General features: G+C 41.1%; 3 protein-coding genes and 1 pseudogene across 4 annotated transcripts in view; 1 reads left to right on the top strand and 3 right to left on the bottom strand.

Moving 5' to 3' along the window:
• LOC144232024 (killer cell lectin-like receptor 2) overlaps positions 1-2,142 on the bottom strand; it is a 16,563-nt gene extending 14,421 nt beyond the window's left edge. For both annotated transcript variants that reach the window (XM_077764709.1, XM_077764710.1), the window contains exons 1-2: positions 2,016-2,142; positions 293-409 (exon numbers count right to left, since the gene is read on the bottom strand). In XM_077764709.1, the coding sequence (XP_077620835.1) occupies positions 293-409; positions 2,016-2,028 (130 nt within the window). In that variant the 5' untranslated portion in view covers positions 2,029-2,142. The remainder of the gene's footprint in view (positions 1-292; positions 410-2,015) is intronic.
• A 14,467-nt stretch (positions 2,143-16,609) lies between these two features.
• On the bottom strand, positions 16,610-25,950 carry MAGOHB (mago homolog B, exon junction complex subunit). Its single transcript, XM_077764707.1, has 5 exons — positions 25,795-25,950; positions 22,287-22,345; positions 21,119-21,229; positions 18,835-18,917; positions 16,610-16,960 (listed from the first exon to the last, which is right to left on the bottom strand). The coding sequence occupies exons 1-5, from the start codon at positions 25,886-25,888 to the stop codon at positions 16,861-16,863; spliced, it is 447 nt and encodes a 148-aa protein (XP_077620833.1). The 5' UTR covers positions 25,889-25,950; the 3' UTR covers positions 16,610-16,860.
• Positions 25,951-26,331: 381 nt separating this feature from the next.
• LOC144232028 (small ribosomal subunit protein uS10 pseudogene) lies at positions 26,332-28,328 on the top strand (annotated as a pseudogene).
• Positions 28,329-32,680: 4,352 nt separating this feature from the next.
• STYK1 (serine/threonine/tyrosine kinase 1) lies at positions 32,681-70,668 on the bottom strand. The gene is made up of 10 exons (XM_077764715.1): positions 70,602-70,668; positions 49,265-49,409; positions 48,473-48,607; positions 45,813-46,079; positions 45,169-45,350; positions 42,523-42,606; positions 39,843-40,051; positions 37,983-38,023; positions 37,280-37,376; positions 32,681-34,330 (listed from the first exon to the last, which is right to left on the bottom strand). The coding sequence occupies exons 2-10, from the start codon at positions 49,308-49,310 to the stop codon at positions 34,126-34,128; spliced, it is 1,266 nt and encodes a 421-aa protein (XP_077620841.1). The 5' UTR covers positions 49,311-49,409; positions 70,602-70,668; the 3' UTR covers positions 32,681-34,125.
• Between the last annotated feature and the right edge of the window lie 1,421 nt (positions 70,669-72,089).

Here is a 72,089-nt window from a genome sequence, read left to right as displayed (position 1 = left end):
AGGAAATGCAGTGTTTTCTTGAGACCCTAATCTGTCCTTCACTTTTAATGACCTCAAAGATTCCCCTTGATCAAGTGTGAATAAAAACATTCTATTGGCTTTACAAATTTAAAAGAATTCATCAATTTCTCCATACTCACAAGCTTAAAAAAAAAAAAAAAAAAAAGGGCTTGCTCTGCTACCTACGCCATTATGGCTTCCATATCACCATTTGAAAGCCTGAAAGACAGACAGGAGCTTTTTTTTAAATGTCGAAGTTTGGCAATCCATAAGAGATGCTTAAGACACATACCTTTGTCATTAGTTTTCCCAGGCCTTTGAGTCCTACCTGGCCTTACTCTATTTTGTGACTCTGAAGGAGACGAAAGAAATCTCAGGGTGGAATAAATCACTTTCTGATCGCTCATCTCTGCAGTAAGAAGGCAAATATGTTTTGCATTAAAACCTCACAATAGGATGATCTCTTTCAAAAGAAAGATTACAAAGTCAGTCTATAGAAACATACCAGGAACATGCCTAGAGGTGTGTGGGTGTCTGTATGTGTAACTGGGGTGTGTGTTTAACTCCTTCAAGTAAGTAGAGCATGTAAACTGAGTCTGCTTTATACAGGAAATGGAAACCTTTCAATATTTCTGTTAAGTTCATTTACACTTCTAGTGATTACTGCCATGATTATTAGAAATACATAAAGAATTTTTTTTAATCTACCAATACACTGAATAGGCTGAGTCCTATTCGCCCAGCCAATTTAACCCAAAATGTTCAACATACCTATACAAATGTTGGTCAAATCTGAGGCGCCATTATGAATTACTGAGACCATTTAAAAACTGATCAATTCAAAAAACAGAAATTTTGTTTTTGAAATTTTGAAAAAATAGAAGTATCTTGGCTTAAAAAGTCTTATTATACACATTCAGATCTGTATATAGATATTCAAAGGTTCTTGCATTCTTTTCAATTCTGACATGATTCTACCAAAGTGTTTCCCAAAGTATATCCTATAATCCATCTGCAAAAGAATTATTAAGGGTTAACATCTCAGACTGGTCAACAATCCGATTCCAGTGCCCCATGCAAGATGTGTGGAATAAAAATCTCTTAGGGGCGCCTGGGTGGCTCAGCGGTTGAGCATTCGACTCTTGATTTTGGCAGGTCATGATCCCAGGGTTGTGGGTTGGAGCCCTATGTCGGGCTCTGTGCTGAGCGTCGAACCTACTTAAGATTCTCTCTCTTTCTCTCTGTCTGACCCAATCCCCCTCTTGTGTGTGTTCTCTCTCTCTCTCAAATCAAAAATTAATTAATTAAAAATTAACGATTAAAAAATCTCTTGTTTGGAGCCAAGGCACCTGTATTTTTAATGCTAAATGATTCCATGTATATTTGAATTTTAGAAATAATTTTCTAGTGTATCATGTTACCACAGAGCCCTCTGTGAAAATAAAATCTGTCAATAGGCAGTCATTAGTTAATATCCATAAAGGATTTGATTTATATTAATATTGCTATAAAAAGAAATTGTTAAATAGTAAACCTCTAAAATTTACCTTGGTTCTTATATTAAGAGATGATATCTAAGAAACAGAAAACATGGAAAACAAATGGCACATGTAACTATACTCTTTTTAAGTTTTTTAATTCATTTATAACATTTTCTAAGCCTCTTCACTTTTTCCCTAATTTCCGCAGGAAAAGGAGTGTTTTCACTTATACAGTCCCTTAAGATGGATAACAGGTAAATAACTCAACATAAAAAGCAAAAAAACACAGCATATTGAGAAAAAGAAAATAGCTTTCCGTGAAGGCTGCACTAGTTTTCACATCGTCTAGAGCTCATGCAGTGCTGGTGTGATCAGTAGAAAATTCTTTTCTAGCAGTCCCATATTCATGCCAAGCCGTTTGTAATAAAATGCCATAGTCTTGGCATCTTTTTTCCTGAGAATCTTTTCTTAAGAAGTGGGACTAATAGGAAATTCAGCTAACAAAGAACTGAGGGAAACAAAAGCAAGTGTTACCTGTGTCTGTCATGCAGTGATGCAGGTGGAGAGAACTGATCCAGAAATGTAGGTGGAAGAAGTTGGCTTTTCCAATCCCAGATCCCTCATGTGCGTCAGGAGCTAGAAGACAGACGGCAGAAGTGAATTGTCTCTGAATGGTACTCACACCAAAAAAATGAGTGCCCCTCCTCTTGACCAGAGTGGTGAAAGGAAATTGTATCAAAAGTACCAACCACTTTGTACTCTTTGCAAAATAACATTCAAAGTCAATTGTTTGAGGGCTGAAAATATAAACGAACACAGTTTTGTTCTAAATCCTAAATAACCAAGTAACTCTCAAATAGCCCGTCTGTTAGAAACTTTCTCTTGCATGTTGCTCTTTGAAAACAAAGATTATTTCTTTTTTCCATTTATGTGTACTACAGATAAATGTGTTTTGGAAACATTTTTAGATGTCCATAATCCCACTACAAAATTTTTGGCATATATTCTTCTAGTTGTCTATCCACACACTCTGTGTATCATCAAAGCTGGAATCATTCCATGCATGACGTTTTTGTTGATTTTCTAATAAATGTTTCCGCGTTTAAAAAATATTCACCTACAATGTGACTTTAAGAACCAGATATAGTCATTACCCAGACAGATTATCTCACAATTTATGTAAGTGATCCCCTACTGTTGGGCATCTGGCTTGTTTCCATGCTGTTTGCTAGCATAATATACATTCGGCCTTACTTCTGAGTACCACCTTAGGAAAAATGCTTAAACATGAAATTATGGGATCATTACATCACAGAACTTTTGATACATATTCCCAAATGCCTTCCAGCGAAGTTGCTCCCATTTCTACACTACTAGTTGTGTGTGAAAATGCTTGCATTTGACCTTTTAAGAAGAGATACTGTTGAATCATTCCTCAAGTTACTTGAGTTTTGTGCACGAATCTTACTTCCTGAAGATCTTCAACCTTCCAGTTAAAGGAAATTCATTTCTCTTACTCTGTGTCTATGAGCCAGACCTTACTAGAATACACCCAAATCTCACTGAAGTTCATTTTCATTTAATACAGTCCTTGTCGGTCTTTTGATATACAGCTCTATGAAACCAACTGAAGTCGTCCTTCACATCACATGATTATGGTTAACATGGAGGGCAGCAGAGGAGTGAGGCAGGATGAGAAACAGAAATTAGTTATGTTACTCACCCTTACTTCGCTCGGCTCTGACCGTATTCCTCGCTTATTCAGTTTTTCCCTTGCCACCTCCAGCCACAACTAAACCACTATACTTTAGAAGGAGTCTTCATAAGTATCTGAACAGAACTGACTGTTCTGACCACTGGGACCATCACGCCTAGGTTATGAGGCTGGTGTTTGGCCCACGTCTGTCCCCAAAGCTGTCCTTAATCTCTGAATCACTGCTTGTCATCAAGTGCAGGCACTCAGCTGAGATACCTCCCAGAGACTAATTTAATTCAATAATATAAGCAAAGTTGCCTGGGTAGAGTCTGGACACTTCAAGAGTACATGCTGCCGGGCATTTTCTTGTCTTTACCCCAGTCCTGGATTGGCTTTGTTCATCTCCAAAGACGGAAAGATCCTAGCCCTCTATCTCAACGCCAAAAATAAATAAGTAAATAAATAAATACAACCAGTTCTGCTGAGAGAACATTAGGAATAGGGGTGGGAGAAGTATTCATGGGGATCAAAAAGGTGGCGGAGAGAGACACTATCATTTATTGGAGGACCCGCTGTACATATAACCTTATCAGAGCCTTCCAGTGCTGATAGCTGTTTATTATTGTCCCCACTTTACAAGTGAAGAAACTAATGTTAGGCAGTTAACTGACTTGCCAAGACACACATTCTTGCTAAGTCTTGACCCGTGTTGAAAACCAGGCCTGGCTAACTAAAAAGCACAGAGTATGGATTCAGAAGGGCCTGGATTTTTGACAAACCTCAGGCTATAAGCATGAATTTGGGAAGCAGGTAGATGTGGCTTGAAATACCCATTCTAGGTTCCCTGTGAGATTCGAGGCAAGTCACTCCACTTCTATAAAACCTCGGGTTCATCACAGTAAAATAGCGAGAATATTCGCCTTCTAAGGTTATCATGAGGATTAAGTGAGATAGGGTCTATAAAGTGCCTAAACAGACCTGGGAAAACACGCAGTAGGCACTCATTAAATGTTAAATATTATTATTTGAGGTCCAAGGTTCAAATCTTTCCTAGCTGTAAAAGTGTGAACCAGTCACTCTGGATCTTCAAGCCAGCTTCCTCACATGTTCTATAAGAGTATCTGCTCACTTGATAGACTTGGAAGAATTCAATGAGATTAGCACAACAGACAGGATTTCTCAGACTTCAAAATAAATAAATAGTCACTTTCCCCCCTCTCTCTCTGAAGGATCTATAAATAGTGGAAAAGCCAGGACTTCAATCCAGGAATCCTGACAGGCTGAGCTAGTTTCTCTGTCCCTAACATGTGAGGTTTGGAGTGTGGGTGCTCAGAAGAAAGCGGGTGGGGAAGGACAGGCAGCACATTAATACTGGAAAAATGTGTGGCCGCACACTACTACTTCCCTAGAAAACCATTCTGTGACCTCAGATCTGGCTATTTATATCGTACTCTCCTGTGGAGACACTTGTAAGGCTGAGCCTTTATTCTGTTCTGATTTACATCCTTGTAGCTGGTGAAAGGGTGGAGAGTTCTCACGAAGGAGGCTAGATGACTGCAGAATACCATTTTACACTTCCGTACTGGTCCGTCTTCTCTATATAAACTCTGTGACTCTCACATCCGTCTGGTTCCTTATTGTAACTGCAGCACAGACAAAAGATAAGATGCCTACATGAGTGCTTGATGAACAAGGGGATTCAAGTTAAGAAGAAATGACTCTAAAATCTAGATTTTTCCGTCTTAGAGAGAAGCAAAATGAGATTAACGATTGGAAAGTCAAATTCTGCAGCTGCTCCCTCCAATCTCTAATTATTCGGAATTTTTTTGTTGTTTGTTTTCTAAGCTCTAATTTCGGGAAGAGGCAAATTTCTTCTTAAACGAGAAGACACGCAGCATCAGAAAAAAATGGCAATAACTTCAGGTGGGACTAATAGAAATGCCTACCTCAGCCCTTTGATCAAAGAAGCACAGAACTGAGGCACCAAACTTAATCTGCTTCAACCTCTAGTTAACAAAACAGAAAGGTGGAAAAGTTGAAGAATGTTTTGAATGTTCCTATTACTTGGTCTTCGCTGTTGCTCAAAACACACATGATACATAAAACATATGAATACACAAAGCATTTGTTTATTTACTTCCTGGCTGCTTGGCTGCAAAGCTTTTTCCATTTGGAAACCACACAACTTACCTCAACCCTTACTGACAATATGAACTTTGTCAGCTAGAAGCTTAGATCACAACTTCTAGTCACACCTTCAAGCTTTCTGGTCACAGCTTCAAACCTTAGTGGCTTATCATTTCACAGAAGCATGCTGTTCTTCCTCTTGTAGGCCAAAGTGAAGTTTGTCCAGAATAAACACTAGCTCCTATGGAAAGATGGCCTTCCTCCCTCTCCTGAGAAGCAGATTCCCACCTCCATGGTTGTTAGGCTTAATGCCGAAACTTCATGTCACTGGGCAACCTCTGGCTCTTGCTGTAAAAACTCAAAAGACTCCATTTGAAGGTTCTTGCTCCCCTAATTAGCACCTCATTTGTCCATCTTATCTCTACAATAAAGACTGTTTTAATACTTAGGAGTTAAAATCGTTGCTATTGGCCCAACTGCCCTCCAGCAGTCAATCAAACAGTACACATCCTTCCTCTGATTTCTAAATACCTAAATGAGAAGACCACCTCAGGAAATAAGCAGGCGTGAAAAAATGATGGCAAAAGAAGAAGGATTTCAGGTTGCTATTTGGGCTCTGTGTCACTAAAGGATAAGCTCTATTCAAGGCATGACAAAGAAAACAGTTCTGCATAATTAAGTAGTGGCATAATTAAGAATTTTGATGTTTGAATTAGTGTTCCCGCCACTATATCACACTGTTCAGACTCTAAGCTTGCCCTCAAATCATTCATTTATTTGTTGTCTATTTTTATTAAATTCTGTGAATTTTCTGTTCTAGCCCATTACCATGCAATACTAGAATGCCAATTATTAAAACTTCCCATAGATGTTTATAGGAACCTTATTCATAATTGCCCAAACCTGGAAGCAACCAAGAGGTTCTTCACTAGAAAAATGGATAAACTGTGGTCCATCCAAGCAATGGAATATTATTCAGCACCTAGAAATGAGCTATCAAGCCATGTAAAGACATGAAGGAAACTTAAATGTGTATTACTCAGTAAAAGAAGTCAATCTGAGAAGGCTACATATTGTATGATTCCAACTACATGACATTATGGAAACCATAAAACTACGGAGACAATACAAACAGTAGCAGTTGCCAGGGGAGGAGCATAGGGAGAAATAGAAGAGAGCGTGAGGAATTTTTGGGTGCTGAAAACACTAGCTCTGATACTATAATGATGGATATATGTCATTATATATTTGCCCAAACCCCCAGAATGTACACTGCCAAGAATGAACCCTAATGTAAACTATGGGCTTTAGGTGATTATGATGTGTTCATGGAGACATATCAACCCTAACAAATGTACCACTCTGGTTGGAGATGCTGATAACAGAGGAGGCTGTGCATGTGTGGCGGCTGGAGTATATGGGAAATCTCTTACCTTCTTCTCATTTTGCTGTGAACCTAAAATTGCTCCCCAAAAAGGTCTTTTAAAAAATATCACAGGGATCAGTGGTTGAACTTACAGCACAACCCATGTTCATGTGACTCTAACAAAATAGTCTCACGATGGATATACAAAATAATCTCAGCTCTCATTTATATTAAAAGTGTCCACATGAATACACTCAGTCTGACATCGTGAAGTATCTGCCTGTACTCTTAACTGTAAGGAGAGGCACAAAACCTGGAAATTCAAAATAAAGATACACACATAAATATAATAGAGTGATAGAGGCTGCAGATCATTCTGATTATCACCGGGTCCTCTTTGCTGTGCCATTATCTATTGCTTTGGTCAAGCAAAGTTAAAGTGCTCTACTTGGACAATCCATGAGAAAATTAGGATCACAGCTGGACCACATCCAAAAGACACACCCTTATCCAGAGCATTTGAATATACAGCTCTGTGACAGAAGTATGTGCATATGCAAAATTCGTGGTAATTGGAAGGTTTCCATCGTGACAGAAATAAATCTCTTCCACCTCCGTCTAGGTTACAGAGACAAATAATCGGAAGGCAGGAAGTACAAAAGCCAATGATCTCAATCAACTTTTACAAAGCACAAACTCTATGGAAAAGACTGCTAGGTGCTGGGGTGGTGACACTACGTCCCAAAAAGGGACAAAGGGAGGGATGGGGCACAAAACCAATACTTGGAAAATGACTTTGATTATTGTAAGAAGCCTCTTTTATATGGGGAGGGATGGGGGGGAGGGAACGTGTATCTGCTGACCTGAGTGCTATAACAATGTAGTTTCACCTAAAACTAGTATCATACACAATTTAATTTTTAGTGATCACTGTCCACTAGCAGCTTACCATCACGTAAGAGCCAGTTCAAACAAGGAACATGAAAGCTAGAAACAATATAAAGTATTAACCTAATGAACTATCTTCCAATCTTGGTTTGAATATAAGAAACTCAGGAGATCGTGGACACATAGCATAACAAGTGAGTCAGCACTAGAGGGAAGTCAGAGAATGAAAACAAAGAGTTCAGACGTTAAAGATTTTTTTTAACCTAAGGACTATTTCTCCCACCTCGTTCAGTCTGCAGCCTCTTGCTCAATGTCTTACTTGGGAGCCACAGAATGAAGATGACTTCAAGGAGCAACCCAAAATGGTGACCCTACAGAAGGTTAAAGGAGCAGTTGTTTCTCCCTTTCTCCTTGAGGTTGACATCCAAGCATAAGAAAAATTATAACATGATTTTACATTGCGTATCCATCAAGGTCTACAGCTTGAGAAGACAGGCTTCTTTCCATAGGAGACCCGAAGGTGATCACAGTGTAGTCTTGCACCGTGGGGATCAGGCGACTGTCCAGGGCAAGGCCGAAGAGGAGGGCCATGCGTGTTGACGCAGCGTGGAAGGCCAGAGAGGGGGCTCCATGGCAAACAGGCCACCAAGACGTGGCTGAGGGCTCCGCTGTCCCAGGGTAGCCACGGGCACACTGGCTACCTGGACTTAATCGAGGGGGAGTCACATGGCAGAGGAGTCAGGACACGAGAACTTCCCTCGCCCCTCAAACTCGGCAGTACTGAGGCCGGAACCCTTGGGATTCCAGGAATCCCGGCAACAGTCGGAAAGAAATCTGTCCAGAGGAGCGGGGAGAAGCTTGGCCACTTCAGAGGTGCGTGTGTGGGACCCGGGAGAGACAAGTCGGGTGCTGGCGTAGGCGCAGAACAGGGGGGGAGCCCCTTCGGTGGAGAAACAAAAGGCAGAGACAGAGAGGCCGTGGAAGTGCGGGATTGTGTCTGGACAAGAGAAAAACCTCTCTGGACCGAGGTCCGGAAAATAATGATACAAAGAGAGACGAAAACAGTTTCTCCTTTGCCGGCAGCCTCGGGAGTGAAGATCGGGGATTTCAGGGTCGCAGGACTATCCGGACCAGAGCCCCGGCCAGGGCGGCCGAGCCGCGGCCCTGCGAGCGCGCCGGGCTGCAGCGCGAGACAGCTGTCCCCTCCAGCGACTGCCGCGACAACCATCACTCCAAGGACGAACACCCTGCGGGCGCCAGCCGGAGGCCTGTGGTCCACCCGTGGAGTGGTGTTCTTCTGGGTCCGTGCAGAGCGGGATCCTTTTAGACCCCGGGTTTTGAATCCCAGTCGAATGCCGAGGACGTAGGGAGACTGTGGGGCGGGCACACCGCCTGCTGGCGTCCACGCTGCTCCGGGAGGGCTACCTGAACAGGTGCTTCGAGACCCTGGAGGAGCAGACACCGCGGTGTCACCCTCTTCCTCCCCGTCACCAACACGCTAGGGCTTCAGGGAAGGGGACGGCGGCCCCGGGNTGCTTCACTCCCAGAGTGAGAGTGACACTGACCGAACCACTTGGCTCCTCCTCCAGATCAGCACAGCCACCGTCCAAGGCACCACTGGGCAACTGACTGTTTTTGTTGTTGTTTTTCTCTTTTTTCTTCTTTTTTTTATTATTTGTTTCTTCTTTTATTTCCTTCTCTTTTCCCTGCTATATCTTTCTAGTCTTCTATTTTTTTTCTACCCCCCATGGAATCAGACTTAGTCTCTGGTTTGATTTTTGGTTAATTCTTCTATTTGGTTATTCTTATATATAATTCTTAAAATGCATATATTTCTCTCTCTCTCCCTCCCTCCCTCCCTCCCTCCCTCCCTTTCTTTCTTTTCTTAGTCTGGTTGTTTGTTTAATCAGGCATTTTTACTATATTCTTTTTACACCCTTTCTGTATCACCTTCTTATTTTCCTCTCTTTCTTTCGGGTTTAAGTCCTATAAATTATTGGATTCTCTGCCTGGTCTTTCTATTCACCCCTATCATTTCTCACTTAGCTTGGGATAAGGTTTCTTCCCCCCACATTCCCCTCCTTTTCAGGGTTGCTTCAGTGAACACATCAAAACATACCTGGTGCAGGGTCCAATCCACCACTATAAGTAGTGAAATACAGCAGCCAAGACACAACAGAGGGCACATAACACACTCCAGAAGCATTCATTGAAGTGCCAGGCCCTGGACAGTGTATGACGCCTTTTTAATATAGTAGTGGTCACAGGTGCAGGACACATGACAAACTATTAAAACATGTTAAGGACAGAAAACTAGCCAAAATGATGAAATGGAAGAATTCTCCTCAAAAGAGATTCCAGGAAGAAATGACAGCCAGAGAACTGCTCAAAACAGATACAAACAATATATCTGATCAAGAATTCAGAATAATACTCATAAGACTAATAGCTGGGCTTGAAAAAAAGCATAGAAGACAGCAGAGAATCTATTGCTGCAGAGATCAAGGAACTAAGAAATAGTGACGATGAATTAAAAAAATGCTGCAAATAAGGTGCAAAATAAATTAGATGCACTGACAGCAAGGATGGGAGAAACAGAGGAGGGAATAGGTGAAAGAGAAGATAAAATTATGCAAAATGATGAAGCTGAGAAAAGGCAAGAAAGGAAATTACTAGATCACAAGGGGAGACTCAGAGACCTAAGTGATTCAATGAAACAAAATAATATTTGCATCACAGGAGTTCCAGAAAAGGAAGAGGGGGAGAGAAAGGGTCAGAAGGTTTATTTGAACAAATTATAGCTGAGAACTTCCCTAATCTGGAGAAGGAAACAGGCATGAAAGTCCAGGAAGCACAGCGAACTCCCTTCAGAATCAACAGAAACAGATCAACACCACGACATATCATAGTGAAACTGGAAAAATACAAAGATAAAGAGAGAATTCTGAAAGCAGCTGGGGACAAATTGGCCTTAACCTACAAGGGTAGGCACATAAGGGTAGTAGCAGACCTGTCCACCGAAACGTGGCAGGCCACAAGGGAGTGGCAGGGAATATTCAATGTGCTGAATAGGAAAAAGATGCAGCCAAGAATCCTTTATCCAGCAAGGCTGTCATTCAGAATAGGAGAAAGGTTTTCCCAGACAAACAAAACCGAAGGAGTTCATGACCAATACCAGTCCTGCGGGAGATCCTAAGGGGGACTCTCTGAGTGGAAAGCAGCAAAATCTACAAAGGACTAGAGACAACACCACAAGCATGAAACCTACAGGTAACACAATGACACTAAACCCATATCTTTCAATAATCACTCTGAATGTAAATGGACTAAATGCCCCAATCAAGAGACATAGGGTATCAGGATGGATTAAAAAACAAAAAAAAAAAACCACAAAACAAAACCAAGACCCATCTATTTGCTGCCTACAAGAGACTCATTTTAGACCTGAGGACATCTGCAGATTGAACATGAGGAGATGGAGAACCATCTATCATGCTACAGGATGTCAAAAGAAAGCCAGAGCAGCCATACGCCTATCAGACAAAGATTTTAAAACAAAGACTGTAACAAGAGATGAAGAAGGGCATATCATAAATAAGGGGTCTATCCATTAAGAAGAGCTAACAGTTGTAAATATTATGTCCTAAATGTGAAACACCCAAATATACAAATCAATTAATCATAAACATAAACAAATGTATATACAACAATACCGTGCTGAGAGGGGACTTTAATACTCCACTTACAGCAGTCGACAGATCATACAGGCAGAATACCAGTAAAGAAACAGTGGCCTTGCATGATACATTGGACCAGATGGACTTAACAGATATATTCAGATCTTTTCACCCAAAAGCAGCAGAATACACATTCTCCTCAAGTGCACACAGAACATTCTCCAAAACAGATTACGTACTGAGACACAAAATAGCCCTCAATAAATACAAAAGGATTAAGATCATACCATGCATATTTCCAGATCACAATGCTTTGAAACTTGAATCGACCACAAGAAAAAATGTGGAAAGCCTCCAAGTACATGGAGGTTAAAGAACATCGTATTAAAGAATGAGTGGGTCAATCATGAAATTAAAGAACTTTAAAAACACATGAAACCAAATAAAAATGAAAACACAACTGTTCAAACCCTTTGGGATGCAGCAAAGGCAGTCCTAAGAGGAAAATACAAGGCAATCCAAGCCAATCTCAAGAAACAAGAAAAATCCCAAATACAGAATCTAACATCACACCTACAGGAACTAGAAAGAGCAGCAAAGAAACCCCAAAGCCAGCAGAAGAAGAGAAATAATAAGGATTAGAGCAGAAATAAACAGTACAGAATAAAAAAACAAACAAACAAAAAACCAGTAGAACAGATCAATGAATCTAAGAGCTGTTTTTTTGAAAACTAAACAAAATTGATAAACCCCTAACCAGACTTCTCAAAAAGAAAAGAGAGAACCCAAATAGATAAAATTATGAATGAAACAGGAGAGATCACAACCAACACCACAGAAATACAATTATTAGAGAAAACTATGGAAAAATTACATGCCAATAAACTGGATAACCTAGAAGAAATGGACAAATTCCTAGACACCCACACACTAACAAAACTCAAATGGGAAAAAATAGAAAACTTGAATAGACCCACAACTAGTGAAGAAATTATTGGTTATCAAAAATCTCCCAACAAATAAGAGTCTGGGGCCAGATGGCTTCCCAAGGGAATTCTACCAGACATTTAAAGCAGAGGTAGTACCTATTCTTCTCAAGCTGTTCCAAAAAAAGAGAAATGAAGGGAACTTCCGGACTCATTCTATGAAGCCAGAATTACTGTTATACCCAAACCAGACAAAGACCCCACTAAAAAGGAGAATTACAGGACAATATCTCTGATGAACATGGATGCGAAAATTCTCAACAAGATACTAGCAAATCTAATTCAACATATTAAAAGAACATTCATCATGATCAAGTGGGATTCATTCCTGGGCTGCAGGCCTGGTTCAATATTCACAAATCAATCAATGTGATACATCACATTAACAAAAGAAAAGAACCATATGATCCTGTCAATAGATGCAGAAAAAGCATTTGATAAAATACAGCATCCTTTCTTAATAAAAATTCTCAAGAAAGTTGGGATAGAAGGAACATAACATCATAAAAGCTATATATGAAAAGCTCGCAGCTATTATCATCCTCAGTGGGGAAAAACCGAGACCTTTTTCCTGAGATCAGGAACACGACAGGGACGTCCACTCTCACCACTGCTGTTCAACATAGTGTTAGAAGGCCTGGCCTCAGCAAACAGACAACAAAATGAAACAACATGCAACCAAATTGGCAAAGAAGAAGTCAAACTTTCACTTTTTGCATTATCTGCAAAAATACTCTACATGGAAAACCCAAAAGACTCCACCAAAAAACTATTAGTACTGATACATGAATTCAGCAAAGTCGCAAGACATAAAATTAATGTACAGGAATCAGTTGCATTTTTATACATCAATAATGAAGCAACAGAAAGACAAATAAAGAAACTGATCCCATTTACAAGTGCACCAAGAACCATAAAATGCTTAGGAATAAATCTAAACACAGAGGTAAAAGATCTGTATGCTGAAAACAATAGAAAGCTTATGAAAGAAATTGAAGACAACACAAAGAAATGGAAACACATTCCATGCTCATGGATTGGAAGAACAAATATTGTTAAAATGTCAGTACTACCCAAAGCAATCTACACATTCAGTGCAATCCCAATAAAGATTGCACTGGAATTCTTCACAAAGCTAGAACAAACAATCCTAAAATTTGTATGGAACCACAAAAGACCCTGAATGCCCAAAGTAATATTGAAGAAGAAAACCAAAACGAGAGGCATCACAATCCCAGACTTTAGCCTCTACTACAAAGCTGTAATCATCAAGAAAGTATGGTATTGGCACAAAAACAGACACACAGACCAATGGAATAGAATAAACAGAAATGGACACACAAACGTATGGCCAACTAACCTGTAACAAAGTAGGAAAGAGTATGCAATGGAAAAAAGACAGTCTCTTTAGCAAATGGTGCTGGGAGAACTGGGCAGCAACATGCAGAAGAATGAAACTGGACTACTGTCTTACACCATACACAAAAATAAATTCAAAATGGATTAAAGACCTAAATTTGAGACAGGAAATCATCAAAATCCTAGAAGAGAAATCAGGCAACAACCTCTTTGGCCTCAGCCACAGTAACTTCTTATGTGACATGTCTCCAGAGGCGAGGGAGTTAAGAGCAAAAATGAACTTTGGGACCTCATCAAGATAAAAAGCTTCTGCACTGCAGAAGAAACAATCAACAAAATTAAAAGGCAGCCAATGAAATGGGAAAAGATATTTGCGAATGACATCTCAGATAAAGGGTTAGTATGCAAAATCTATACAGAACTTAAAACAAACTCAACACCCACAGAACAAATAATCTAGTGAAGAAATGGGCAGAAGACATGAGTAGACATTTTTCCAAAGAGTTCCAAATGGCTAACAGACACATGAAAAGATGCTCAACATCACTTATCATCAGGGAAATACAAATCAAAACCACAATGAGATACCTCACACTGGTCATAGTGGCTAAAATTAACAACTCAACAAACAGCAGATACGGCAAGGATGTGGAGAAACGGGAACCCTTTTACATTGTTGGTGGGAATGCAAAGTGGTGCAGCCAGTCTGGAAATCTGTGTGGAGGTCCCTCCAAAAATTAAATATTGAATTACCCTACAATCCAGCTATAGCGCTACTAGGAATTTATCCAAAGGATACAAGAGTGCTGTCTCATAGGGGCACATGTGCCCCAATGCTTATAGGCACAGTATCAACAACAGCCAAATTATAGAAAAAGCCCAAATGTCCATCAACTGATGGATAAAGAAAAAAGTTACACACACACACACACACACACACACACACACACCGGAATACTATTCGGCAATGAAAAAGAATGAGATCTTACCATTCACAACAACATGGATGGAACCGGAAGGTGTTATGTTAGTGAAATAAGTCAGTCAGTCAGACAGATATCATGTTTTCACACATATGTGGAAGTTGAGAAACTTAACAGAAGACACACACTCACATAAATATTATATATCTGGTTACAGAGAGGGAAGCAAACCATAAGAGACTCTCAAATACAGAAAATAAACTGAGGTTTGATGGGGGGATGGGGAGAGGGGAAATGGGTGATGGGCATTGAGGAAGGCACTTGGGATGAACATCGGGTGTTTTATGTAAGTGATGAATCATGGGAATCTACTCCCGAAGCCAAGAGAACACTGTATACACTGTATGTTAGCTAACTTGAAAGTAAACAAACTTAATCAAAACTAAGTGGCACTAAAAAAAGTGATCTATTGACACCAGTTATACCAGTTATTCCATTCTTAAGTGAAAACTCAACAGGACAGTATTTCTAATAGACTTACTTCAGTAAAAAAAAAAAAATTATAGAATCTAGATTGGCATATGGGTGTTCATTTTACAATTCTTTGAATGTTGAAATTTTTCATAAAATTTTGGAAAAAATTGTTTTTAGTTGAATAGGCTATAAATCCAGTTATTCTAGCCACATCTTAAGTACTAGTTGCTACACATAGTAGCTAGGGGCTACCATGCTGAACTACAGATACAGGGCATCTCCATTATCTCAATGAAGTTTACTGGCCAGAACCTTTCTAGAACCTAGCTCAGGAGTACTGGCAAAACTTCTGAGACCAGTTCTTTCCAATAAGGTCATCCTGACTGTCCTGGGACAAGTGAATCATCACTACAAGGACTGCCCTTCTTAAAAAGTGGGAGTTCAGATGAAGAAAGAACAATACCAGAGGCATGGTTACTAAGAGAAGTAATGAAAGACCATGTCCATCAGAAAGCCATTGAAGGGACAATAGCCAAATTATAGAAAGAGCCTAAACGTCCATCAACTGATGAATAGATAAAGACGTGGTTTATATATTCAATGTAATACTACTTGGCAATGAGAAAGAATGAAATCTGGCCATTTGCAGCAACGTGGATGGAACTAGAGAATATTATGCTGAGTGAAATAAATCAGGCAGAGAAAGACAGATACCATATGTTTTCACTCATATGTGGATCTTGAGAAACTTAACAGAAGACCATGGGGAAGGGGAAGGGGTAAAAAAAAAAAAGTTATAGAGAGGGAGGCAGGCAAACCATTAAGAGACTCTTAAATACTGAGAACTGAGGGCTGATGGGGGTAGAGGTGGGGGAGAGGGGAAAGTGGGTGATGGGCACTGAGGAGGACACTTGTTGGGATGAGCACTGGGTGTTGTACGGAAACCAATTTCACAATAAATTATATTAAAAAAAAAAAAGAAAGACGTTGAAGGGAAATGAAAATCACAAGTGGAACCTATGCTCATTAGAAATTAAAATTTCTAAATTTAAATGTTCTCAAATTTAATCTTCTCTAAGATCTAATTTTCTCAGTAGAATTTAAAGTTTCTAAATTTAAAATTTCTAAAATTACACACACACACGTGTGTGTAAAAGTCTCAATTTTTATAATTTGTCATGCTGAGAACCCATTTAGTTCCTATAGAAACACAAAATATATCGTGAAAGATCTTTTTTACAAAATCCACTGTGAAAAAAGGAATAAGGGCAGAATAAAAGATGTGTTTAACTTGGGGTGGGGACTTTCCTCTTATAACTCTTTAGGCAATTATTGATTGTTCTAAAAATATTTCAATTTTAATAACTCCTGAGGGGATTATAATAAATGTAAAAAATCCAGAACTTTCTGTAAATAACTTCTATAGGCACCAAAAAACTAAGTCCCATTAGGTATGGAAGTAATAAAGGAAGATGTGTAATTGCCTTTAAGGGATGACACTCTGGCCCCATGAAAGAACTTCTGCCACAGGTCGTCCTACTAGGATAAGTCTTTATTATCTTAAAGTGAATAAAAAAATGTATCCTTCTGAAAAAAAGAACAAAAACAAAATCAAAAAAACCACTCTCCACCCAGGCTTTGATATGTTTTATTAGAGCAAAATCTCAAGAGAAAGTTGCTTTTATTTACAGAATTTAATATGTGTAAGGACTATCCAAACCACTCGGACCCAAGTGAGAATAACCATTAAGCCTGTTTATGTATTTTCTTATTTTTAGTCAGCATACAAAACAAGTTCCACATTTATAAAAATCCCAATATTGGAAATGACAAACCCATCCCTTAATTAAATATAAAAACAGCGTTAAAAAAAACCATACAATTTAGATTGGTTTAATCTTAAAATGTAATCCAATAAGACTAAAAACTAAACACTTCAGGTCCTGTACCAAGTAGTAAAATACTCGAAGGCCTTCAGGATCCCTAGAATTTAAAAAGGTAAAAGTTACTGTTTAATTCCTAAAATGAAACATGTAATTTTATAAGTTAATTCCTAAAACAAAACAAGAAACTAAACAAAGGAATCTAGGAGAAAGGAAGGATTTGATGCAACTAAAATGAACATAGTGAGGAATTTTCATTTCATTTCTCTATCTTTTCTACCAAAAATATAAATTTTCTTCACCAGTATTCATTTCATATTCAAGTATTCATTTTCTTTTTAAAAAAACTTTTTTATGTGTTTTTACAATTTTTATTTATTTCTGAGAGAGAGAGAGAGACAGCATGAACAAGGGAGGGTCAGAAAGAGAGAGAACGAGAATCTGAAACAGGCTCCAGGCTCTGAGCTAATTGTCAGCACAGAGCCCGATGCGGGGCTCGAGCCCACAAACCGTGAGATCATGACCTGAGACAAAGTCGGACGCTAAATTGCACCCCTCAACTATTCATTTTCTTAGCAAAGTAATAGCTTTGTGTAAAGCAGATAAAATGACAAAGATAGAAAAATTAATACTCATACTACTATAAAATGACACTCCTCACAGAAAAACTATAAATATTTTGGCATTTCTCTATTTTCATAACTAAAATCATTCCCTATGCCCTTTTTTCATTTAAAATAAATTTTTAATGTTTGTTTATTTTAGAGAAAGAGAGAGACAGAGTGCGAGTCGGGGAGGGGCAGAGAGAGACAGGGAGACACAGAAGCTGAAGCAGGCTCCAGGTTCCAAGTTGTCAGCATAGAGCCCGATGCGGGGCTTGAACTCACAAACCATGAGATCATGACCTGAGCAGAAGTCTGATGCTTAATGGACTGAGCCACCCAGGCGCCTCTGTTCCCTGTGCCCTTTTTAAAGCTATGTTTTCCATTACATTAATTCGCAGATGATTCCTAATTAACAATTCTCTTCTTGTTAAGCATTTGGACTTTTCCCCAACTATAAGTAAGCCTTCAATGACCATCTTTATGACTAATAAAGCCTTTTCATTATTTGAGAGTATTTCCCTACCATAGATGCTCAAAAGTGAAATTACGGAGTCAAAGATGAATTCAAAATGCTAGCACCTTCTGATGCACAATCATCAAACTGCTTTCCAAAAAACACTGTATCAATTTGAAATCCCAGTTAGGATATGAATGCCAGCCACATCCTCACCACTGTGGGAAAAGAAATGTGATAGTTTAAAAGTATCTGGTCCGTCTTTATTGTACCCAGTAGTTACTATACATTCCTTCCTTTCTCCTCTCCTTTAACAAATATTTACGGAGCACCTATCTGGTGCCAGGCACTGTGCTAACTTTCGAGGTAGAGCAAGGTTCTCATGGAGTTCACGTTCAAACCAAAAAGCAAAGAAGTAAGTTATTACACTTAAGGGTGATAGGAGAAAGAGGACTAAGAAAAAATTTTGAGGGGCAAAGGGAGAAAAGTAACTGCAAAGGCCCAGAGGAAACAAACTCGGAAAGACAGAGGAAGCTAAAGCCATACTTGAGTTATAATGACTTTTTTCAATTTCTTTCAAATATTAAACTCAGCGATGAGAACGATGTGATCATGGATGATGTCATCCACTAGGGATTTCTTTTAAACTCTGTGAAACTATATCCAGATTTTTACCCAAAATAGCTACTATCATTTGGTCCTTATTGTACATAGTTGTCAGATTAACAGTCTTTTGATTATCAGAAAAATATGCTGCTAACCACTTTAACAGCAAGTCTTTAATAACATAAAAGTCAGAATTACATCTGCATAATAAACTGATAGAATGCCACCAAAATAATCTGGCTATTGTTCTAAAATGAGCCTCTCTAATTCTTTATGTCAACTGAGTCCAAATGGCTTTAACATACTCACTTTGACTGATTAACGTCGATAAGAGAACCTATTTTTGATGTGGTAAAAGAAATGTGTTCATCTCCAATTACAATTTCAAGCTCCTGAAAAAACAAAAAAGATTCACATAGTTAACGTAAAACTTCATCTCAGAAGTATCTGCATTCCTGTTACCTACAGGTCCCGATTATAGCTGTGAGTTTTCAAGCAGTCATAGAGGAGAAAACAAGAAAAGACAAAGGAAAAGGAACTTGACCTGTTAGACATAAACTATGTCTGTAAAATAAAAACCTCACTGACTGCTCAGATGTTCCCAATATTAGGATCAACCAAGAACTGCTTTCCGGAGATCTCCTAACGAAGACACCATAAATATGAATGATATACTTAAGAATGACACATGAACATTTCTTACGTGTGTAAAAACTAAAGACATAACTTTGAAGCACAATGTTGTAAAAATAATAACATGGGTATAAATCTATTTTTAAAAAATAAATATGAGCACATTTAACCTTTCTACCAGGCTTTATAAATAAAATGCAGAGTATTAGGAGCACCATGTTGGCATCTACTATGCATGAGGTCCTGCTGCTACAGACTTTACAAACATAATCTGTAATCCTTAAAACACCCTTCTGAGGGTATTTTACAAATGCGAAATACAAGATTCCTATAGCACAGGAAGAAACATCGACATTTACGACCACGAATAAGTGACAGTACTGATATTTGAATCCTGGACTCTTAAGAATGAAAGACTTACACTTGTTTGTCTTTACAGAACATTTAAAATTAAGAACTCGTAAAACAAACACAACATGCTGTAGACTTTCTTAGTTTGCCATAATTATTGTATACATTTTCCTCTATATTTTATCTGCAAACCTAAAACCAATAATTAAGAGGCTATGTCTGTCGTGGTTCATCAAGTTAAATAACAAATGGCATTAAAGACAGTCTCAGCCATATATCTGATCAAAAGTCCCAGGCACACACAATATGGAGAATTACCTAAGGCTCTCAAACAATCATAAATCTTTGACTTAAAGATCCAACAGATGCTCTCTAGAACATGCCTAACCCTCCCCACTAACCAAAATAAAAAACATGCCATCGAGTAGGTAGATGAAAATACTGGCTTCTCCTGAAAGAGAGATAAAAGGTTTACTCGTGTTGTGTCTGTTTTTCAGCACAAATGTACCTGTTGCATAAAACAAACTGAGATTTAAATGTATTTTTTAAAAGTGTTTACAATGCAGAAAATAATTATTGTTAACTATTACCTTGCTTTCCTAAATAATGTTTCTTTAAATAGAAGAGCTAAGTGACTGCTAGAGATGCCAGCATCTATTCCATTTCTCCACATTTTCTTCTAGAAGAAAGTAGTATAAAGTCAAAGATGGTGATATAAAAGTGTAATTCTCAGGAATATAAAAAAGTGAAGTGTTTCTTCCTCCAGGAATTGGATCTCATTTCCTCAAGAGTTGAAAAGACCCAATCAAATTTGTCTTTTTACAGACTGAAGTGAAACTTTCAACGTTCTTCAGAAGCCCTCTGAGAAGCATTAATTACTCTAAAGGGAGTATGAGGCAAAAACAATGGTCAGTTTGAACAATGACACCAATCAAATCCTTCTCTTGGGCATAAGGATGCAAACAAGAGTTCTCGAAGTTATAAAGATGAAGAACGTAAATTTTATAGTCAATAAGAATCCTGTCGTGAATTTAAAACACACTGTACTTATTCCTAATAAAAGTAATACACAACAGGGGCGCCTGGGTGGCTTAGTCGGTTGAGCGTCCGACTTTCGCTTAGGTCATGATCTCGCGGTTCGCCGGTTCGAGCCCCGCGTCGGGCTCTGTGCTGACTGCCAGCTCGGAGCCTGGAGCCTATTTCAGAGTCTGTGTCTCCCTCTCTCTCTGACCCTCCCCTGCTCATGCTGTCTCTCTCTCTCCTAGAAATAAATAAAAATATATATTAAAAAAAAAAAAAAAGTAATACACAACAGAACTTATTCCTAACAGTGTGAAAACATCATAACTTTAACTGGTGAGGCTACAGAGAGGGCTGGTCACAAAGAGGTCTAAATGCAGAGCTATGCATTGCCTCCTTTACTACTCAGAGGTAGCACAGAAAATGAGCCTAAGTGAAATAAAACTAAAGAGTATTTACCAGGTGCCTCCTAAATGGAAAACCAAAGAATCAGTGAGAATCTACTGTAAATAAGAAGAGACATAACAATATAACAATTATGTTACCAATTTTTAACATGCATGCATTTAAAGAACCATTAAACACCAACCTGTCGGCCCACTCTGTCAGGGGGAGGCCACAGAGCATCATCTTCTTTTGTGATTTCACTGTCATCGATAATTCTCTTCAGCTCTTCCATTACACTCTTGTGCACATAAGCCTGAAAATAAGTTACGATAGACGTTTCATGGCCATTTCTTCCCACAACTCAGAATGAAACAATAACTCGATGTTACCAACACTAAATAGTCAAGAGTATCACAGAAAAATCTCATTCTGACTCCAAAAGTACAAGATGAGAGAGAATCACTCATTTTTCTTCATTCTCTTGCCCCTTCCTTTCATATACACTTGTCTCCAAATTAAAAACAAACAAAAAAAATTTACACTAGCCTCCCCTTAAAAACCCTGGATTCTGACTTTATAACATGGGACTCAATCACCTGAGTGGTTAATGGGGATAATGGAAAATCTATACAGTGAACAGAGACAAATACAAGCAGACATCTCACAGTTACTGCTCTGAACTTTTTCTTATCCCTCACTTTTGAGCCTTTCATTTAAATCACACTGTGTTTAGCACCTGGGTAGCTCAGGCCACAATCTCACGAGTTTATGGGTTTGAGCCCCGCATCAGGTTCTCTGCTGTCAGGGCAGAGCCCACTTCGGATCCTCTGTCTCCCTCTCTCTCTGCACTTCCCCCACTCATGCTCTCTCTCTGGGGCACCTGGGGGGCTCAGTTGGTTAAGCGCCTGATTTCGGCTCAGGTCATGCCCTCACGGTTTGTGAGTTTGAGACATGCATCAGGCTCATTGCTGTCAGCACAGAGCCTGCTTAGGATCCTCTGTCTCCTTCTCTCTCTGCCCCTCCCCTGCTTATTCTCGCTCTTTCTCAAATAAATGAATAAAAATTAAAAAAAAAAAACACACACTGTGTTTAAATCTTGACCATCAATTAGTTTTAAATAGTGAATGTGATATAAAGACAAAACAAATTAAATTATATGTTCAAAAGTGGGCCTACAATTTAATATATTCAGATTGCTTCTTTTGAGGTTACACATGCTACAATTATATCTAATTTAAATAGAATCCCTTTTCAGTCCATAAAGTGGCTTCTTTATAGTAATACAGCTTTAGATGTAATTTTTTAAATTCAAAAAAGATATGAAGAAAATGGTCTAAATGTAAAAAATTAGACATTCGAAAAGAACTTACCTCCTTTCTGATCATGACATCATTTTTGTAATTGCTGTTGTTGGCATATCTAAGCTTCCCTGTGGGGAGTGGAAATAAATTCAATCTATGACAGTAAAAACTGCTAAAAAAAATCAATCTATAACAGTAAAAACTGCTAACAAAAAAAGAAATGACACTGTAAGCAGTTTTGAAGGTAAAGACCATTTTATACTACCACTTTTTTTTTTTTTTACTAATATTTCCACCTTTTTATAAGATCAATGCTAGATTTATATTCAAAAATTTGCTGGAAAAAAATATTTGCATAGCTAAAGTTGAAGCTAGTCATTTTCAAATACTCCATACCTTCAAAAGAATTTTTAAATATTCAACTTGATTTTTAAATATTTCATGCCTTCAATATAATTCAATATAATTAGAGGGTCTTTTTTTCTAAAGTTTATTTATTTATTGGGGGTGGGGGAGCACAAGTTGGGGAGGGGCCGAGAGAGAGAGAATCCCAAACTGATAGCACAGAGCCCAATATGGACTCCATCCCCAGAACCACAAGATCATGACCTGAGCCAAGATCAAGAGTCGGTCACTTAACCAACTGAGCCACCCAGGCACCCTCGAGGAGGGTCATTTTAAAGGCTCATTTGCTTAAGTTATGTCAAGAAATAGACAGGGAATTGGAAAAAGGAACTAACATTTCTTTTAAAGGCTATGTTATATGTCTTTATTGGTCCTAAGTGATTTACCCAGGGCATTGAATCTAATCAGTAAAAACAACTCTTAAAAGGTTTTACTCTCATCTGTTCACAGTTGCGAAAACAAGAGTTAAGTAACTTGCCCAGGGTCACAAAGACTCAGATCTGGATCCACCTTCTTCCAATACTCACGCTCTCCCCACCACTCCAAAAGAGAACATTTGTTCTTTATACAGTACGGCAATGCTAACAGGTTAGCAGTGTGACTAGGAGACATATGGTATGGACTGCTTCTAGATAAAAAGTAGGCCAGTTTGTTAGCTGACCTGTATTTAATTTTAATCCATCGCTGGCTTTTGTACTCCCTGATGCATGCTTCTCCTCAAGGCTGTAGTCCGTTTGCTCAGGTACAGATGTAATATGGTCCTGATCTCTGGTAAGTCACCCTAATGAGGTGATCCCCTCTTGCTACTGAAGGAAGTATGTGGAATGGCGGGCTGGCAGACAACTGGATGAGAACCACGGTCTTGGCATGAAATTGCCCTGATGAGATCGGACTGCTGAATTTATGTGACTGGCTAACCATGATATAGGCAAGCTGAAAGTGGTTCACAGGCAAAAACACTAAGATTATCACCGAAAAAAAGAATAGATGGAGCCTTCAAGTAAATCTGGCTCCTTAGCTAAGTTGAGAAGAGGCATGGGGAGAACAAGGGAGAATAACGTGGTTATGGCTTCTAAAATGCATGGTGGTAGTTACCTTAAGTTCTTCCTTAAATGTCTGATTCTCTTCCTCTTCCCTAAAATGTGAGGCTTCTCTACTTTTTAGATAGGCTCCATGCCCAGCGTAAAACCCAACATGGGGTTTAAAATCCCGACCCTGAGATCAAGGCCTAAGCTGGGATCAAGAGTCAAACACTTAACTGACCCAGGCACCCCTTCTCTGCTCTTCCTTCCACTCCCACAGAACTCTGTCCGAAGCATAACACCCCATTTAACATCCACACTGTTTTATGGCGAGTTTCATGTCTATGTTGCCCACCAAGACATAACTCCTTCGGGGAAATTAAAGAGTCTTATTCATTACTGTGTCCGGCAATTTTGGTATTTACTTGTTGCTCAGCATATGACACACATTCAAAGAAGGAAAAGTCTACACAGGTGGACTGCCCAGGTTGCAAGGTGTGTTCAATATACAGTAACAGTCTCTAAAGAGAATCAGGGCTGTGAAAAGACTATGCTGCACCAAACGAAAGCAGGGAGTGCTACCTCACCCTTTGCTCATGTTGTTGGCAGCAGTCTGAATGCTTTTCTCCCTCACGAGCCCAGAAAATCCTATCTCATTTAAATACTCATGTTGGGGCACCTGGGTGGCTCAGTTGGTTAAGGGTCCGACTTCCGCTCGGGTCATGATCTCGTAGTAGTTCATGGCTTCGAGCCCTGCATGGGGCTCTGTACTAATTGCTCAGAGCTTGGAGTCTGCTTTGGAGTCTGTGTCTCCCTCTCTGCCCCTCCCCGCTCTCAAAAATAAATAAATGTTAAAAAATAAAATAAAAACAAAAAAGACTCCTCTTGAAAGAGGGCTTTGGCTGCCTTCATTATGAGCCCAAACTTTTTAGGTGGGTTTCTCTTTCCAGACTGTCTCCAGGCTCCTGCAGAAGCCCCTAAAGGCACAGTATCCCCTAATGGGAACCAAAACTACCCACTCAAGCAACAAGGACTGCCCCAAGCCAGCCAGCAAGACCTCACCTGGGACTGAAGTCCAAGACAACGATCAATTTAAAATTCACCGTCTACCTGCACAGAATTCACCCACCTTTGCCCCGTTTTCCTTACATAAACCTGGAAGTATCTTTGGCATTTTGGAGACTCTTTGAGAAACTAGTCCACTATCTTCAGCTGCTGGCCTCTCTGAAATAAACTTCCTTGCTTCACCGTCAGTAGATTTTCTACCTTTGGATTTTGTCAATGGTGAGCCTCGACTCTAGTCTGTTTGGGAGCTCCTGTAGCCCTGCGCACCAGACACAATTTCAACTGCTGCCTTCGCTAGGAAGCTTTCCTTGGTTCCTCCTACACGTAGCCCTAACCATTCCCCTCTTTTGTACTCTTCACGTATCCTATGGGAAACAACCGTATTTAAGCATCCTAAACACATCATTACGTTAATTTTTTAAGTAAATTTTTTAAACGTTTATTTATTTTGAGCGGGGCAGAAAGAGGGAATCCGAAGCAGGCTCCAGGCGCACAGCCGTCATCACAGAGCCTGTTGCAGAGCTCGAACTCACGAATCCCGCGACATCATGACCCGAGCCAGTCAGACACTTAAGCGACTGGGCCACCCAGGCGCCCCATTACATTCATTTTTTAACGCGTGCCCTCTTTTCCCAGACACGTGGCCACGGAGACAGGGCCTGGACGAATACAATGGTTGAAGGGGGAGTCCGAACATTACTGGTCACCGGAAGATCTCAAGCATCCACGGGACCACCCCAGGGTGGGATGTTCTTCAAAATGTTCAAGTGTGACGTCAGGTAACCTAGACGTCTTTTAAGGTCCCTTCCGGTGCGCCGAATGCAGGAGTCTGATTACCCCAAGTTTTCGATATGTGGCAGGATTAGATTTTCTGAATTAATTTACAACGATTAATTTTCTTTTATTCGTGGAACCAGTTCATGCCCCTGACAGACTTCAGTTTGTATTTATCTCGCCTCTCGCAGTGACCGCCGCCGCCACCGCAGACCTGCAAGCCCCCCGATGATGGCTCAGCCCACCCCGCCCCCTCCGCTCCGCGTCCCTGCGCCGCGCGCCGCGCTGGGCGCCGCCGCCCCCCTGCTCACCGTCCGGCCGAAACTCGAACTCCAGAAACTCGTGCCCGAACTTGCCCTTGTGCCCCACGTAGTAGCGCAGGTAGAAGTCGCTGGCCATAGCCATTTCTGCCCCCCGCTAACGCCCGCCCGAGGCCTGGCCAACGTGCCGCCCGGCGCCCGCTAGTGACGTCATCGCCCAGGGTAAACGCGTCACGGGGGGCGGGCCTTTCTGGTCCCGGGTCGCCGGGGGAAAGCGCGCGGGCGGAGTCTCGCGCGAGAGACTCGGAGTCGCTGGGGCGAGGGGAACGTCGTCTACCAGGCTGGGAGGGATTTTTTTTTCTTCAAAATGAAGTAGATTGTGTTGCGCAAGCAAAGCGCAGAAGTGCGAAAATGTGATAGTCCTTTTTCTTTTTTTTATGGGCTTAAAATTAAGGTTTGCTTAAAGTCGCTCTCCACTTTGCGGGTCTCTCATCCTCGCGGTACCCGGCCCTCACGAGGGGCGTGTGGCACTCGTTCCCCCGTCGGAATGAGGAAAGGCCACGCCAGACTCGGAATCGGAGACCTGGAATGCTACCCTTTCCTCCAGTTAGAGTCCTTGCCCGAGCTTTCCCCTTTGCACAAGCATTGCTAGTGGTCCAGCAGCCGGAAACCGGTAACAGGGATGGAAGTAGGAAGAATCCACGAGACAGAGGTCTGAAGTTTGAAAGGCGTATTGAAACTAAAGATCCCTGAAGTCACGGTGTAAAAGAGTTCCTTTTAGTAGTGAAACGCGTATCATTCAGTAAAGGTTAATCTTCAGTAGCCTGTGGAGTTTTGGCAATCTGACTTAAGAGAAAATGGTTTATCCCACGTTTCTTACCAGAAAGAGCTACATTGGGGGTGGGGGGTGAAAGACTGCTCCAATGCAGAATGGGTTTTGAAGAAGGTGGAAAGACAAGATGGACTTTTACACAGTCTACTTTTCGAATATTATTGGTCACCCTGTGTTAACCAACAGAGTAATACTATTGGATGACCTTTAACCTTCAGAGTATTTAAAATAAACAGTGGCACTCAGAAGACCTGGGATTCACTCCATCACTTACCTCTACTAACCTTGGTTACTTACACTGTCCACACCTGTTTGTTCACCAACTGAATCAATATCCTACAGTCAGCTTTGCTAGACTCAGGAATTGTTGAGAAGATCAAATGAGATAATACTTTAATGATAAGCTTTAAAATGTATAAAAACGGGAGTGCCTGGGTGGCTCAGTCGGTTAAGTATCCAACTGGCTCAGGTCATCATCTTACAGTTCGTGAGTTCGAGCCCCGCATCTGGCTCTTTGCTGACCGCTCAGAGCCTGCAGCCTGCTTCGGATTCTGTGTCTCCCTCTCTGTTACTCACCTGCTTATGCGCTCTCTCTCTCTCTCTCAAAAATAAACAATTAAAAATTTTTTAATTTATAAAAACTATAAATAATTTATAGGAATTTTAACAGGCATTTCTTACGGCCAGAAATGGACAGACACTGATGCCAGAAATAGATGGACACTGGTAACAATGATAGAGCCCTTCACATGTTTAGTCTAGAAAAGCAAGCAAATATGTAGTCAAACATTAACACAAGGAAGCAAATAGTACAAGAATATTTTTAGCCCTTTTGAGGAGGGCGCAGTTGCATCAACAAGGGAGCTTTGGACTTCCTGGCTCAGGTTCCTGACTCACCACTGTCAGCTCTCTCCAAGGAACAGTCGTGAGAAAGCCACACCACAGCCGTGGCTTTAAAAGACACTGGAAAGACACTCCTGGAACCAGAGGTGGCAATTCATCGAACTAGAAGTACTCTAACCAGCTGCGACTTAAAATCTTTGGGGAAAGTATATGCTGACTTGATCAGAGACACAAAGGGAAAGAATCTCAAAGTGAAAGGATCAGTTCAGATGCCTGGTAGGTGCACTGCAAGAAAAACTCCTTAAGGTGAAGGTTCTAAGACTTGGGATCGTTTTCAGATGAGGATCCACAAGTGACTCATTGATTTGCACGGTCCTTTTGAGGTTGTTAAACAGATTACTTGCAAGAGTATTGAGCCAAGCGTTAAGGTGCATTGCAGATGCTTAACTCAGTCTTTTTAATAACTTAATTATCAGTTGTTAAAAAAAAAGAAAAGAAAGCAAATTTTTAAATGCTGGTAGTACACCAAAAGAAGCAAATCACTTTGTTCGGGAATGGGGGAAATTGAAGAAAGGGAAGTACCAAGGAAGGCTTGTGACGATGTATGATTTGAATTAGACCTTGCTGAGGAAGTTCAGTATATGGTCAAAGGGAGGGAAAACATTCAGGGCAGAAAACAGCCTGAACAAAAAAGGCACAATGGTGTGAAAGTGTATGATTCAAGAAGTTCATGCAAGTAGAATGACAGAATGACTAGAAAGGCAGACTGGGCCAGATTATATTGAGTCTGTAATGCTTACATAACTGTCAATATAGAAATCTATGTTAACCCTTGTATGAATGTTAATAGAGAAAAATTATTCAGTTCCTAGTATTTGCTGCCATTATGGAAAATGTACAAGAGACGTGAAGCACTGTCCTGTAACACTAAGGCGACTACCTGTTTCGGTTTGCCCAGGACTAGGGTTTCCTGGGATGCAGAACTTTTTGGTTTTAAAGCCTGCAAAGACACAGGCAATCCGGCATCACTTGGTTACTGTACCTACCACAAGAATAACTCACAGAAATCTGACCACAATATTCCATAGTATCTCTGAAAATACAGGCAGTAATCCATTTGAGTTGTTTTGTTTGTTTGTTGTTTGTTTGCTCTGCAGGGGGCCTCCTCAATATCTTTCTATTCCCTAGGACATATCATTAAATTTTTGGCACACCTGCCAGTGTTCATCTTCCTGCTTAGGTAAAAAAACTACAGGTACGAGAACTATGACTATATCGATAGTGCTCGTGGAATGCGGTAGTAAGATCTTTATCTGTAAGCCAATTACTGCTTTTATCCCCTAAAAAGACTTCTGCACTAAAGACTAACACTTTCTAACCCTATCGGTTTTTAAGGTGAAATGTGGAAATATATTTACATAATTCTTTACATATGAAAAAAAATAATCTCTCATATCGTTATCTCTTATATCATGATAAGGATTGCAAAGTGGTCTTCTTGGATGGTATACAACAGAGATGTGAAAATGTTCGGAGTGGCTTGTGTGCACTTGAAATGTTACCAGTGAGACTAGGAACTGATTTTCTTCTTTTTAAATATTTCATTTGTAGGAGTTTAAAATAATACTGAAATAGCCACATGTGTCTATTGGCTACCATGTTGGACAGTGAAGTTATATAAGAATGATTTCATACACTTTTATTGGGCTGGAAATATTTTCCAAACATTGAGAAATCTTGATCTCAGAGGCTGGAGGCTTCAAATGAGAGCATTCTTACTAGTATCACCACAGTTCATTTATGAACATAAATGTTTGGCTGCTTAAATGAAGCCAAATAAAGAATTATTTCTGTCTTTGTTAATGTAACTTATCTGTGGTTAGCTTTAAAATACCCTTCTGGGGCACATGTACCCCAATGTTCATAGCAGCACTGTCAACAATAGCCAAATCATGGAAAGAGCCTAAATAGCCATCAACTGACGAATGGATCAGGAAGATGTGGTGTATCTATACAATGGAATCCTACATGGCAATGAGAAAGAATGAAATCCGGCCATTTGTAGCAATGTGGATGGAACTTGAGGGTGTTATGCTGAGTGAAATAAGGCAGGCAGAAAAAGACAGATACCATATGTTTTCACTTCTAGGTGGATCTGGAGAAACTTAATGGAGGACCATGGGGGAAGAGAAGGGGAAAAATAGTTGGGGAGAGGGAGGCAAACCATGAGAGACTCTTGAATGCTGAGAACAAACTGAGGGCTGATGGGGGTGGGAGAGAGGGGAAGGGTAGTGATGGGCATGGGGGAGGGCACTTGTGGGGATGAGCACTGGGTGTTATATGGAAACCAACACGACAATAAACTATGAAAGAAAAAATATACCCTTCAGAAGTAATTAAGAAATACACATTTTATTTCCAACTCCAGATGAAAATAAGCCATAATGATTTAGTCAAATATACAATATTTATTGAAAAAAATGAATTTTAAGTTCACTGCTTTCAGTTTCATGCATTTTTAAGTTTATTGTTTTCAGCTTCATGGTAATGAATCAAGTCAGAGGGCTATGGTCAGAGATGGTTATTTTTTAAGTGTTAATTTCGTCTTTTTAAATGTTCTAATTTTCCCTGCATCTAAAATTTTCTTCCTTTGATATCTCAAGTTTGCATTGTCCTCACACTTCTTTTGCCTTTTGCCTCACTATTTAAAATTATCAAGTTATTCCTACTTATAATTTTCAGAAATATGTTCTGAGTTTCCTGAGATAAACACTAGAGAGGACAGGTAGTTTCCCCTTTCCTTTCCTTTCTTTTTCTTTTCTCTTCTCTTCTTTTTTCTTTTCTTTTCTTTTCTTTTCTTTATCAGTAGCTTTTGAATAGTTTGCTTCTGTATTTACAGAACAAAACCTCCAGGGCTATTTCCTTCCATTAAATGGATCAGAGTAATAAATCAAGAATATTTTATAATCTTAAACAATAGTCTAAGGTAATTTAACATATTTTTAATGTCAAAATGAGATCGCCTATTCCAACCTTTAGTCCATCCACACACCTTTCTCTCCCCTCTTCTATGATAGCCTTTTCTGTGGAATTTTTACCATAATGTAGCTTTAATCACTCAGTGGTGTTGCTTTTTTAGTAAGAGACACACCTTCCTGCACAAATACCAAAATTTTCACACCATTGTTTCACAGATATGTTCATATGTGGTGAGCACTATTGCTAGATTATTATGACCTGATATATTTAATTCAATTATTCAAATTAATAATTTTTCTAGTGTATGAGAAGAGTATATGCTTCTAACACAAAACACAACCACTAACTCTTATTTCCAAAACAAGTAAAAACAGTCTCTAAATTAAATATAATGGGCTATACTTAAAAACTCCCAGTTTTCCATTGTATTTGCTACTTGTTTAAATGAGTTATGGTAAAGCAAAAATTTAATAAAATCATAGCAAAGTTAAGATTAAGAGGATTCTATCCATTAGTTTACTTTTTCTTTAAAAATGATGAAGAAATTATTCCATTTTTATAACAAAATACCTAAATCTACCATGAAAAACATTAGTGTTCTGCCCTTGCATGATCTGAAATTACTGGTTCAGACTATTCTAAGTTAAACTACATTTTCAACGTTCTATTAGACACTGTATTCAGGTAGATGTTTGCTTAGTTCCTGGCTATGTTAGAGGCTTTTTTAAACAATAAAGCATAAATTGGAAAAACAAGATCAGGGAGGGGGAGGGAATCAAAACAATAAAACAAAGCCTAGCCCAGATTCAACATAATTGAATGGTACATTTTAATATTCTCTTTTCCATTCATTAGCTCCGAAATACCAGGCATATCTGACCAGTCAAAATACCAGAAATATAATCCTCCATTTGGGAAAATTCTGGCCAAGTGAGGGAAAGACCCAGTTTTCTTAGAATAAACAATTACCGTATCCAGTGTTCCAAACCTATATCCAGAGAAACAAAATTATGGATCAAAATTTTAAATAACAATCATCTGCTAATATCCCTCCTACCAGAACATATTTTAACGTGCAGTATGAAAGAGCAGCACCCCCATTCATCATGCACCCTTTCCTTCTAACCTCACTGTGACCCCATCCACTTGCCTATTGCAGTTCCTCAAACAAATCATGCTTTTTCCCCCTTGCCCCAGAGTTTTCACACGTATAGCTCTCTCCTGGATGGCTCCTCTCCTCACTTTTTGTCTGGGTTTAAATACCATTTCTTCAGGTCCTCATTTTACATCCCTTTCTACTATCCTATACCTTTTCCTCATGCACTTCAGCACAATCTATAACTATACCCACACAAATGTGTGCACGGTCTCCTTCCAGACTGTAATAAAAAGCCCTCTGTTTTTTCCAACATCTAGAACAATGCCTGGCACAGCTGGCCCTAACCCTCACCTTTTAAAAAATATTTGAGTAAATACATCATTATGTTGTGAATTTGACTTAAATAAACAGCCAAGAAACAATGAGATTCTATGGGACTTTATCATTTTGTGCCAAGCCACTCTACCTACCTTCTCACTATTGCAACCTAACACCCATTTAAATCCTGAGAAGTGGTTGTGGTATTCGTACAGATGCAAGAATCATTATTCAGTTGAATGACTCATCATGACTCCATCCGGATTCCAACTTCTACAAAATTTTCAACTGCCAGTCATCTTTCCTATGGCAGCCTTAGATGTCCCTCCCAGAGCACCGAGAATAGTCTTTAAAATCACAGATCACATGTTCAAACAAATTGTCATCATCATGATATTTTCAGTATTTCATCATCCAGAAGCTCACACAAAAATGATGACCTCATTATTTTAGTCATGTGGGACTTGTACCATACCATCCTTTTAAAAAATGTTATTTAACATTTATTTATTTTTTTGAAAGACAGAGAGAGACAGAGTGTGAGAGGGGGCGGGGGAGAGAGAGGGAGACTCAGAATCCAAAGCAGGCCCCAGGCTCTGAGCTGTCAGCATGGAGCCTAATGTGGGGCTTGAACCCACAAACCGTGAGATCATGACCTGCGCCAAAGTCAGACACTTAACCGACTGAGCCACCCGAGCGCCCCTGTACCATACCACCTTTAAGCATGTCCTGCCTTGTAGTATGACTGGCAGCCTGAAGTCCTCTTTTTTGGCTACAGCAGATTTTAAATGAAAAAGATATGGGTAGGAAGGGAAAAAATAAGGAAGCTACCATTTAGTGAGCACATATATATTGTCCAAATATATATATATATATATATATTCTCATTCAGTCCTCACAACAACCCTGTGAGGTAGGTATTATCCCCATTTACACATGAGGAATCAGTGTTCCGGCAATGAAGATTATCTCTTGAATTTTTCTGCTAATATTAATTTCCATTTATTTACTTTTATGCTCCCTATTGTAGAGATTTAGGCAGCTGTATACTAGAAAATCCTATTTTTACTCAATAAATATTAATTTAATGAAGTTTCACAGTACATCAATGAATGATTGAAAATCAGAAACTACCATCCTTCTGTCTCAGATGACATCCTTTTCTAACCCTTTTAAAAGTCCTTTTGGACATTTCCTACTATTAAATACTTAGTACAGGTGACCCTTGAACAACACAGGGATTAAGTGCGCCGACACTTGCACAGTCAAAAATCTGTCTATAACTTTGGATTCCGAAACTTAACTAGTAATAGCCAGCAGTTGACCAGAAGCCTTACCAAAAACATAAACAGTTGATTAACACATATTTTGTATGTTCTATGTATTATATACCATATTCTTACAATAAATAAGCTAGAAAAAAGGAAATGTTAAAATGATAAGGAAGAGAAAATACATTTACAGTGTTGCACTGCATTTATCAAGAAAAAAGGTCTAGGTGTGAGTGGACCCACCCAGTTCAAACCCGTCCTGTTCAAGGGTCAACTGCATGTTCATCGCCAGCCCAGTGGACTCTCTAGGCTCAGTCTCCCTAGTCTTATGGGGACCAGGAAGCTTGTCTGATGAACAATAGATGTTGAAATTTCTTAATCATGAAAGGACCCCTCCAGTTTCAAGCTCAAAGCGGTTCCAGCAAGTTCACTTGCCTCATAATTAGATAAAAGGAGCCCATTTTTCTCCTATCTATACCCAAAGGGAAGCTCGGACGTTTTCCTTCATGGGCCTCCTCCAGTCCTGCATGAATGGACCAGGATTGAAGAACTTTATCTCCTTCCTGCACCACCTCTTTGAAGGATGACCTTGGTCCATATCTATGCTCTTTAATTTTTTCTCATCAACTTCTCTGTCAGCTTTCTGTTCCCTCAGTTGCTTGCAACTTCTCTGGACCCTATAATAAGTTAGGAAAAAGCATGCTTCAGGAGGAAACCAGCCTGTGGTGGGAGGGCCAGCCTATGTGTGCAATTCCAGACAAACACTGTAGATTTCTAAAACGTTCTTTGCAATGATACTATCCACCACGTCTACCCTGGGCCTTCCGGGCTGAGACAGCAGAGATGAAACTGTACTTCTCAGTCTCCGTGGCAGGTGGTGCGTAGAGCGTCATCTAGCATCACTTCAGGCATCTAGGGACATGTGCAGGGGAAGGTCCTGTTTCTGCCTTTATGTCCCACTAGAAAGCTATTCTCTGTTCTTGGAGGAGTTCATCCCAATCGGATACGATCACCCATAAATGTTTCCTGCCCAAGGATCTTCAAAGGATGCTGTAGCTGTAGGAGAGGTTCTCCATGCTGATACCTGCCACGGCTGCATACAACTCAGGCACCACCAACTCAGGTACTTGCAACACAGCTTTGTCGTCTGCAGTTCGAGCGGCAGTTTCTAGGCGTTCGTGTAGCTCTTTGAGTGAGGGGCGGCTCTCCTCACTCCAGCGCCAGCAGGACTTCATAAGGTTATACCTGAAAGGGGAGCAAGAGAAACCGACTTCCTTGACAAGGCAAATATTTGAGGAGCACATCTCTTCTAATGAACCTTAACAACACCAACAACAACGCAATTCTCTTTCATCTACTTCTCATTGTCCTCTCCGATTCTTCCCAGAGAATAATATTCCTTCTTATCCTCCTCGTCCTAAATCTCTTAATATCATCTTCTCATCAGGGCCCTTTTTATAATAGGAATAACTGGGGGCACCTGAGTGGCTCAGTTGGTTAGGCGTCTGGTTCTTGGTTTCTGCTCAGGTCATGATCTTGCGGTTCGTGGGTTCGAGCCCTGCATCGGGCTCCATGCCAACAGTGCGGAGCCTGCTTGGGATTCTGCTTCTCTCCCCCTCTGTCTCTGCCCCTCCCCTGCTTGTTCTCTCTGTCTCTCAAAATAAATAAATAAACTTCAAAAAAATTTATAATAGGAGTGACTGAGGATTTCTCCAACTGGAATCCGTCTGACACAGCGGTTGTTTTCATTCTATTGCCAAAACATCTCACAAGTTAAGAGTTCTCATCTTTAGATGTTACTAACTTGTAGCATTCCAGACCATTTCTATAAGGTGTTTCCCAATAAAAGCCACACACTACAGCCAGGAAAATAAGAAATATAAGAAGAAGAATAAAATAAAAAGAAGAATATCATTCATATTATTTTGAATAATCTAGTTAATTAGCTATTTCCTTTTATTAATCCAGGCCATTTCCCTCCTTCGTTATTTAGCTTCTCCAGGAAATTGCCTTCAACTAGACAAAAGTACTTATCACCTTTAAGCTGTCTTTTCTTCAATCCAGTTTACAAAGACTTAATAATATCTGTTATCAAACACTTTTTTCATGTCTCATCCCTCTCAAGAACGTACAGTAGTTTGCATGTAAAGCCGACATCCTCCCTGCTAGCTTCTCTACCTCAGAGACCTTGCCTAACTAAACCCTCTCCTTCAGCCAAGGCAGTGTTTTGCAATGCCTTAGATGTGGTTTTTTTTTTTTAATGTTTATTTATTTTTGAGAGACAGATACAACATGAGTGGGGGAGGGGTGGAGATAAAGGGCGACACAGACTCTGAAGCAGGCTCCAGGCTCTGAGCTGTCTGGGGCTCAGACTCACGGACTGTGAGATCACGACCTGAGCCGAAGTCAGACACTCAACTGACTGAGACACCTAGGCGCCCCAGATGTGGTTTTTAACACCCAACACTGTCTTTGCTCATGCCATGCCCAATTCCTTGAATACCCTCTCTATGGCCATCATTTCCCACAGTCTTGTTTTAGATCTCAGTTCTTCTGTGCAACCTTCCCTTAAAAACCTCAGCCCACACTGTGTCTCCCACATCCTTACTGCTGTGCAGTGGAAAAGATGCTAATTTAATAACACTGATAACATTTAGCAAGAACTTGTTTATTTTATAAGGCATGGCAGTGGAACATAGCATGCATTATTTTATTTCAGCCTCACAATAACACTGAGGTAGGAGGATCATTATACCTATTTCAGGAAAAGTAAACAATGTTCAGTAAAGTAGCAGAACTAGGAGTGAACATGTATCTTTTTGACTCTTGACCTGAGTCTGAACTTTCCATCATTCTTTGATATCGCCTCCCACTTTATGTTGATTTTCATGTTGCTTTAGGTATCTCCTCATCCAAATACTAAATTCTTTGAGATCAGATACTTTACTGGTTCATTGGCGCCCCCACCCCAATATAATGGACAGTGTTTTACGCAGAGAAAAAGCCTACAAGAAATAGTTTTCAATAATCATTCCAGTATACCCAGGCAGTATTATTATACTATATATATATATACATGTGTGTGCATTTATGTGTGTATAAATATATATATATAGTTATGATATTTAACACTTATAATCTGCTGGATACAGTAACTGTTTATTGGTGGGAAAGTCAGGTGGTGGAAATTTACCCTTTCAGTGCTGAAAAACTTATAAATAGCAATAATTTTATAAGCAATGTATATTAACATATTCTCCCGTGACTTCTTATAAATATTTTAACCTTTTCTTATATTCTTTAACAACTCCTTTTTGTACTTTATTGGTTATGAAATTCTGTGTGTAATTGTTAATTTTTCCACTTTCTGCCTCTGCATTGGCTCACCGGCTGTCCCTTTCAGCTGACATTATTGGATATTCCTCCCACCTTTCTAACTGCTTCCTACCCTCCTTCTTCTGTTTGGCTTCTAATTTGCTCAGAATTGGAAAAAATAGAGAGCCCATATTTTTTAAAAGTTAAATCCTAGTGAGAGCCAGTGAGTAACTCTAGAGCTATATTGGAACCGAGGCTGGCAGTCTCTGACTGATACTGACATTTAGACAAACAAAACACCACTATATTTGCATTGGATTGGGTCCACTTCTTACTTATTTTAGAAGCTTCTGAAAGAACTAAACTTTACCAACTTAGATTCCTAATATAGTTCTCAGCAGTTGCCTCAACAATTGTATGTGTGTGTGTATGCAGATACACACACATATACATACATATATATAAATATATATATGATATATGAGCAGGTGTATTTTACTGCATAGGTATTACTAAGGCTGTAAATTAGCACACAAAAGACAGACAGGGATCAACTGAGCCACTTTAAAAGGGCAAGATTGGGGCGCCTGGATGGCTCAGTCAGTTAAGCGTCTGAATACGGCTCAGGTCATGATCTCACGGCTCATGGGTTCGAGCCCTGCGTCAGGCTCTGTGCTGACAGCTAGCTCAGAGCCTGGAGCCTGTTTCAGATTCTGGATCTCCCTCTCTCTCTCTGACCCTCCCCTGCTTGCTTGCTCGCTCTCTCTCTCTCTCTCTCTCTCAGAAATAAATAAAATATTAAAAAAATTAAAAGGGCAAGATTGATGGGGATCAAAAAGGCATTGTAATGAGAGGAGAGTAGGTCCTAAAAGCACTTACATGGTATGCGTGCAACTACTTGGTTTCTTCATAATTTTCCTTCTTTGGAGATATTGTAGGATGCTGGTGGGAGGAACTTCGGGATATGGCGGTGCCCCTGTGGGTATGGAAAAAAATGAGAGCAGCAAGCGAACCTTAGGTTGTCTAGAATACCACCTATAACATGAGACTTCATCTGCCGGGGCTAACTGCCTGTAAATGGCGGAGCCAAAGGGAAAATACTAGAGACAATATAGGTGCTCCCTGGTGATCAAGTAAGGACGTAGCTTAGAGAGGCTAGGGGGCAAAAGAGGTGTTTGGGAGGAAGAACCCTGGAAATTTAGGAAAATGTTGAGTCTTTATGAAAGTAACAAGCAAAGTGAGAAATGAGACGTGCCTTCCACTCCCCAAACATGGGGAAATACTGTTTTCTCAATCAAATGGATTAATAAATCTCAGGGAAATATATTTATGTTTATACAAAACCACCCTTGAAATTATTCTTTGGGCTTTAAAATATTGCTTTGGAATTGGTAAATTGTTGAAGAAAAGAAAGCAAAGGAGGAGGAGGAGAAAGCTAAAAGGAAGGGGATTTCATGTCAGCGCAGTTCAAACCTCAGAGATTACAGGGAAACTTCTTCTCATAGAATATGCCACCCCTACTCAAATAAACATACTCCTATATTTGCATACAGGGACATACTACTTTAGGGATCCTCCTTACCTAAAGTCACCATCTCATAAAGCAGGATCCCAAAGGACCAGCTGTGAAAGAAACAAAGCCATTAACTTAATATCTGTTTCTGCCTTTCCTAAAGAGAGCTCATTTAAAGTCTCAGAGGTCTTCAGTAAGAACCCTATAAAGAGGGCAATGAAGGGGAAATTAAGGGCGTCTGATAACATAAGCAAAGTAATTAAAAAGCATTGCTTCTCAATCCCCTGCAAGTCTAATCTCTTTGTGGACTGGATTCATGTCTCCTTTCTTCTACATTTCACATTAATAGATGCTTATTATTATTTCCTAACTTGTGTGTGTGTTTATGCAAACACACAAACACATCGACCCAAACAAAAAGGAATTAGCCTTTGCATCCTTTTCATCCTTTCCATTTCTTCCTTCTGAAATTCTAGCCTTTATTCTTAGCACAAATCCCAGGGAGGCTTATCTTCTATCTACTATTTCCTCAATAGCTCTAACTGCCCAAACCTAGGAAACATATTAACAGAGCAAGCATTACACATAAAGGGGATAGATATTTGTCAGAGCAATATAATTTGAGAGATGTATATTTCACTATTCTATAACATCATCATTAAACAAGCAATATTGCCCAGTTAAACTTTTACTCCCAGACCTCTATTGAAAAGCAGATGTGAGTGAAGCAGCAAAGTCTCTTATATTAACTGATGTTCTAAATTTACTCTGCTCCTCACGACATTCAGGCCAATAAGATATTCTATATTACCTCTCTGTGCTTCTCCAAGCTGCTGAATTATATGGTTACCAAAAACCAATCATGATTCTTTACAATATTGTTTATGCCATTATATGTATCAATGTCATTATGTAATCAATTAGATATAAATGCAAAAAAATCCATTAGCTCCTGAAAACTAGGTTGGATGCTTTGAAAGTATTCTATAAAACTAAGGTGCTAAAAAGAAAGTGTTGTCCAATTGTGTGGGAGAGACAACAGTAGGAAATTGGAAAAAACAATAATAAATGTCTGCAGTCAAATTGCTTCACAATTTTTTTTCAAATTTCTCACTCAGAATCATCCCAAGCTAAAACTCAAAACTAATGTATTATGAGTGCTATTTACACAAGAAATACAATGTATAACTTCATTTAGNAAAAAAAAAAAAAAAAAAAAAAGCCTTGGCCCTCCCCTAAAAGAAGAATCAATAAATACGTATTTATATGTTTTAAGCCAAAATAAATTATTGAAGTATGTATATTTCTTTTTATTTTAATAATTAGTAGCTTAACAACTTTTGATTACGTGGACCCACCTCCTTCAGATAAAAGGGACTTTACTAGATTAAGTCCTTGGATATTGGTATGAATAATCTTCATTTTTCTTTTCTCTTTCCTAATTTTGGCTCTTCCTAATCTAATACAGAAGGAATATTTTAAAAGGCACTTAAAAGGACTGTAGCCAGATGCCAAATATAAGCCCTGTCACAAAACACACATTTCTCCTTGAGAGTCTATCTGACTTCTAAGTAGAGATTTCACATGTAGACATAATTGACAACAGACACAGTCACGGTCAGGAACTGGAGGACACCTAGGTCAAGAAGAGAAGAGGTCTGGGATGCTTGGGTGGCTCTGACTCTTGATTTCAGCTAAGGTCATGATCTCACGGTTCATGAGATCAAGCCCTGCATCGGGCTCTGTACTGACAGCAGAGAGCCTGCTTGGGATTCTCTCTCCCTCTCTGTCTGCCCTTCCCCCTATCACGCTCCATCTCTCTCTTTTTCTCTCCCCAAAGTAAAGAAATAAACGTTGAAGAAGAAGAAGAAGGGGGAGGAGGAGGAGGAGGAGGAGGGAAGAAGTCCAAAGGGCAGGAACAAATCGTACACATCTCCTCTGATGCCAGCTGGTCTCAGCAGAAGCCGCTCTGGGGCGAGCCACTTGACGGGTATGGAGTAAGTAGCCGGAATGGCCCCACGGGTATGGACTTCATAAGCCAGGCCCAAACCACAGAGCTTAGCAGTAAGGTCACACTGGATCAGGATATTCCTGGCGGCCACATCCCCATGGAACAGATGCTTATCCTGGAGAAATTCCTGTCAGCATAAGAAAGATGCATCAGCTGTCCGAGGTCATGGCTCAAGTCACAGACAAGGAGAAGCGGTCCCAGGAATCCTCAAAAAGACAAGGACCTTTTTTTAGGGCGCCTGGGGGGCTCAGTCGGTTGAGCGTCCGACTTCAGCTCAGGTCATGATCTCACGGTTTGTGGGTTCGAGCCCCGCGTCGGGCTCTGTGCTGACAGCTCGGAGCCTGGAGCCTGTCTTCGGATTCTGTGTCTCCCTCTCTCTCTGACCCTCCCCTGTTAATGCTGTTTCTATCTTTCTCTCAAAAATAAATAAAATATTAAAAAAAAAAGACAAGGACTTTTGCAACTCTGAACATGCCTCGTTGACAATGACATAGCACTTCCAAGTTATGATAACGAATTGCACAGTTTTGCACAATGTGTTTAGCATGACCACACTGAACAAATAATCCGGATAGCTTTAATAGGGTTTGGAAGGTACGATCACCCACTCTGAGTCAAGCTCTAATTCCTGCCCGATTTTACATTTCTCAAAGATAGGACCCACCTACATACTGGAAAAGGAAGCAGGTCTCAAGCTTCTGCAACGATCGCCCAAACAAGGACAATATATACACAGTGAAACTGAGTGCTGTTCTAATGAAGTTATACAGAGCTTTATATCCACTCATTTTGTCCCCAAAATAACTAAGTCAGGGGAGTCAGGGAAGTATTTTTGAGAGAAAATTGATTACATAAGGCCACACTGTTTTGAGTGGTAGTGACCAGAACCGGGTACTCTAATTCATAGGAGGTACCACAAATTCTAGTAATAATTCTCAAGCCAGGCTGCAGATAAGGATGGCCTGAGAGCTTTTGAAAAACATGCACTTTTCACACCAATGGTAATTAACCAAAATCTAGGAAGAGGAACCCGGTGATCTCTACTTTTAAGAAGTGTTACAAGGATTCTAGCACAGCTAACAAAGCGTTTAAAAACCATCGCACCTGTATGACGTTGATTTGCTGCAATCCTTTCCCCCGACATCAGGCTATTCAAGAAATAAGAAGTTGAAAAGCTCTATATGACTGAAGAGCTAGAGATTGAGGTCTATGACTGCTAAACAAGAATGACGTAAAAAAAAAACCCAAACAAACAAACAAAAAAACTGAGTGGCTCAGTCAGTTAAGCATCTGACCTTGGCTCCAGTCATGATCTCACGGTTCGAGGGTTCAAGCCCCACATCGGGCTCTGAGCTGACAGCTCAGAGCCTGGAGCCTGCTTCCGATTCTGTGTCTCCCTCGCTGTCTGCCCCTCCCCCACTCATGCTCTGTTTCTCTCTGTCTCAAAGATAAATTTAAAAACATAAAAAAAAATTTAAAAATAAGTAAAGAATGTCATGACTTTGTGGTTGTTAAAAGTAAGAAAAAAGATAGTATGATATTGCCTTGTAACTGATAATCTAGAAGCCTGGTCAACAGATCCCTGTGGGGCATTGCCACAATTGTGGCTCAGAATACAAGGCACGCTGTATCCTGACACCCAGACTTTCTCTAGGGGATGTGCCAATGAGGCCCTCCAAACACTGTAGACAATATTCACTTATACATTTATACTACTGCTCTTTCTCACCTCACTCCTTCTTTTCTAAGCTTTCTGAAATTCCATTTACATCCCTGGTACATTTCATACCTCAAGGAGGTAAAATATACCAAATATTTAAACTAGTAGCCTCACAGACCCTGATTTTCTATAGCAAATGCTAATGTTAAACACAATTATCTAAATAGCTTCATCGAAATTGTCATCTAAATTTCCTGGTTAGTTCTGACAAAGGTACATCTTTTTCCTCTTAAATCCTGTGTTGCTTCTCTTACTTCGAAGCTGGTTTAAAATGAAGGAATGGTCTCACTGTTGCCCCTTCTTATTTCTCCTCTCCCACTATTCCTTGTTCTTCCTGAAGTATATATATTTCCTATCACAGTCGATATCAAAACAAGTCTCCAACAAAACGTGTTCTGAACTAGTCTTTCTTGTTTCTCAGGTACAAAATTAAATTGCACACTTCCTTATAGCTCTGCAGCCTTTCACTCATTTGGTTTCTCTTCCCGTGTCTCCTCCCAACTTGCTTATTATTTGCCATTTTACATCTCTTAATATTAGTATGTATGAGAAAGTAAGAGTAGAAAGCATATAACTCTTGGCCCTGATTTTTGACGTTCAAGACTGAGAAACCTTTGAAAACACTTCCTGTTCCTTCTACAAACCCCAAGTTGACTACTTTCTGCCCAGAATTACCCATCTTATAGCATATTATCTAAATAATTTCATAAAGAAAGAAGTGAAAACAATTTATCAGTGCTTAAGTTTCTGCTCCCTACTTCTATTTGATTTTCTTTATAATATGTACCCCGTCTGGAAATATAAATATTAGAAATATGATGTCAAATACCAGGCTAACAGGAAAAATCTATGCCACTTGTCATTTTGCCCAGCCTTACCAAAGCCTGGAGGACCTGCCTTCCGATGTGATATACTTGTTTTTCTGTGAGATCATAGAGAAGGCCATCCATGGTCATCACATCCTAAAAGGACAGAGATAAAGGCATTATAGCAAAGTTACATGAACAGATTTGAAAAAATAAAATAGGGGCAGAGATATTCTTTTCCTTTAAAGTTTTTATTTAAAGTCTAGTCAGTTAGCATATAGGGAAATATTGGTTTCAGGTACAGAATTCAGTGATCCATCACCCACATATAACACCCAGTGCTCATTATAACAAGTGCCCTTCTTAAAACTCATCACCCATCGAGCCCATTGTCTCCCCTCCAGCAACCCTCAGTTTGTTCTCTATAGTTAAGAAGCTCTTATGGTTTGCTTCCCTCTCTTATCCCCCTCTTCCCCTATGTTCATCTGTTTTGTTTCTTAAATTCCACATGTGAGTAAAATCATACGGTACGTGTGTTTCTCTGACTGACTTATTTCACTGAGCATAATATGCTCTAGCTCCATCTATATCATTGCAAATGGCAAGATTTCATTCCTTTTGATGGCTGAGTGATATTTCTTTGTATGCACCACATCTTTTTTATCCATTCATCAGTCAATGGACATTTGGGCTCTCTCCATCATTTGGCTATTGTTAACAATGCTACTGTAAACATCGGGGTGCATGTGCCCCTTTGAATCAGTGTTTTTGTATCTTTTGGGTAAATGCTTAGTCATGCAATTGCTGGATTGTAGGGTAGTTTTATTTTTAGCTTTTTGAGGAACCTCCACACTGTTTTCCAGAGCGGCTGCATCAGTTTGCATTCTCACCAACAGTGCAAGAGAGTTCCCCTTTCTCCACATCCTTACCAACACCTGTTGTTTCCTGTGCTGTTAACTTCAGTCATTCTGACAGGTATGAGGTGGTATCTCATGGGCTTCACGTATTTTCCTGAGGATAAGTGGCATTGAGCATCTTTTCGTGTGTCTGTTAGCCATTTGCATGTCTTTGGAAAAATGTCTGGTCATGTTTTTTGTCCACTTCTTAACTATATTATTTACTTTGTGGGTGTTGAATTTAATAAGCAGAGATATTCTTAAATGCAGGTATCAAGGCTAAAGAAAAGGCATAAAAACATAGGGACTAAGACTCGAAGAGAGGCTAATATGAGAGATTCTTAGATATGCAGAGAAGTACAATGATTTACTGGCCTGGAAAAACAAAGCAGAATGTAGATGAATCACAGAATGAAGGAAGAACAAAATAGCAGGGAAGAAAGACTATCCCCTGGATAAAGAAACAATTTTTCTGGGATAGTGTGTGTGTGTGTGTGTGTCTGTGTGTGTGTGTGTGTGTGTCTGAGAGAGAGAGAGAGAGAGAGAGAGAATTAAGCACATTAATTCGACACATCATCATCGAATGCCTAATATGCACCATGTTTCATCTTAGGAACTCAGAACACAAAAGTAAGCAAAATAAATATGTCTGCTGCCTTCCAGATCATACAATGTGACAAACACGTGTGAATCATAACCAAATAATCATGCATAAATATATGCACCGTGAAAGACATGGAAAATAGCACATGATGGTGACCAAAAAAGATCTGAAGGATGAGTGGACAGTGACTATGCAAAAAAGGGGAGGGAGGAGTTTGGTGTAATGAGAAAAGCATGTGCCAATGCTCTAAAATAGAGATGCATAATCATTTTGAAAATAGAAAGAAGCTAGTGAGGTTAGAGCAGTGAACAAGTTACAGATGTAAAACCTGTTAAAAAGATTTAAATGCCTAAAGACTTGTACATTACCCTGTTTGTACCCCGTTTGGATGGAAACAATGTCCCTTTATCATGCACATTTAGTAGTAAAATAATTAGTCTATTAAGGAGGCTTGGTTAATATTGAACTTGTCCATTGGTAAGTGAGGAACTAACTAGAAAAACGCAGCACTTCAGAAAGATGAATGTATAGAGAAGTAGGAAAATTGTAAAGAAAAGGACTTGCATTTTAGTCTGGAAATTTCTGAACATGTAAAAAAATTTTAATATGAATTTAAAGTACAAAAACTTTCAAGCTAAATTATCCTCATTCACCGTGGCATACTAGAGCAATATTACAGAATAGAAGACCCACTTAAGGCTAACAGCAATAAAATTATAAGCAGTACTAACAGTTTTCACATGCATAATTTCTGTTAATTTTATTAATAATTTATTATTATTCCCATTTTACAGATTCAGAAAATTCAGGCTCAGAGAGGAGATCTGCCCACCTGCTAGTAAGAGGTAAAGCCCAGAGTTCGTATGCTAATCTGCAGTGCCCAATATGGTAGCCATTAGCCACATGTGGCTATTTAAAAGTTGATTATTTAAAATTAAATAAAGTTAGCAATTCAGTTTCTCAGTCACATCAGCCACATTGCAAGCACTCCATAGCCCCATGTGATTGATGGCTACCATTTTGGACAGAGCAGATACAGAACATTTCTATCTTCATAAATAGTTCCATTGGATGGTGATACTCAATCATTCTGCTATGTTATTATAGCCTCTATATTAAAGCCTCTCTGCTTTGTCATTTGACAAGCCAATTGGCATGTGAACAGCTAACCAGCCAGCTCAAGGCTTTCCTTCCTAACACCTCTACCCTACTGCTTACCCGCCGGCAGGTCCAGAGAAAGCTGAGCAGGTCTCCTTGGGTCACATCCTCCAACACCATATAGAGCGGCAGTCCTTCCGTGCAGCAGCCTTCCAGCTGCACCAGGTTCTTGTGCTTCCCCAAGTACTGATAGAATTGGATGCGCCCCAAGAAATCCTGCACCTCATGGAGCCCAGCTGGTTCTGTGGAGGACAGGAGGGCCATGGGAAGTGAGCAATCAAAACATCACCAACAAAACGGGAGGTATGAGGGAGGAAACAACCTCAGATGGTAATTTTCAAAGCTCCAAAGGAGAGTAAGTGTAGACAAAGAGTAAATAGAAAGGGAACTAACGAGAAGATAATCCTCAATGTCACTGATTTTTTGTCAAAGCGAAGATAAAATCATAGGTTTTAGAACTGGATAGGCTTTCATCTGCCTAAATAGACAAGTGTTCACATTCAAATATGATCACTGCCCAGACCTTTTGATCAGTACTCTTGCTTATCCTATCCTTGTTACCCTTCTTATTCTGCCCACAGTGGTGATCCCAGCTATCTGTTGGTTACCGTCTTCATGTCTTCAAGCTTGTCAGCATTCACTGCTGGGGGCTCACAGTGGAAAAATGAACAAGGGGAAGAGAAGTCAACCACTTCTCCTTTTACCTTTCAAAGCCTTGATGACAACACTCTTTGGCTTAGCAGGGTCCCCAGTGTACATCTTGGTTCGATAGATGGCTCCATAACTCCCACTGTGGATCTGCTCCAGAACATCATAGAATCGCTCCCGGGGCACTTGCAGCTTAGCCAGAGCATGAGTCATAGTTTGTAGGAGGCTTTCTACCGATCTCTCTTTGAGTGGCACAAACACGCTTCCACCATGACTTGCTACCTCCAAGCTCAAGCCCCTAGATGGAGGCACAGCGACAACACCTAGAACAAAGAGATGATACCAACCATTGGTTCCCTACCCTAGGGACTCCAGGAGAACAGAGCACGGAACAAACTGGAAAGGAAGTTCCTTTAGCCATTGGGAAGGATCCGCCCGATGGGAGGATAACTTCCGCTGCTTCTCTGAGAACCAGCATGAATACCAACCTTTCTACAATATTTGTAATATTTCTAAGACAACTCAAGATGGACCTCTGGAAAGTGGTAATCACATTTCCTTTCTGCCTTTCTCAGGATTATAGTTCAGTATAAGTATAGTATGGAGACAATTAAGGAAGTTCCTCAGTAGGTGCTTTACCCCCAGATACTTAGAGGTAGTAGTAGCTACCAGTAGGGGCTATTGCTCAAGTTGATCAAATGACTTTTAAAGGTGGAGAGGAGAGTCTGGATAACTACTTAACTCCAAGCCATGGTGATTCTTCTTCCCTTAAGATGTTCCCAAAGTTAATTATTGCATATTTCTTATGGTCTCAGTAAAAAAAATCTTCTGGTATTTTCCCCTTTTCTTAGTCCACATTTCTCCATTGGAAAAGAGAAATTCATTCTTCTCATTAAATCTCCATTCATTCATTCCATCTGTTTGACAAATATCGCATCCTTCATGCCAGGCACTATTCTAGGTATCGGGACTAGTTAGTCCAGATTCTTATGATTACTCTCTCATGGTAGGAAAAAGGAAGCAGATAATAACAAACCAGGTGCTGAGTGTTATGGAAGGAAAAGAGCAGAATCAGAAACATCAGTGATGCTATTTTACATGTCAAGGTCAGGAAAGGGCTTTCTGATAAGATGACATTTGAGAAATGCCTGGAAGCAATTATGAGAGCAAACCATTCTGGTATCAGGACGGATATTATAGACAGAGGGATCAGGAAGAGCAAAGGCACTGGAGAAGAAGCATACTTGGCATACTTAAGGAAGAGAAATGAAGTTAGTACAGCTGGAACTATATGAGATAATTGGAGAATTATACGTGACAAAGCCCCGAGGTCATGGAAGGTTATTGAAAGAATTTTCTCTTTTTTTAATTCTAAAAAAAAATTCTTTTTTGTTTCAAGGAGAGAATGGTCAGGACTGACTTAGGCCTTAAAAGAATAATTCTGCTGTCCTGTGGAGAACAGTCCGTAAAGGGATAGAGGCAGAAGTGGAGAATCCAGTTAAGAGTGTATTACAAGGATTTATGAGAGGTGAGAGCTGCTTCAGTTTGTTCGGAAGGTAGAATTGACAAGATTGGCTAATGCATTGGAAATGGAATGTAAGAGAGAGAGGAGTCAAGGATATCTTCAAGATTTTAGACTGAACACATAGAAGACAAGGCTTGCCATTTGCTGGTAGAGAAGAGCATGGGGGGACCATTGTAAGGGAATTTCAGGACCTTTGTTCTGGGCATATTACACAGAAGATGTGTATTGGATCCAAACTACAAAATTGGTGGTTTAATCTAGGAATCTGGAGTTCAAGGGGGACTACAATCAGAATAGAGAAAGTGTTTGAATCCATAAGACTGAAAATGAGACCATTTAGGAAGTGACTATAGATTTAAAAGGAGAAACGAAGTGTTTCTAGAAGGAGAAGGTACAAAACTGTGTCAAATGCTTTTGACAGGTCAAGACGAGGACTCAATATAGCTGTCAGTGGTGACCTTGGAAATGGTTGTTGGGTCGAGTGGTGGGGATAAAAGCACTAGAGACTGTGACAAGTAGAAGTCATCAGAATGAGTTTAGACAACTTATTTGAGAAGTTTTTCTGTAAGTGAATTCAAAGAGAACGGGATAAAATGTAGAGAGGGATTGGGGATCAGTCACTATACAATTCCTGATCACTCTCAGGAATTTCTTTTCCTTCTTTTCACTCTTAGTTTCATGCGAGCTAATTCTCTTTCATTATATGCTCAGTGGTACTTCAGCACAAGACATCATCTCCTACTTAACAGTTCAAAGACTGTGATGAAGGCTACCCCTCTTTATCACATAGTCCGGGAGTCCAGAGCAGGCCTGGGATGTATTACAGACTAAAATGTCATCCTTCAAGGCTGGTAACAAAGCCTTGGGCTTTACCCAGTAATCGTCCTTCCCAATATGCAGACACTCCCATGGCCAAATATTTGATAGTACAATAGGGAAATTAGAGAGAAACAGGTCCCATGAGGCCTCCCTTGCCTACTGTAGTTTCAACTACCAAGCACCTATTGAGTTTCTTCTCATGAGTTCTTAGAGAAGAGCTCACCTCCCTTCAACTCCACAAGAGGGGCCCCATACCTCCTCTCGCATAGCAAGGACCTCACCTTCTAGACTTGGGCTCACTGACACTTGGGTCTTACTTTCTGTAATCTCCATCTTCCCCAAGCCTCTCCCCATTGCCACTTTGAGTTTTACCTCGGAGTCCAAGAGACTGTTGTTGGGCTCTTTGTCCTCTGATAAAAAGCCACAGGATGACTGCAAGAAGGACGAGGAAGCCACCAACCAGAATGGTTGGGATGATGATGATCTCATACTGCTGCTCACGGATAACTGGGGAGGTAATCAAGTAGGGCGAGAAGAGATTGAAAAAGAACCCCAATGTGATAGTTCACACAACTTCCCCTACCCACCAGTCCTCAGCTCCTCATACACGAAATGGCCAGCTCTTCCTTCTTCCCCTCTACTTGCGTACAAAGGAACCACTACCGGGAAGCAGCTCTCCAATCAGAAACCCCAGTGTCCCTGCTTCTCAGCCTATCAAGCACGCTCTGTGTCTCGACTCCCGGTGTTCCTGCTGAGCTGAAGGAGGCAACATCTGGATCTCTTGGCACTTGCCCCTCTTCGAAGACAATGACCCGGGGGCCTGGGTGGCTTTGTCAGTTAAGTGTCCAAATCTTGACTTCGGCCCAGGTCATGATCTCACCGTTCCTGAGATTGAGCCCTGCATCAGGCTCTGTGCCGACAGTGCAGAGCCTGCTTGGGATTCTCTCCCTCTCTCTCTGCCCCTCCCCAGCTCTCTTTCTCTCTCTCAATCAAAATAAATAAATAAGCATTAAATAAAAGACAATGAGCTCTAGTGCCTTTCCTTTATCAACACCATCTTCATTTCTACTAGAAATTGTCTCATCCTCCTTCTGGAATCTATGCAGACCTTCATCACTGTCATCCTAGAATCAGAAGATAGGCATCCGTGGTGTCTGTCCTTACCACACAGCTTGTCACTGAGACTGCATTCCAGCAGCGTTCGTGCCATGACCTTCTCATCTCAGCCACACAGCTGTCCACCGCTATGCTTGACCCTCAGAGAATGCACGGGGCACCACTGAGAAGAATTCCCAAGGACTGAGTTGTTCTGAAAAAAATTAAGTGGAGCAGAGAGAGTTTTAAGACACCTCTACACATCATGAGGTATTAAGTACATGACTACCTGGAACTTTCTGAATCATCCATGCATCTTATCCATCTCCCTGACACTCAAGTGTGAAGAACGTTGTTTTTTCCCGGCATTTTTCTCTTTTCTATTATACAGGAAGTATAGCCCAGATCTGGCCTTATCCTTTCATGCCAATATTTCTCAAATTATTTCAAAGGCTTTGCTCCTACTCAAGACCACTGCTCCAATGCTCGAGTCCATAGTACCTGTCTGAGCAATTATGGTCCATGGGTAATATGGGAATGATCTACCTCCCCTATGATCCCAAGCAGGTTCGGGTGCCCTGGTGGCTCAGTCAGTTAAACGTCCAACTCTTGATTTTGGCTCAGGTCATGATCTCTCTGTTTGTGACATGGAGCCCACCGTCAGGCCCTGTGCTGACAGTGCAAAACCTGCTTGGGGGTCTCTCCTCTCTCTCTCTCCCCCTCACCCCACTCTCTCTCTCTTTCTCTCTCAAAATAAATAAATAACATTTTTAAAAAATCCTAAGCAGGTTTAATTTTTTTTGTGTGTTACAATTATATTTTAACTGGACCTTCCCGTGCCCATTATATATAGACAGACACAGGCATTTATTCTTACAAGTATATAAATTAAAGGGATTGTTGCGAGCAAGCCATCTTCTTTCTCTCTCTTAAACTGTATATTTATGTAAATATAAATGATGATCTCATATATATTTATATATAATATGTATTCACTCATATATAGTTACATATATAGTTCAAAAATAATAAATTAAATTTATTTACCATGAATAGCTTTCTCCCACCCCATTATTCTTCACTTATCCCGTTCCCAATTCCCTTCCAAGTAACTGTAGTTCTTTCTTTCTTGCTCACTGGGCCAGAGATGCTTTATGAACATCACTTTTAATTCTCTATGATCAGCATATATTTAAAATTACACCTCCAAGGGCATCTTAGTGGCTTAGTTGGTTAAGTTTCTGACTTCGGCTCAGGTCATGATCTCACAGTCTGTGGGTTCAAGTCCCGCTTTGGGCTCTGTGCTGACAGCTCAGAGCCTGGAGCCTGCTTCAGATTCTGTGTCTCCCTCTCTCTCTGCCCCTCCCTTGCTCGTGCTCCGTCTCTCAAAAATAAATAAACATTAAAAACTTTAATAAAAAAATAAAAATAAAAATAAAATAAAATCACACCTCCAAAAACTTGGTTCTTTCTTTCTGAAGAGAATCGGTGGTTGGTTACCACTCTCTCATATACATCTACACATTTGATTTTGCCTTTGGTTAACAAGGGTCTCCCCTGGTTCTAATCAATTCTGACTGACCTGGAAAAAAAAAATGGTGTGTTTTTTTCACCCTCTAGGTGATCCTAAGTATATGAAATAGTTTTGTAGTGATCTGATAACAAGGTAAAATGTTACAAATCAGAACTGTGGCTTATAGGATATTATCCCATATGGTACATATGTGCTATTCACCATATTAGCTTGTCCTCTATTACATTACATGTTGTGTTTTATTGTTGATCCTAAAAACCACAATGTGACTTATGGAGGCAGAGTCTCTTAGTGCCTGAAACACGTACAAAGAGACCTTCCAGTTCCAGCCATACCCTCTTTTCACTATCCTTGTATGAGGAGATGCGAGTTAAACCATTTTCTTTACAACCCAGAAGAAAGACAGGTGTGTGGTTTGTTGATAGAAGCCCGAGTAAACAGAGGAGTAGCCAGGAAAAAAATAGCACAGAGGAGAGGCACCTTCTTATCTGTGGGCTTATACATAACAGAGGATCTATGAAGTCAATGATTTATAAGATAACAAAATCCATCGTATCTAGTTTATGAGCCAAAAGGCAAGGTGAAAGGGGGTGGAGAAAGTTTCCACAATTCCACAAGCCCACATGGAAGGAAAAGCCCTGAGATATGGCAAGAATCAGAGAGCCCTGGGGCACCTGAGTGGCTGAGTCGGTTAAGGGCCCGACTTCAGCTCAGGTCATGATCTCACAGTTCATGGGTTCGAGCCCCACTCAGAGCCCGGAGCCTGCTTCTGATTCTGTGTCTCCCTGTTTCCCTGCCCCACCCCCACTCGTGCTCTCTCTCTCTCTCCCTCTCAAATAAATAAACATTAAAAAAAAATTTTTTTTTTTTTAATCAGAGAGCCTCGAGAGGGTGGAGAAGGAGAAGATCTTAAATAATAAAACGTTGGCCCAGTCAGGTGAATTCAAAAGCTGTTTGAAAATTTCTCACTGCCGTTCTCATTCTTGTTTTCTTTTCCTCTTACTTCCCTTTCAGCGCATTATCAGATGTAATCGTGTTCATCCAGGGAGCAGCCAGTCTAACGAGTTTGGCTCTCTGGGGAAGGTTCTGTGAGCATAATCTCTCTTAACCACAGGACCAGTATGAAAAAGTCAGTCAGCAGCCAGCCACAACTTGCGAGCTCCGCCCAGAAACCAAACCACACACCCACTAATACAGACTGAAGGAAGAAAGGTAAAGGCCTGTGTGCACATGTATCCTCACTTAGAACTGCTCAAGGTGGGCCAGACTCAACTATAGATGCATGGTCAAACATACCCACGCGCAGGGACTCAAATCCATGCCTATACCCAGGCACCTACATATCATACTTATTACAGGGCACAGTGTGGTCATTTGGATACAATATGGCCTCCTATTGCATTTCCTGAAGAAGGGTCATTTGTGTATAGTTTCATCTGCACATGGATACTTTAAAGAAGCTAGGTTTGGGGCGCCTGGGTGGCTAGTCAGTTAAGCATCCGTCAGACTTAGGCTCATGTCATGATCTCATGGTCTGTGAGTTCGAGCCCCACCTCAGGCTCAGAGCCTGGAACCTGCTTCAGATTCTGTGTCTCCCTCTCTCTCTGCCCCTCCCGTACTCGTGCTCTGACTCTCTCTCTCAAAAAAAAATTAAAATTAAAAAAAAATATTTTAGAAATATAAAGAAGCCAGGTTCATTAACAACTAGAAGACCAATGTAATCAGATGCTGGAGCAAGGAAACGGCCCATGTGTAGGGTTGTGGGGAGGCCCACTCAGCAGATTGTTTCCCAGTTGTTTGCACGGTAAGCTCTTTCCAATTACTCTAGTTTGGCTAGAGACATAATGGAATACACCACACGAGTCTAGAATTTTTAAGGTATACGCACCAAGCATACCTACCCACATAGGCGTGGAAGCCTACACAAGAAACCTGCCCACTTGGAGACTTCCAAAGCATTTCTATCAGAAGATGCATATATTCGCCTGTAGCAATAATATTCCTCTCTACATCACTCTTTTCTCTGCAGTTAATAGTCAATTACCCGATGACCCTGCCTGCCCAGGGTGCCAACCTGAGAAAACACACTCCTTGATGCCCACACCTTCTAGGATGACTCTTCCTGTTGGTTAGATTGTAACCTATCTATTGGAAGAATGTTCCTGACTAACACTTCTGTGCAATATGACCAATACTCTATCCCCTTCTATGACATCGAGACTGTTTTCTCATCATGTTAAGAAAAAAATATGCAGAGGTGCCTGGCCGGCTCAGTCACTAGAGTGTGAGACTCTTGATCTCGGGGCTGTGAGTTCGAGCCCCATGTGGGTGTAGAGATTACTAAAAAATAAAAGCTTCAAGGGGGGCCTGGGTGGGTCAGTCAGTTAAGCATCCAGCTTTTGATTTCAGCACAGGTCACGAGCTCACAGTTCATGAGATTCTCTCTCTGCCTGTCCCTCTGTCTCTCCCCTGCTCACTCACACTCTCTCTCTCTCAAAATAAATTTTTAAAAAATCATCACAAAGAAAAAACTTGTATTGGCTATTGTTTCTCCTCTTACCTAGACTGTAAACTCTTTTTTTAATTATAGTTTATTGTCAAGTTGGTTTCCATATAACACCCAGTGCTCATCCCAACAAGTGCCCTTCTTACACATACAAAACATTACCCCACAGTTCTCTCCTGTGTACTATGTATTCCTAGATTTTACTGGATTCAAGCCATTGGAATCAAGGGCCTAAGAAAGTTGTGAAATTGTTTATTCTGATAATTCTATTAGATGATTAGAAAATATGTACATAGCCTGCCTATAGTTTACACATGCCCATATCTACAATGCCAAATCCCCTCAGGCAGGCCTTTATTTAAAACAACACTATTGCTTCACTTGTGGTTATCATTCTTTATTTTCTCTCTTCTCAGTTGCTTCCTTCTGTTGGCATGTTAGAAAGTGTAGCTCCCTTCTTGAATTGAGAACCCAGAGGAGGAAATAGCACAATGAAGAAAGAGAATACAATAGGAAGAAGATGAGTGTGAGATGGGGAGCAAAGTGAAGCTCAGATCTTTGCAAGATTATAGTCTGGAGCCTAGAGGAGTGAATGATTATAACTGAAATGAGGCTATTTAACATAAACTCTCCAACACCTTACTCATAAGCACGAGGCAAGCCTAACGCCACGTCACATCTCTGTCTGTTTCACTACACACAAAGACAGTTCTATTTCCAAGAATAACGCGACCCCTACGAGCGCCCCTTGGGTCCAGTGAGCACAACAGTCTTTGAGATATAATCAGCAATTTACTCAGGGGTGTCCAGAAGAAACTCATCTTACTAAAATATATCTACAAATAGAACTTTAAAAATCAGATCCATTCTCCTGTACTCCACCTGCCTAAGCATTATGAGAAATCCTTTGACTGATCTCCCTATGACCTCTGGTCCCCTTCCCGTAAGATACGGTTAAATGTTACACCAGCCTCCACCCTCGACCTTACCACCTGTGGATCAACACGAGTGGGCCTGCCAGCTGTGTTTGCTCTATGAAGACAAGTGACCCACCCACCCAGATGGATGCCACGCTGGGTACGGGAGTTATTAATAGCTATGGGCTGTGGGGCAGAGGACTCAAAGACTTTGGGTGAGGAGGGTAAAACATATGGAGGTAACAGCCCCCAGGCTGAGGCAGTCTTGCCTTCTAGCTCACTCACCTTCTCTTCCCCTCCCCCTTCATCCTCGCCCCTGAGATGTCTAGCAAAACAAACAAAACAGAACAAAACAAAATGCCATTTAGTGGAACGCACACATTAAATTGGAAATGAGATTGAAAAAATTGCTCAGATCTAGCTACAGGATTCCAAAACTGCTTAATCTTTAACATTCTGAAAGGCAGGCTGTCCTCATTTTCAGCTCCAGTAAACGTATGTTGAGCAACCATTATGTGTCAGGTATTACGCTGGGCACTTTCACACAACAGGGAACCTGAGGTTCCAAAAGATTAAATGTGGGTGGCATCTGGGTGGCTGAGTTGATTAAGCATCCCACTTCGCTCAGAGCATGATCCCACAGTTCACACCTTTGGGTCTCACGTCTGACTCTGTGCTGACAGCTCAAAGCCTGGAGCCTGTTTCAGATTCTCTCTCTCTCTCTCTCTCTCTCTCTCCCCTTTCCCTGCTCATACTCCGTCTCCATCTCTCTCAAAAATGAATAAACACCAAAACATTAAAAAAGATTCAATTCTAAGCCCAGGCTAAAAAAACCAACCAACCAACCAACCAACCAACCAACCAAAAAAATCACAAGTAAATGCCACAGCAAGATGTCATGCCCGAGTCTTTCTTTTAATTACAAACCCAATATTCTTTAAACTACTTTATTGCACATCTGTGCTTGTCACTCACGTGGAGCGTCAAGAAGGAATTATGTCCGAGTCCAAAAGAATCATAGAAACCATAACGCTGAAACCAAACTTCACCAACAAATAACAACAGAACTTGGAAAGGGCAGGCGAGGAGCATCTGCCTGGAAGCGAGTGCTCCAAAGTCTTACGGGGCCACAGACAATGACTGCATGTGTGTCTTCAAAATGCATCCAGAAAATAAAGGTAGAATCTGAAACGATCCCCAGTACTCACCAGATTATGGACTCTTGGATCATTTTCTTTGTTCATTTTCCTGGATTTGATCTCAATCCTAATTCTATCTTCTGGTTTCTGAGGGAAAGGATCTATCCAGTTTCCAGGACTGTTGATCTCTCACTGTGAGCACAAGGCTCAAGAAGAGGCTAGAACCCCCAGGAGACAGGGCACCGGCCTAAAGCCTGGGAGGCCCATGCAGTGCCCAAGGCTCCACCTGTGTCTCGAATCACACTCGTCAGGGGACAAAGGGAAAGGAGCACTGAAGACGTGAGCCTCTTTCCATCCAGAGAATCTGACGAGTGTGGATGACTTGCCCGGCGCTGGGTGTTATCTCCTAGGGTGGGGGAGGCAGAGAGAAAGGGAGGTTGCCCAGAAGGCATCCCTGGCTCTCCTGTTCTTCTCAGATACTGAAGGATTGTGACTGCTCTGATCCTCCCCCTTCCCCACCTTCCTAGCGACCCAGAGCTTGAAACGCACTTTGAAACCATGAGAAAAGAGGCTCCCACGGTGCCTGGGAATCCTGACCGTATTTAAACAAAGGTCTCCGAACAATGAGACTGAGTGCTATCGGCTTTTCTTCCTTCTTATTTTTGTAATGTTTTATTTATTTTTGAGAAAGCACAAGCAGGGGAGGGACGGAGAGAAGGGGACAGGGCGTCCGAAATGGGCTCTGAGCTGCTGTGGGCCTATGTGAGATCATGGGCTGACAGACGCTCGCCTGACTGAGCCCCCCGGGCACTCTGGTCTTCCCTCTTATTTTAACCTGTCTGCAGGAATCCTAAAACACGTGAACTGCACAGTAGAGATGAAGAAGCCTCATCTGTATCCTGGCACCTCCCCAAAACTTTGCTTTGTAGAGGAGCCCTGTGATTGCAAGGCAGACACGGCCCCCAACGTGTAGGTAAGGACTGCAGTAACACCGTGCACCCCAGCAGGTTTTCAATAGGACCACAGAGATTAATTTGATTCCCATGGAGGGGTTATACAGATCCAAGACATTTTATTTTTATTGTGATCATCCTTCTATTTTTCACGTTCTCGATTCCAGAATTCTCCATCTACCCACATGCAAACCTCAAAGCCTCAAAATAATGTATCTCAAATTAGACATTGTCCTGCTGATTTTTTCATCTTCCCGAGATTACAAATCAACAATTTCCCCAGCCCAGAATAAGGGTTCTCTCTACTTTTAAATTTATTTTTTAGTGTTTATTCATTTTTGAGAGACAGATGGAGAGTGGGGGAGGAGCAGAGAGAGAGAGAAGGAGACACAGAATTCGAAGCAGGCTCCAGGCTCTGAGCTGACAACAGAGAGCCTGATGTGGGGCTCGAACTCATGAACTGTGAGATCATGACCTGAGCCAAAGCCGGATGCATAACGGACTGAGCCACCCAGGCGCCTCAAGAACTCACCCTTTTTAAAATGTATAATCGACTTGAGTTGAAGTCAGTCCTTTAACTGACTGAGCCACCCAAGAGCCCAAATAAGGGTTCTCAGTAAGGGAAAAAGCCAAGGACACACAGCTACCACCCTCCTCTAAACGCAGCATCACCTTGGATCCATCTGCGACTCCTTTCTCTTACCCGATGGACACGCTAGAAGAGACGCCTCCTTGGGGTTTGTCTCAAACGCTTTCTGCTACAGTTGTCGGTCACATTGCATCTCCAAGGAGCAGTCCCCCTCTTTGCTATTCATTCCTCTGGACTTTTCATTCAGGGGCAGAGGGGGAATTAAGGAACTTTAAAAGTCTGAGCAGTTTCTCCTGTAAGTGAGGAGCTCTACCCTTTTCTACCGCTCTTCCAGCCTGTTCCAGCACACTGCCCTCGGGCGGACAGGAGAGCCACCCTGAAAAGGACAGAAGGAAGGCATTCTGGGAAAGACTGCGGGAACCCACATACACGCACACCCACACACGCACGTGCACACACTCTCTCATACTCTCATTCCTGAGTCCCAGACCCAGGCAGGCAGAGAGACAACGGACAGGGGATTTCACAAGCAGGAAATCAGCTCAACTGCCATTGACCTCAGGGCTGTGTCATACAGGGTGTGTCCCTGTACAGATTCTATACATAGAAGGTAATCCCAGGTACACAAGGACAAACGTGTGGCAAGGTGAAAAAGACGCCCCTGGGAACCTCACTCTGCACCGCAGGGAGCGAACAGCAGAGTCCCTCCTTAAGAGAGGGTCGGTGTGCCTCAGAGCCGAGCGGTCCGGAAGCTGGGAAAGATGACATAGCACGGGCTGGTGCTATGGTATAACAGGATCAGAGCTTTGAGGTTCTAGGCTGGTTTGAGAGGGGATTCAGCAAGCATCCAGAGGCACAACACCTGACCTTGCCATGCCTTCCCTTCCCAGCTTAGGGAGCAGGACAGCTGTTTCTCTCCCAAGGGCAATGAAGAACGACAGACAGCAGCAAGAAATGAGTCACACCGGAAAAGGGGGCAGCGCAATGAGCAAGTCCCCTCTACCAGTTATGTGGCCTTGCCTCTCAAATTCTGAAGGCCCTTCAGACCTGCCTCTTTCTACCCAGGTCATGGCAGCCCCAGAAACTCACAAACTTCATTCCTATCCGCACTCTGCCTGTGATTTCCCATGGGGTGGTGGTAAGAGAAGATTTGGAGTCAGACTTGTATTTGGATCTCCCGTCCAACATTCCTCATGACTGTGTATGTCATTCTAGCTTTCTGAGCCTCTGTTTTTCCACCTGTAAGTGGAAACAAGAATATCTCTCTCCCAAGGCTGTTGAAAGCTCTAGGGATAATTTATGTAAAATACCCACCATCGTGTCAGACCCATTACTGACATCAATATGCAGTGGTCTTTCCCTTCCTCCCTCCTTTCTTCACGTGTCTCCCGGGTTGGGAGCTAGTCACATAGCTGTACCGATCAGGCAAGGGTATATCACTCCAGATAACAAAACAAAACATCTATGGTCAAGATATTTATAATATTTGTAGATCTAACTATACGTAGTCCTGTGTGTGAAGAGGAAGTTAAAGTAATCATAAAGTAATGTGGGTTTTATGACTTCATACAGGAACTAGGTATGATTTGACGGTCTAAGTATTACACCTGCTAAGAGGTCTCCGAATTTGACAACCATGTTGAGGAAGGGAGACATAAACAAGATGGAGCAAAGAGTATCATGCTATAAACTAAGGTATAAAACGGATAGAATGCTACATAGATATATTATTACTTAGTTAATTAATTCACCTCTGTCTCTAACTTTCCCGACTCCTTCTAGCTGGTTCCATTGACCCCACCTACCTGCAGGCTAAATTTTTACCCAGTCTCGGGCAAAACTCCTGAACTAATCTTGATGGAGGCAATAAGGAGATCAATAGTCTCAGCTCCTTCTCCCTACTCTTCTTATCATGCTCCTCAGTTTGAGAAGGTCATTCATTTATCGTAAGGTTGTCCAGTTATTCATGCTTAGTGCCCAAGCACCCTCGAATCTGGAGTCCTATCCTGAATGTCTCACAGGTAGATAGGCCCTCACTGTCCTCTCTGCCTAGAGCAACCCTTTTTCATGACATAAGGACTACACACTACAGACTGGTTACTACAAGTGGAAAGGCACCCCCCTCCTGATGAATGCCCTGATGGTATTGTGCCTGAATAATGGCCATTACCTCATCCATACTCTACTTCGTGCCCAACCACAAGTCCCTCCACCTCTCGCCCCTACTGTTCTGCTCACCACACAATAAACCCAAGCTGCTTAATCTTGCCTACATTTGAGTCTATCACCAAACTGTCCACCTTTACCTAGAATTTACCTCCAAAACCTAGTTAGCTTATCTCACGTCACACACTCAGAGAAGTGGCCCAGTGGATATAAGCAGAACGGAGGTCACTCATCTACTAGAAAGAGTAGTGTAAGGCAGTAGCAGAGCCAGAGAAATGGGTGGTTCAGGAAATAAACAGAAAGTGAGGATAGCGAGAAAATTTACGTAGCTTTTCAAAGATGTGTGAGTAAGTTGAGAAGTTCAAGAAGGGCTTGTACAGTTTTTTTTTTTTTTTTTTTTTTTGAAAACTTACAGCTCCAGCAAGATGAGGAAGAGAACTAGTGACATCCCAACATGCAGTCATGTTGTTCATTCCAAAAACAAAACAAAATTTGAGGCAAGGGGCATGTTCTAGGCCTGAATACGTTACAAAGCCTAACACCCACACTAGCCTCCACAGTGACACCGAAAAATAGAGAGTGAGATTAATAGAGTACAGAAATAAAGTACACACTTGGGAATTTAATATAAAGAAGTCAGCATGAAACAAAAGAAGCAGATTGTCACACCTGGCTACACATTAGCACCTTGTAGGGCGCTTTCTAAAAGATACCCATGTGGGGTTAGGCCAACACCTTAGAAGAGATTATGATGTTTACATATCCCATAATTAGGATTTCACTTACCAGCACTGAAGAAAGGGACTACTTCCCAGGAGATACTAAATTACAGCAAGGTCAAGAACTATTGAGATTGGTGATCATTAAGTGGATTATGCATAATATGCATATTACGGTTATTCACCTAGCAATAATAATTTAGATCTTCATTCCTGTGCAAAAATAAATTTTAGCCGGACAAATGATTATATGTGTTAAGAAACAAAAACTAACATTGTAAGTTACATTGGGTTGGTGAGGAATTGGGAAGTTTAAAAGAGAAGATTCCTGTACAAATCCAAACCACAATAACATACCCACTCACACCCGTCAGGACGGCTAACATTAGCAACTCAAGAGAACAACAGATGCTGACAGCAATGCGGAGAAAGGGCAACCCTTCTGCACGTCTGGTGGGAATGCAAACTGTGCAGCCCTTCTGTAAAACAGTGTGGAGGTTCCTCAAAAAATTAAAATGGAACTACCCTATGACTCAGCAATTGCACCACTGGGTATTTATCCAAGGGATACCAGTGTGCTGTTTCAAAGGGACATGTGTACCCCAATGTTTATAGCAGCACTATCGACAATAGCCAAAGTATGGAAAGAGCCCAAGTGTGCATCGACAGATGAATGGATAAAGAAGATGTGGCATATATATATATATACACACACATATATGTATATGTATGTGTATATATATACACACAATAGAGTATTGGCAATCAAAAAGAATGAAATCTTGCCATTTGCAATGACATGGATGGAGCTAGGTGTATTATGCTAAGCGAAACACTTCAGAGAAAGACAGATACCATATGATTTCACTCATATGTAGAGTTTAAGAAACAAAACAGATGAACATGTGGGAGGAGGAAAGAGAGAGAGAGACCGTAAGAGACTCTTAAAGAGAGAGAACAAACTGAGGGTTAATGGAGCGAGGTGGGAGGGGGATGGGCTAGATGAGTGATGGCTTTAGGGAAGGCACTTGTTATAATGAGCACTGGGTGCTGTATATAAGTGATGAATCACTGAATTCTACTCCTGAAACCAATATTGCATGTATGTTAACTCACTAGACTTAAATAAAAATTTGAAAAATAAATAAATAAATATAATAAAATAAAGAGTGTGAATATTGCTAGAAACACCTGCCACTGTCCAAGCTTCTTGATTTGTCCTGGGAATAAAAATGTGGCAGTGACATGAACTCAGAGATGTTTGTTTGACCTTTTTTTGTTTGATCTTCTTTTGTTGTTGTTAAATGTTTATTTATTTGTTTTGAAAGAGAGCACAAGCAGGAGAGGGACAGAGAAAGACAGAGAGAGAATACCAGGCAGGCTTCACGCTTTGAGCCCAGAGGCCAATGTGGGGCTCGAACTCATGAACCAGGAGACCATGGCCTGAGCCGAAATCAAGAATCAGATGCTTAACTGACTGAGCCACGAGGTGCCCCTATTTGATCTTATTTTTAATTGAAAGATGAAGCAAGATCCCAGTAGAGACAGGACCGGAGAACAAATCTTAAGTTTATTGTCTAAAACCAGAGGAAACCCCTCAAAATTCGTGTCTAATATTTATTTAAACTGAACAACAAAACATGTATCCAGTACTTTTCACCATCCCTTGCTCCGATTCCCTCCTCTATATGTCTCTCCTAACATAGCTTTGGATCTTTTCCAGGGCCAGGAAAGGTTAAATATAGATATCATATCTTGGATCCATATTATCTCTGCTCCTTTCCTGCTAAACCTTGTTTCTTTCCATGAGTCAACCTGGAGCAGAGTTCTGACAATAAACCCAATGAGGCAATTTGCCTTGGACCCTGCCCTGCTCTGTTCTTCCGCAACTGTCACTTACAGCTTCCTTGATACTCGTGTTTGCTTCCCACTAGAGCCTGGCACATTTTATGGCATATACTTATAATGACAAACATGACTTCTGGGGCACAGAGAGGTAAAGTAACTTGCTCTGGATCACGCAGCTAGTAACAGGGATTTGGAATTCCCAGGCTGTGTGGCTTTGGAATCTATTTTCTTACAGTATATCATCTTCCTAGCAGATTCTTGAAAATCTTTTTCTTTTCTTTTTTTCTATTCTTTTTTTGTTTTTTGCAAAATTAGACTTATCTTCAATATTGCTTTCTTTTTGACTAAGATATGATTCACATACCAGAGAACTCACCATTAAAAAAAATTTTTTTTAATGCTTATTTATTTTTTGAGTGACAGAGAAAGAGAGAGTGTGAGCAGGGTGAGGGGCAGAGAGATAGGGAGTCTCAGAATCTGAAGCAGGCTCTAGGCTCCCAGATGTCAGCACAGAGCCCAACGCGGGGCTCGAATTCATGAACCATGAGAGCATGGCCTGAGCCGAAGTCAGATGCAAAATGGACTGAGCCACCCAGGCGTCCCGAGAACTCACCCTTTTTAAAGTGTATAATCAGTGGTTTTCATAGTCACAAAATTTTATAGCCATCACTGCCATCTAATTTTAGAATATTTTCATCACCCCCCCCAAGAAATCTGTACCAATAGTAGTCGCTCCCCAATGCCCACTCCCCCCAACCCCTGGCAATCACTAACCTACTTTCTTTCTCTATGGATTTGCCCAGTTTGAACACTTCATATGAATTGAATCATATAATCTGTAGTTTTGTGTCTAGTTTCTTTCACTTAGCATGCATTTAAGGTCACCCATTGTAATAATCAGGGTCCTCTAGAGAAACTGCAACAATAAGAGAGAAAGATGTAGATATATAGATATAGATACGTAGATAGGCAAATCTATAAAAGGAGATTTATTATAGGAATTAGCTCATGAGATTACGGAGGCCAAGAAGTCCCCCAACCTGCTGTCTGTAAGCTGGAAAGTCAGGAAAGCTGGTGATACGATTCAGTGTGAGGCTGAAGGGCTGAGAGCAGGGGACCACTGCACTGGTGTGAGTCCTAGAGCCCGAAGCCCGGAGAGCCAGCAGCTCTGATGGTAGAGGGCAGGGGAAGATGGGTGTCCCATCTCAAGAGAGAGAAAATTCACCCTTCCTCCACCTTTTTGCTCTCCTCAAGCCCTCAGCAGGTTGGACGACGCCCACCCATATTGGTGAGGGCAGATCTCCCTTACTCAGGCCACTGATTCAAATGCTCATCTTTTCCAGAAACATCCTCACAGAGACACCCAGAAATCAGGTTTCCCCGTCATCTGGGCCTTCCTCAGCCCTGTCAAACTGACACATAAAATTAACCGTCATATCTATCCTGTAGCATGAATCAGTACTTCATTCATTTTTGTGGCTGAATAATGGTCTTAGTTCTTACATTTAAATCTTTGGCCCATTTTGAGTTAATGTCTGCATAAGGTGGGAAGGAGGCATTCGATTACATTCTTCTGCATGTGACGATCCAGGGTGTCTGCACAGTGAATTATGATGGCCCTGTGTAGAAAGTCAAATGGCCATAAGTGTGAGTTTATTTCAAGACCTTCAATTCTGTTCTATTGGTCTACATGTCTAACTTTATGCCAATAGTACACAGTCTTAATTACTTAGCTTTAAAACTTAGTGAGTTCTTAGGGGTGCCTGGGTGGCTCAGTCGGTTAAGCATCTGAGTTGGGCTCAAGTCATGATCTTGTGGTTTGTGACTTGGAGCCCCGCGGCGGGCTCTGTGCTGACAGCTCAGAGCCTGGAGTTTGTTTCAGATTCTATGTCTCCCTCTCTCTCTGCCCCATCCCTGTTCATGCTCTGTCTCTCAAAAATAAATAAACGTTAAAGAATAAAAAATAAATAAAAACTTAGTGAGTTTTTAAATCATTAGACATAAGTCATCCATCTTGGTTCTCTTTTTTATTGTTTTGGATATGTTAAGACCCTTATGTTACGATGTGCATTTTAGAATCAGCTTGACCATTTCTGTAAACAAGGCCATCTGGAATTTGGGTAGAGATGACACTGACTGTACAGATCAATTGACGGGGTACTGCCATCTTAAGAAAATTCTAAGAATATTCTTAGAATATCTAAGAAGTTAGATCCTTTTTAAATTTCTTCAATGATACTTTGTAGTTTTCAGGGTGCAAGCCTCGTTGGTTGTTGATGATAACATTTACAGTTCCATGGCCTCTAAAGGTTAAACCAGAATTTGTGTATGACTTGGAGATGCCACCGAGTGCTGTATCTCTGAAAATGACTGTTCTAGAAGAGGTTGGACAGTACATGCTTCCTAGAGGCTGGCCAGACATGCTATCTACATCTAGTACCAGAGCAGACTGAAAGGTCACTTCTGATTCTTCTCATGTTTGGATCAAGGAACACACCATAGAGTACCACATTTTGTAGCTCTTAGCATCGGCACCCAGGTTATTTTCTTAGATGGGCCGGAGTTCATCTGATTTTTTACGCTGCCATGAATTTGGTGGGACTAGAGATGGTACCCAGAGTCACATCTCTAAATTCCTATCCATATAAATGCTTCTGCAACACTGAATTCCTATCCACATAAATGCAACACTGCTCCCTGGGCACCCAAAATATTACTGATTGAGGCTTAAGTGAAAGCCACAAAGGAGCAGTCCCCAATGGCAATATTAAATCCCATAACTCAGATGTAAAACTTACAAAGGACTTCCATCTGACACAGAGAGTTTTAGCCTTGGGTTCAATAAATGTCTTTTTGTTAGTGACTTATCTCACACACTATCTGAGTATCTATAAACCCACAACCTGTGACCTTGCCAATACTATCAAACTTTTATTGCCCATCTGTTTGTAGATAACATAAACTCATACCCTCATTTTTCAGTCAGCTTGGCCTCCATTTCCCGGTCAAGGCTAACTCAGTGATTTAAAAATAGTCCATTTCTATGGTTGAGAGTGCTGCTATAAACACTGGGCTACATGTCCCCAAACATGGAAAGAGCCTAAGTGTCCATCAACGGACGAATGGATCAAGAAGATACGGTTTATCTATACAATGGAATACTGCATGGCAATGAGAAAGAATGAAATCTGGCCATGTGTAGCAACGTGGATGGAACTTGAGGGTGTTATGCTGAGCGAAATAAGTCAGGCAGAGAAGGACAGATACCATATGTTTGCACGTATAGGAGGATTAGGAGGAACTTAACGGAGGACCATGGAGGAGAAGAAGGGGGAAAATAGTGGAGGAGAGGGAGGGAGGCAAACCATGAGAGACTCTTGAATGCCAAGAAGAAACTGAGGACTGATGGGGGTGGGAGAGGGGGAGGGGGGAGATGGGCATGGAGGAGGGCACTTTTGGGGATGAGCACTGGGTGTTATATGGAAACCAACTTGATAATAAACTATTTTTAAAAAATTTAAAAAAAGATTAATAAAACTATGAGCTGGTTCTCTGAAAAGATAAAATTGACAAACCATTAGCTATATTAAGTGAGAGAGACAGAGAGAGAGAGAGGATCCAAATAAAGAAAATTATTTAAAAAATAGTCAATTTCAACATTGATTGAAGAACCCAAGAAGGGCAGACTTGGAAAGACAAATATGGTGGGGCTGAAGAAGTGGTGCCTTACAGATAATTATAAAATCACATTTGGCTTGTTAATAGTTCTTTCTTCCCGATCCTACAGAACTGGTATACTCCTCAAAGTTATCTTCATTTTTTTAATATATGTTTTTAAGTTTACTTCTTTATTTTGGGAGAGAGGGAAAACACAACCAGGGGAGGGACAGAGAGAGAAATGGAGAAAGACTCCCAAGCATAGTCTCTCTCTGCACAGAGCCTGACCCGAGGCTCAGACTCATGAACCAAGAGATCATGACCTGAGCCAAAATCAAGAGTCAGATTCTTAACCAACTGAGCCATCCAGGTGCCCCATCTTCATTAAAAAAAAAAAAAAATTAGTGTTTATTTATTTTTGACAGAGAGATAGACTGTGAGTGGGGAAGGGGCAGAGAGAGAAGGAGACACAGAATCTGAATCAGGCTCCAGGCTCCAAGCTGTCAGCACAGAGCCCAATGCGGGGCTCGATCTCACGAACCACAAGATCATGACCCGAGGTGAAGTCGGACACTTAACCAAATAAACCACCCAGGTGCCCCATCTTCACTTGTATAATAGAAACCCAGTTCAGAGTAATCCATGGCTGTCTTAACAACTTCATTATGTGGAAACTAAGGTCTGAGTGAAAAGGGAGACTCGCCCAGGGTCAGAAGATAAATCAAGAGACCTAATTGGATGTGAAACCTCTTGAATCCATTATTAGCCTATCCTAAGAGTGGAATGTGGGTGAGGACAAGGGCAAGAAGTGGAAATCAAGGTCACTTGGTGATAGCAGAGATGCTTGGACTTCGAGAAGGGCTGCAGACACAAGTTCAACTCTCAATATCAAAAAGCCACTCTATCCCCATGCTGTAAATGACGTAACCACTGCTGTTTCTTCTGGGTCACTACAGCCACACGCGCTGCTAAACAAACAAACAAACAAACAAACAAAAATGGGGCGCCTGGGTGGCCCAGTCGGTTAAGCGTCCAACTTCCGCTCAGGTCATGATCTCACAGTTCATGGGTTCGAGTCCCGCGTCAGGCTCTGTACTGACAGCTAGCTCTGTGTCTCCCCCTCTCTCTGACCGTCCTCTGCTCACACTGTATCTCTCTCTCTCTGTCAGAAATAAATAAAGACATTTTTAAAAATTAAAAAAAAGAAACAATAAAAACAGCACCCCTGCCTTCCATTGGTTATTCTGCCCACTATGAAATGCAACATGTGCTCCACAAATGCTACAGAATCCTAAAGAGCCAGAACAGCCTTTTGAAATCAACAACAACAGAAAAAACCCTCACCCCCATAACTTACGGATGAGAAAACTCAAGCACAGATTGAAGCTAGGTAGCACTTCAGCTAAGACTACTATTATATATCTTGAATCTCCACCTCTCTCCCTACAGTTTTCCACCATTCGTAAGGCTGACTGGATGTTTGGTCCCCCTTTTTTTCAGTTGATTTTTGGATGGATGAGGATAAGGAAGAAGATGCTACTTTGTAGAATTCATAATGTGCATATCCTTTCATCGTTTCCTCTACCTGCCAGGTCTTTGGGCTTTCTATGTGTCCAGACGAGCCTCTGGAAATCTCTACCCCATACGTGTCCCAAGGTTGAAGACTAGAGACTTCATAATCCGGTTGTGTTTTCATTGTTGGCACCTCCGGGCTTTACGAATATTCTAGGAGGATACTCTGCTTCTTTCTTCTTCCTCTGCCAGAATGCATTTTGACCCATACTTAATGATCAGCCCCCAGGAACACTATAAGGAATCAGACATGGAGACCTATAAGGAAAGACCCACAGAGGTCAGAGGCAGGACAGCTTGAGACCAGACTGGCTGGATTTGTGGAATCTGATTATGAATCTGATGGAAAACAAGGTAATGGAGGTAAATATTTAGCATTCTCTTACCCCTCCTCTTCCTTCCTTGAATCGGAAGCAAACCTGTCACTTCTACTACTCAGATAAATAAGCTCTTTCCTGCTGCTTTAGCCTCTAACTGGCCAGAAGGAGCACTAAATTGAGGCCTGGACTGAGCCCTTAGGCAAGCCAGCCCCATCTGACTTAAGAAGAACTTTGGAGAAGCTGACCCAAAGGACACAAACTGGGGATGGCTTTGGTAGCTGAGTTCTGTCAGAAAAGAAGAGCTTCCTGGGCACCTGGGTGGCTCAGTCGGTTGAGCGTCCGACTTCAGCTCAGGTCATGATCCCATGGTTTGCGGGTTGAGCCCCGCAGCAGGCTCTGTGCTGACAGTTCAGAGCCTGGAGCCTGCTTCAGATTCTGTCTCCATCTGTCTCTGCCCCACCCCAATTGCACTCTGTCTTTCTCTCTCAAAAGTAAATAAACATTAAAAGATTTTAAGGAAAGAAAAGCTTTAAAAAAAGAAAAGCTTCAGATCAATGTCTCCAAACTCCAAATTATCGTCTGTGGCAGATGCTTTTCATCATTGAGTTGATAGCATACTATGAATATAAAATAAAAGGTGTCTCCTGGAGTTGTTCAACACAAAACTCTGCATTTAACCAACAATACAGTACATTGAGCTAAATCATTCAAAACTGATGAGACAAAAGCTAATAATTTGGAAGCTTTCTCTAGAAAGTGAAGTGGCTTAAAAAAACCAATGTGGTTTTTATGGCCACAATGTACAGTTTGAAACATACTTTCCTTTACTTTACTTTAAGCATCTGCTACAATTTTTTCTTAGTAGAATTCTAAAATTGCCTAGAATTACACACATGTAATGATTTGAATTAAGATCAGCATTCTAGAAATAGCACCATATTTCTATATATTTTGTTACCTGCCGACATTAAAAACCACTGTTGTATAAATATATACAGATGAGGCAGTTTACTATGCTGAGGCTATAACAGAAGGAAAATTAAAACAGGCTTCCTTTTCATTTATAATCTTTGCCAGCAATTTAGTTAATAAAAAAGTGCAGGTTTGAAACATAAAATCACTGTGTTCAAGTTGATTTGATCATGGCCATTACTGAGAATGGCTGGGTACCGCAAGAAAGATTGTAATTATAACTGAGGAAACCGATTGAGTTGTGGGTGGAGACAATTCTTAGAAGTTGGGCCACGACAGAGACTGATGAGGGCTCAAGGAGCCATGAGCATAGGGAGATCCTTCTGTTACCTTGAAAACTCACTCTTAGGTAGTGGCATTCGCAACATGAGATGGCTGAAATCCACACACCCAATTCAGGTGGCCTCGTAGGCAGAAGAAAAGTAGTGAAGGCCACCTGAGCTGAGGGGGTAAGAGCACCTTCAGGAAAGGAGGCTGAAGTCAAGGGATGGATGGAAACCCCTTTATCCCAGCCCCAGTTTCCCTTCTTGCCCAGAGGTGACCATCTCCCCAGCTAAATCCAAACCTATTCCCTCATTATTATCCTGCATCAGAAAACTCTGAGAAATTGTGAGAAATTCAAAAATAAAAGACTCATTTTGTTTTAAGCCTGGAAGAATTCCCGGAGGTTTCCCAATCTACCTCAACCCTTCATTTGTTAAGAGAGGAAATAACAATAATAATAAAAAATAATGAAGGACACTGAATTAAGTCCCTTGTTCTTGGCTCACAAAAAGAGTGCAAGATGGTCAGAGTGGCTAAAATGAACAAATCAGGAGACTATAGATGCTGGCGAGGAAGTGGAGAAACGGGCCCCCTCCTACACTGTTGGTGGGAATGTAAACTGGTGCAGCCCCTCTGGAAAACAGTGTGGAGATTCCTCAAAAAGTTAACAACAGAACCCCCCTAGGACCCAGCAATAGCACTGCTAGGAATTTACCCAAGGGACACAGGAGTGCTGATGCACAGGGGCACATGGACCCCAATGTTCACAGCAGCACTCTCAACAATAGCTAAAACATGGAAAGGGCCTAAGTGTCCATCAACGGACGAATGGATCAAGAAGATGTGGTTTATCTATACCATGGAATCCTACATGGCAATGAGAAGGAATGAAATCTGGCCAAGTGTAGCAACGTGGATGGAACTAGAGGGTGTGATGCTGAGCGAAATAAGTCAGGCAGAAGACAGATACCATATGTTTTCACTCATATGTGGAACAGGGGAAACTTAACAGAGGACCATGGGGGAGGAGGAGGGGGAAAATAGTTGTGGAGAGGGAGGGAGGCAAACCATGAGACTCATANTTGTGGGGATGAGCACTGGGTGTTATATGGAAACCAACTTGACAATAAACTATAAAAGAAAAAAAAAGAGTGTAAGAGCTTAAACCAGATTTCACAAGACAGGACCCTTTCTACTCTACGCTGCTGTCTGTACAAGTAGCTACTTTTTTTTGGGTATGCGTGGACTCATTCCCTTCCACTTTCATTTTTCCCAGTTAGAAAGTGTGTCTGAGAGATGATATGCTAATATAGAGCATTGAAGACCCAACCTGCTTACTCAGTGCTTAATTGGTTTGCTTATTATTATCTGTTTCTTCCCAACTGGATGGTAGTTTCCTTGAGGGCATGGCAATTTCTTTCCTTAGGTCCTTGGTTAGTACAACCCAGAAGTAGGCAGAGAGCAGGAGCCACATCTAAAGTCAGGGGTGCGGTGGGGAATTGAGACCGGGTAAACCTCGGCCGGGGGAAGGACAAGAATGAAGTGAGAGAGACACCTTCAGAGCAACAAGATTTTAAGGCCTTCGACTACTTTCTTCATTGCTGGATCCCTCCCACCTAAAGCAGCGTCTGGCACATCTCAAAATTCATATGGTTGTTCAATAAATAAGTAGCTAAATTCACCCATAAAAACATTGGATCTGAAAGAAATTATTTTTAAGTTTACTTATTTTTATTTTGAGAGAGAGAGAAAGAGAGAGAGAGAATCGCACGCAGGCTCTACACTGTCAGTGCAGAGCCTGAAGAGGGGCCTTGAACCCACAAACTGTGAGATCATAACCTGAGCCAAAACCAAGGGTTGGGGGCTTAACTGACTGAGCTACCCATGCATCCCCAGGAAGGGATTTTTATAGAAAAATGACCTATATAAATTAATTTGGTATAAAGAATTAAACTGTAATATTAAAAGTACAAACGATCGGGAGTCGTTTCTAACGGTGTTCGATAGGATGTATCACGCTACCTAGGTTTCCGCTCAATGGGAACACATTTTTAGTTCTATCACTAGGAAGGATGTGGGTTTCCTTGACAAGCAGGGAGAAGGGAAAGAGATGCAGAAAAAGAGAAGACAAATTCAGAAGAAAACAAAACTTCCGTCAACACGGAACAGCAGATCACACTGTGCAATCATAAAAACATAGAAGTCGAAATCCACAAGGTGTTCCTTCCGAAGACACACAGGCGCGCTCACCTGGCGACCGCCGTTCGTCCGTCTACACCTCCCACTCCGGGCTGCCTCGCGCCCTTTCTTCCCAGACNTCCTGTTGCCGCTCTGCTCTCCGACGGAACTGGCCCAGCGAGGGGCGCGGGTGACCCTTCTGGACACGACACGCTGTGCCAGCCTCGAGGGAACGCTTCCCGGTGCCTCCTTCCCCTGCGGGGCGTGGCCGCCGGCCAAGGACGGGGTTCGCGCGGGCTCCCCGCACCGGGGGGTCTGCGGGCACTGAGGTTTCCGGGGCTCCCCACACACCAGCCAGCAGGAAACCTCGGCTGAAACCGTAAAGGCTGCGCTTGCTGCCGTTCTGCTTACTGAGTTCCTCCTCCAGACCTGGCTGCTTGGTCAGGTACGAAGGGGCCGTCAGATCGGGGTAAAAAAATACAAAGTCTTGAAAAAGCGCAACAGCGCCACCTCATGTCCGACATTATAACAGCAGCCTTCGTTTGTGCTCAAAATAGTCCGGATTCGGTCAGAATTTTCGCTTGACGGGTCCTCTCCGGGGATCATCTCCACCTCAAGCCCTTGCTGGGGAATCTCTAGGGAATAAATGGAAACAAAAGTATCAGTAGTAGGTAATCAATGGTTAGCATATATTTGCTAAATACATTCTGGGCTCTCTTCTAGGGACGCAGCATAAACAAAAGTAGGTATATTACCTGCCCATGTGGCATTTATAATCACAGGAAACACCGAGGAAAATACACAGCTGAAATAATTCCAAAGTAGATACTAACACTTAATACAGTACTATTAAATAAATGCGGGTCATAGATAAAGAGGTGACCGGTTTGTTGAGGACTGATAGCATACCAAACAGAAAGGGGTACCCGAATAGGAAGAATGTAGGTGTGTGTACTGTGGAATATTTAGAGACTGAGGTGTCTTAGTTCTCTAGAGGCTTCTCTACTGATTTTTTTCTTCTCCTTTAGAGCTCTTTTAAAATCGGGTGAACTGTACTAAATGTCACTGATTTACACATTTTAAATAGCTAACGAGTAATTCTATGTCATGTGACCTTTACATCAATGTCATATGAAGTCTCAAGAGTGCCTGGGTGGTTCAGTCGGTTGAGCATCTGACTTTTGATTTCGGCTCAGGTCATGATCTCACAGTTTGTGAAATTGAACCCATGNCCCCCTTTGCCCCACCCCCATGCTATCTCTCTCTCTCTCAAAATAAATAAATAAGCATTTTTTAATGGATGAATTTGGGGCACCTGGGTGGCTCAGTTGGTCGGGCATCCGACTTTGGCTCAGGTCATGATCTCATGGTTCGTGAGTTCAAGCCCCTCTGTGCTGACAGCTCAGAGCCTGGAGTCTGCTTCAGATTCTGTGTCTTCTTCTCTCTCTGCCCCTCCCTTACTCTTGCTCTGTTTCTCTCTTCTCTCTCAAAAATAAACATTAAGAAAAATCTCATTATAGTGGAGGAACCATTACAGTGATAGATGTTACAACCCCCAGC

The sequence above is a fragment of the Crocuta crocuta genome, unplaced genomic scaffold (assembly GCF_008692635.1).
Source record: "Crocuta crocuta isolate KB4526 unplaced genomic scaffold, BGI_CrCroc_1.0 scaffold1180, whole genome shotgun sequence".
Lineage (NCBI taxonomy): Eukaryota > Metazoa > Chordata > Mammalia > Carnivora > Hyaenidae > Crocuta > Crocuta crocuta.
This window is presented reverse-complemented; position numbering and strand designations above follow the sequence as displayed.

Excerpts from the sequence above, each read along its gene's own strand:
- MAGOHB (XM_077764707.1), bottom strand. The coding sequence starts at position 25,888 with ATGGCTATGGCCAGCGACTTCTACCTGCGCTACTACGTGGGGCACAAG. Across the intron at positions 22,346-25,794 it reads GTTCGAGTTTCGGCCGGACG|GGAAGCTTAGATATGCCAAC; the intron begins GTGAGCAGGGGG and ends CACTCCCCACAG. Across the intron at positions 18,918-21,118 it reads CTGACAGAGTGGGCCGACAG|GAGCTTGAAATTGTAATTGG; the intron begins GTTGGTGTTTAA and ends TTGTTTTTTCAG.
- STYK1 (XM_077764715.1), bottom strand. The coding sequence starts at position 49,310 with ATGGCACGAACGCTGCTGGAATGCAGTCTCAGTGACAAGCTGTGTG. Across the intron at positions 45,351-45,812 it reads TGTCATCAAGGCTTTGAAAG|AACCAGCTGGGCTCCATGAG; the intron begins GTAAAAGGAGAA and ends TGTCCTCCACAG. Across the intron at positions 38,024-39,842 it reads GCTGGCATCAGAGGAGATGT|CTGGTCCTTTGGGATCCTGC; the intron begins GTACGATTTGTT and ends TTTCTTTCACAG.